Genomic DNA, 72089 nt, shown 5'->3' with positions numbered 1-72089 from the left:
CACTACCAAATGTAAAATAGATAACTAGTGGGAAGCAGCCACATAGCACAGGGAGATCAGCTCGGTGCTTTTTGACCACCTAGAGGGGTGGGATGGGGAGGGTGGGAGGGAGGGAGATGCAAGAGGGAAGAGAAATGGGAACATATTGTATATGTATAACTGATTCACTTTGTTATAAAGCAGAAGCTAACACACCATTGTAAGGCAATTATACTTCAATAAAGATGTTTTAAAAAAAAAAAAAAAAATGATTAAATAGATTATGTAAATCATGGTCGTTGCATCCACTTTAAAGGTTAATCCTGCCATTGTGTAGCCAGATAATTAATTTGAATTTTTTCCTGAGTACTAATTCTCAGGGAAGCCCAGGTGTAATGGTTGCAGTAGTCTATTATGGATGTCACTGCATGCCTACCTGGGATAAAATTTGGAAGAGACAAATCTCAAAGCTTTGAGAACAAAATTCTTTAGGGCCATTGAGAGACTCATTGCATCATGGGATTAGAGCTATACTTTCTCTAGATTTTTAGGAGATAGACTTGACCAATGCATCCTCCTCTTCCTTGAGTTTTCTTAGGTGTCACTTCCCTTGTTGGGAAGCCAGAGCTAGTTTTTCCAATCCATTCTCTCCCTTCTCTGCCCCACTCCATGCCCTGGGACACCGATCCCTGTGGACTGAATCCCTGGCCCTTTGCTGACTGGCTGCAAGTGGATTTGGTCCAGGGGGATAGTGCCAGGGTATCAGAGAGGCAGCAAATGGCTAACCCCCTCCATGACTTCTGTTCCTGCCAGGTGGTCCTGTCTCTACCTTTAGCTCTCACCCAGCCCTGGTACCTCTATTTCCTCCTTGTATCTCTGCCTTAGGGGTGATAATGGCTTCCAACACTGCTAGTCTCTGGATATCTTTGTTCTCTGGTTTGTTTCCTTAATCCTGCTCATCCATCTGTAGATAGTTCTTCATAAAATCTCTTCATTCAAGCCACCTGAGATGAATTCTGTATCCTCCCAGGACCCTGAATGATACACAGGGTTTTAATAAAGACCAAACAGCCCAAACTTTGGCAAATGTACTGTCAGCAATTGTCTTCCCTGTGCCCTGGGAGCAAGGTCACTATCAATCGCTTTGGACTTCCTGTACTCTGGAGCCAGGGAAAGTTTGCAGTCTAGACTCTGAGAAAGAGGGCCAGGGTTCCATTGGTGGGCAGTTATCTGGCCCCTGTGACATGGTGATAGTGGAAGGTCATGGCCGATGAACTCAAACCAAATCAAATTCAGATTGGGTAATAGTGATCCAAAGATTAAGGGAAGTTACATGGCTTCCTATTCTAACTAGTTCATCAGGAGCTTATTATTTTGCCTCCACCCACGCCCTCCCCCTCAAAAAAGCCAAAACCAAAATACAAAAACAATGAAAGATACTCCAAGCTTAAAGTTTAGCCGAAAAAAAATTAGTGTTTAGCTTTGGGGTTTGGGACATCAGGGTAGTCTGTTAAAATCTCAGTTCACAGTAGTCATCCTGTGATTGCAGGAAAACAAGAATTCTTCCCAAGTTATCTCTGCAGTAACCATGTTATTTCTCTTCCCGTCTTGCCTCTTTGCCTTTTGGAACTCTCTTTCCTGCACTCCATATGATCTGTGGGTTCTGCCACCTGAGGGGGTCTCACTGCCTCTGCCATGAGGATGGGCACGCAACCCGGTCTGATGGATTCAATTATTCTGGAACCAGTGAATGGCCTAGGGACAGAGTCAAGGCTAATCAGAATCCTTTACTGATATAGATATTGGAAAAGGAGCTTTAAGGGCAGAAAAAGCTCAAAGCTGCCTGCAGCAATCTGGCTGTCACAAGAAGAAATTCTTTCAGCGCATAAAGCCAAGCAGAGTGGGAGACGAAAAGAGACAGAGTGCCCATCGTATTGTTCAAACCCCTGAATCCAGCAGTGCCTGGAGTCCACCCCTTGGACTCGTATTTACGTGAACCAACGATTTCGTCTTTTAAAAAGGAGCTAGTTGTTGGATTTCTGTTACAGTTCAGTGAAAAGTTCTCAATGAATTCTCCTCCCTTCAAGAATAGCTAAACTCCAGTCAATACAAGGGAGTATGTTGCTTTTTCTTTAAGGCTTTAAAAAAAGAGTCCTTGCTCTTTCATATCTTTCAGTGCAAAAGTCCTCCTCTTACGATCCCTCTAAATCCCTCCTCTGGCAGTTTAACTAGGCTTCCTTTGTTCTTTTCTCAGTGAATGTGCGAAATAGCTGGTTACCCCTTCTACCATGCAAAGATGGTAGAGCCATCTTTGTATACATTTAGACAATTAATAGGTTACCCTGAAGCCAGTTTCCTCCAGGCTAAGAAATCCTACTAACTTAAGTCTATTGCAAAGATTTTTTCCCAGCACCTTTTTCTCTAAATTCCAGAATTTTGGACATTTTCATCTGACCTGGAGAGGTGGAGGAATGCTCCAGAAACTTGTAGAGGTCTTTATTGAAAAAAAATTTACTCCAATCATAAGAAATTCTATTACTGAAGTTTCAAGATTAAATAAATGTATAAGTAAATAAGGTATGAAAATTTTCAGGCAGGAAAATAAAAGTAAATATGTAGTCTATAAACCAGTTTGGGGTTCAGTTTTAAAAGAGTTTAAAAGCAGATGGCAGTTTTCTGGAGATGCAGTTAGTGGTTGGGTTTTGCCATCCGGGTTGATGTCTTGTTCATGTGAAGAAGGAGGTGAGGGAGGCTTTGATGGCTACAGGTGGACGCTTTCTGGGATTCGTCACTGCCTGAGTATTCACACTCAAAAATAGAAGGTTGGTTACTCCGAGTCTCAGGGGATATAAGCTTTTAAAAAATCAAAAGGACTAGAATTTCTGGGAGCATGGCACCTACCAGGAAGCTTTAATTAAAGAGTAGGAGGTATAGATTTCCTTAAAGAAAGACCTCTGTTCAAGATCTATTTTTAACCTTAATGAATATGCTATTAATTAAAAATTCTGTTGGATAAGACCCAAGGAATTACCATGAGATTACTGTCTTCTACGTTTAACCTAGGAACATGACCCAAAATGCTTTAAATGGAAAGCTTGTTAAATTTAAAAAGGACTTTCTCTTGGTAAAGTAATGTTCAGAATAATTAACTTCCAATTTGCTTTAATTACTTTTAAACACATATACATTTTCAAACACCAGGATAACACTGTGTTCCAGGGAATCTTGGGGGCCGGGGGTACCAGTGGGGGTCCCCGAGATGAGCTGATATTTCTGACGTCCAACAACAGTCTTGCATGCCTGCCCACAAATAAACTATTTCCTAAAAACTCAACTCTCCTTTCCCCCATTTCCTTTCTTTATCTAACTTCTAAATATAATTCAATCATCGGTTTGAGTAATTTAATGAATTAACTATCCACCACTTGCCTAAAGAACAGTGTCTATTCCTGGTTAGCTAAATTATTTTGAAGCAAATTAAACATTTAGAAAAGTGGTTTGCATCCCATCAGCAATTAGCATTATCTGGGGAGCTTTAAAAAAGAATACCAATAATCCTGGTGTTTTGGTATCAGAACCCAGAGGTTCTGTTTTAATGGGAGTGGGAGGAAGGGCAGCAGCTATTAGTACTTTTTAAAGATCCCCACGATTTTAACCTGCAGTCAGGCTTAGGATTCACTGATTTAGAGGCTGAAAGAAATCACACCCCCAGTTCAAAAGCAACTCACCGGAAAGCAGTATGGCTACATGGGGAAAGCCCAGGATTCAGAGTTGAGGTTTTAATACTACCTCCGCTCATTGCCCACTGTTTGGACTTGATCATGTACTTGGCCTCTCTGTGCCTCATTTCCTCATGGGTAAAATTGGGATAGTTGTGCCCATTTTACAAAGTTGTTTTGAGGTAAAGATCTACCTGGTACATGGGGGAACCTCTGTAGCAAGAGCTGTTATTAATGTAGCACGCCTAGAAAAAACATTTCTCCTTGTTCCCTTTATTTGCCTCCTCTGTGCCAATAGGAATCCAAATCCACACCGTTCCTGGAGACCCTGAATTCCCTGAACATGTATGGATGGCCCTGGCAGCTACACTGGGCTTGCAGCGTCTTAGGGTTAGAAGATGAGGCACCTGTCCCTTCCAAGCTGAAGCAACGGGGTCAGTGAAATGAGTCTGAAAGTCTGAGTCCAGGTTTGTCACAAACTGTGTTATGATCTCGGTTACAATACAAAGGTACCAACTAGCTCTGGGCCCCTCCATTTCTTAATCGGTAAAATGGGATTAGACTAGATGCTCCGTTCCATTCTCTTCCAATAACATGAGTCTATGAGCTTTAAAGAGTCTATAAGACTCAGATCAGATAAGTCCGAAAGTATTTTTACCTGTCTAGCGAATAATATAGTGCCCAAGCAGCTTCTACAATGAGGAGGTCCCATGAAGAGAGTGGATATTTTTCTTCTGGAAAGCTGGGTTTTTTGCAGTTAATAGTGGAAAGGGTTACCATCCTGACTTTTGGCTTGGGGACAGTGTGCATGAGTTACCCAGTCAGTCTCAGTGGAGAGTAAGGTCTCAGGATTGACCATAGCGTTTTATTTTTTATTGGGTCCACAGGAGAGACGGAATAAAATTGCCCATGCAAGATTTAGACTCAAATTATCAGTGTCATCTGGATCTTTAGAAGCTCTCTAGGTCAATGGATTTTCCAACTGAGCATGCATCAGAATCCTCTGGAGGGCTTGTTCAATCTCAGATCTCGGGACCGCAACCCTAGAGTTTCTGATCCTGTAGGTCTGGGAGGAAGCCTGAGACTTTGCGTTTCTAACAAGTTCCCAGATGATGTAGGTGATGCTGGTTCCAGCACCACACTTTTAGAGCCACTGCTCTAGGTCTAGGATGCTATGATCCACATGGAACACTTTTTAGAACACTAATTGCCAGATCCCTCCAGGAAAAAGTCTGATTTTGTGGATTTACAATGAGACCCAAAGGACAAACACATCTGAAAGATGCCTCCTCTTCCCCAAACTAGCTCCTCCTGCACAGATGTCTGCTGGCAGCCTAGCCATTCTGTCACCCAGGCTTACTGCCTGAGAGCGGTCTTTCCTCCATTGTCTCTGAGATCTGATGGGTTGGTGAATCTTAGAGACTTCATCTCTGCATCAGTTCTTCCCTTTTCATCTTCACTGGACTATTTCTGGCCCTCATTCACTCCGCCTGTCTTTATTTTAATTACCAAAATGTCACATGCTTGTTTCAGAAGAAGCCAAGAGCCAAGAAACGCAAGGAATGCGGCTCTAGAAGCTGGAAAAGGCAAGCAAACAAATTCTCCTCTAGAGCCACCTTGATTTTGGCCTAGAGAAACAGATTTTTGGATGTCTGACCTCCAGAACTCAAAGAGAATAAATGTCTGTTTTTTTAAGCCATGAAATTTGTGGTAATTTGTTACAGCAGCCATAGGAGACTAATACAGGTTGTTTCCAAATTTTTGGACTTGTAAACATTTTAGTACCTCTTACCTCTTGACAGGAACCCTTGACTCCAATCTGACCTGGCTTCACTCTGCCCCCTATGGCCACTCCTTGACTCCGCACTTTTGGAAAATGAAATCCAAATTCTTTAGTGCAAAGGCCCTCCATGCACTAGCCTAACCCACTTTTTTTTAGTCTTAAAGTTGACTATTCTATGATCACTCCCACCCTCAACACACGTTTTCTACATTCATTACTTGACGCACAAGATTTTCTATGTGTGATAGGCCTTCCTTAGCACCTCTATGCAGATGGTACTTTAAGCTCCAGCTCAAATAGGACCTCTCCCCAAAAGGGCCCTCTGTGTCTTCAGCCCACTCTCAACGAGATGTGATCTTTGCCTTTTTGAACATGCATAACATTTAGCATCTCTCTTGGGGCAGATATCAATTCTACTTGTATCTGAGTTATAGATTTATATATGAACTGCCTAGCACTTTAATACTTTGCTGAGTTATTTGCTCATTAAATATCTGTGGAATTGAATTGAAATGTGAACCATGCTATAGAATGAGGTCTACTCTCTATTTGTGTTATAATTTGATACCCATGATGGGATGGAAACCATCGATTTTAACAATGAAAGATGCACATAGGAAAGAAGGGCAGAGTAAACTAACTAGGCTTAAATTATGCTTCCAATTTGTCACATCTCATCCTTGCCTTGTGCCTTTCGAGATTCAAGAATAAATATGATGGTGATTCAGGGGTAGAGGACTTGAGAATATTCACTGACCCTAAGCTCAGTAATGATTCTCCACTATGATTCAATGCCATCTCAGGCTGCATTAACAGGAGCGCAAGTCCAGAACAAAGAGGGGATTGTCTCATGGGTCTTCCAGATGCATCTTCTGTGGGAGGTTTGATCAATGCAACCACTGTTTCCTAGAATTGACACAACACCAGAATAACCTGGCACACTGTTAAAAGATACAGATTTCTGGATGCCACCTCCAAGAGACTCTGAATGAATAGGTTAGGAAAGAGCCTTGGGAATCTATATTTTAACCAGTATGAATTGTTTGAGGCTCACTGGTCCAAAAATATCCTTACAGTTGTTTCCACTTATGGAATTCTATTATTCAGAGTATTGAGTCCAGTGTCTGGTTCCATGGTCTCAAGCTCCCAGCTTACTGCTGGTTCTTACCAACGTCAGCCCCAAGTTCTGGTCTTCTGATGCTCTTCCTCTGGGAAAGGGAGCACCTAGAAATTGGCCAACAGGTAAGTTTTGGGGTTTTAGCTAATGGTTCTTTTAGAGTTTCGCCATTCGTAATGAGGGCTGTAACTCACAAGCCCCAGCCACTCAATTTATCTCCTAGAGATGACAGAAACAGACTTAGAATATTATCACAGCAGAGAAGCCACCAGAGACAAAATATGCACGTGTTATCAGGTGGCCTTGAGTACCTGAAGGGGAGAAGATCCCAGGAGGTGGTGGCACAGATAGAACTGATATCTCATCAAAGCTGATCCTGTATTCTAGAAGGAGACCTGAATGACTCAAAGAAGCTTTGTTGCCCGTAAACTTTCCTCACCCCAGGGGCAGAATTGGTGTTAGCCGTTCCCAGTGATTGGGGTGGAACAGCTTGAGGAGTAGAGGAAAGCAAGGCTGGGCAGCTCTATGCCCTGGCCCTCGTGCTCTGGCCATTCTAATTCCAGAGATTTACTGCTACCTCCTAAATAAACAAAACTATGGGAGCTTTAAGAGCCCAGTCCAGACAGATGACCAAGGGAAAGTAGTCATTTTCAGCCTTAACACTATTTGTTTATCTTGTGTCCTTTGTCATTAACCCCTAAGAGTGAAAGCAGACTGGTCCACTTCATTTTCCGATTATCGAGTTTATGGCATTTTTAAAATTAATTGAGTGCTTATCTCGGCACATAACGAGCAGACCATGTGGGGGACGCAGTTTTCCTGGAAAAATACTGGTGGAGGGTCTGAGTGTGTTCTCTCCATCAGCGTGGTGCAGCCCGGTCTCTGGTCCCATGCAGGTCATGGAATCTCAGCGAGGACAGTTGTGCAGTTATGGTGGTCACGGCCTATTCTCAGCATTGCTGTTTCTCCATAGAAGGCACTGCAAGACTGAAGCAGTGCTTGGAGTCGAAGAGGAGAGAGAAGACAATTTGCATGTTTATTTCTTTTGGATTAAAGAGGAAGTGGAGAGTTTCTATTTGGGATGATGACAACGTTTTGGATATGGGTAGTGGTGATGGGTGCACAGTATTGTTGAATGTACTTAATGCCACTGAATTATACACTTAAAATAGTTAAAAGTTTTGGGGTAAATTTTATGGTATGTATATTTTACCACAGTTTTTTTTTAAGGAAGTGGGTTGGGCTTATCCATAGATTATCATAGGGAGGGGGGTAATTAACAAACAGCTGCCATCTTGTTCCCTCTTGATTTCAGTTGGCTCAATGACCTTCTGTCCCTCCTGTAGTGTTGACTTATCCTGGGAGCAGTGACCAAAGCTGCCTCTTGTTGTAGGAACCATGCAGATGCTTATGCTCAATCTTATTCTGGTGCATTTGAGAGCAAATGGAGCTTCCCTAACTCCTAAGACTTAAACACTTAAGTATTGGAATGGCTTGAATGCCTTTTATCCACCAAAAGATGGACCTAAGAGTTTGTCTCTGGGGTAGACTGTCCTTCATTTCCTATGGAAATGATAATGATTATCATTGAGTATAGGTACTCAGTACATTTTTTGGAATGCTGTTGCCGGCTCCCCCTTTTTCTCTCACTTCCAGGACTGAATACTTTAGTTCAGAGCTGGAATAGGTAAAGGTTTTTGGATTTGTGGCCCAAACTCACTTCACTCTGCCCTATTTGGGCTTATGAATGTCTTCACCACCCAGAGTTCAAAGACTAATAGAATCACAAGGTTGGAAGAGGCTCAAAAGGTCCCCTGTTTACTACCCATGGTTGGAAGAGGCTCAAAAGGTCCCCTGTCAAATGATCACACACAGATGTGGCTTCTATCTTTGAGAAAGGTCGTACCCTGTAACCATTACTCACCCTTTCTTCTCAGAGAGCCCCTTAAAATCGCAGACATAAACACATTTTTAAGGTATTTTCTGGGACCTCCCTGGCAGTCCAGTGGTTAAGACTTCACTTCCAATGCAGGGGGTGCGGGTTCGATCCCTGGTCGGGGAACTAAGATCCCACATGCCTCAGGGCCAAAAAACCAAAACATAAAACAGAAGCAATACTGTAACAAATTCAGTGAAGACTTTAAAAATGGTCCACATCAAATAAAGTATCTTCCACCAATCCAGAGACTTATAGTTTTCTATATTGGGTTCAGATTGGGTTATTTTAATATTCCAGGAAGATGTTTTTCGGTTGAGAAACTTCAGTTCAATTCAGATTTTCTAGTTGTAATTTCTAGCTGGAAATTACCTATGGCAGCTGAGTCACCCACCTCACCTCGCTCCTGGAGCCTGCTGGCTGTTTCCAAGGCCTTCCTCATTATTCACACCATGAATAATGGCCACAGGAATACCAAAAGCAACACTTCATGGCTGTGGAAGGTTTTTATCCTCACAGGTCGTGAATACTTTCTGTTTATCACCTACACTAAGGATTTATGACTATCTAAGTGTTGTATTTCTAGCCGCTGTATTCTGAAGGAAAGCATCCTGCCCTGAGGTAAGGACAAATTCTTTATTCATATTGAAAATGAAAGCAAGTAAAGGGCAAGAATTTTTTTTTTTAAATCCCACTTTCAGTATGTTCAGAATGAAAAGTTTATTGAAATAAGACCTTTAAAGTGTCTCCTTTCACTGTTCATTTGCGAAGAGATTTCACAGATGGTACAGACACCCTGAAATGTTGCCTGGTCTGAAATCTTTTATCTGCAGCTTTAGAAGAGCAAAGGGTATGACATATGGAAAGGAGCAAACAGCCGTGGGAAGGCATGGCTAGCGACAGGGACAGGAATGTAAATTATAGAACTGATTCTTGCCTCAAAATATTTCTGGTTGGTTTCTATCTCTGGGGTACCACACACTGGGTACAGGATGGAGGCTGCATATGGGGCAATTGAGGGCAGATGTGATGCGTGACAGTCATGCAGAACTGCAAGCTTGGCAAGTTCCAGCCCTTGACCCAAACCACAGTGTTTTTACATAATCATGGTTGGTATGGATTGAATTGTGTCCCTCCCAAATTCATATGTTGAAGTCCTAACCCCCAGTACCTCAAAATGTGACTTTATTTGGAAATAATGTCATTGCAAATGTAATTAGTTAAGATGAGGTCATACTGGAATAGAATGGGCCCCTAATCCAATGTGACTAGTGTGCTTATAAAGAGAGGAAATTTGGACACAAAGAGAGATACAGAGAGGGAAAATGATGTGAAGACACAGGGAGAAGTCAGCCAGTTACAAGGAACACCAAAGATTGCCAACAAACCATCAGAAGCTAGGAAAGAAACATGGAACAGCTCTTTCCCTGTGTTGAAAACAAGACAACACGCCCAATATGGAGTCGCTTATGCTAATCCCTACATCACCAAACCAAGACTTAACTTAGTTAACGGTTTTAGCTGTCCCAGAAATGGAATCTTAAACCAGTCAATGAGGAATCACTTGATCAGCACTAGTTAAGTGATCTGCCTGGTAGACCCCTACTGTCCCCTAAAAGAAAGTAACCTTGCAATAACCAGCCTGCTTTTTTGCCAAGTACAACTTCCTTGTTCCTTTTCCCTACCGCTTGTATCATGTTGTACAGCTCCTTGGAGCTCCTTTCTATCTGCTAGATTGGGTGCTGCCCAATTCACGAGTTGTTGAATAAAGCTGATAAGATCTTTAAAATTTACTAGGAGATTTTGTTTTTTAACACCTCACAGCCCTCAGAAGGAACCAACCCTATGGACACCTTAATATCGAACTTCTAGCCACCAGAACTTTGAGAAAATAAATTTCTGTTGTTGAAGCCACCCAGTTTGTGGAGCTTTGTTGTGGCAGCTTGACCTGACTAATAAAATGGTCATATTGAAAGCATCCAGCACCCTGCATTGTTTTGCATAGTCGTAGAAGCTGTAATATCTAAAGGGGCAATTTTATTTTCAAAGCATTTACGATTAGAAATGTTTCTTAATATCATGATTTCTACACTATTGCTCACATATACTCCTCATGTACACGTGTAGGTTTGTATATGATTCATAGCGTCTTTCTCTATTTCCTGATTCCTTATATTTGGGATTCCTATACTCAGCCTTGGGAAACTTCTCCAAGGGCTTAAGAATCTTGGCATCTCAGTTCTATCACCTTAAAATATCACATCCCGGATTCCTTATTACATGCCTCACCTTGGCTTCCATATCCGCTCACCTCTCTGCCTATCTTGAAGAGCTCCTTACACACTTCTGCTGTTTCTAGAAGTCTGTATGTCTTTGGGTTTATAATGGAAAGGTCCATGTGATTTCCACAGGGAGCTGGATGTGGTCTTATCACTTGCATGGTCCCAGTTGTCGGAAGGGGTCTGGGGACTCTAGTGAGGTGACAGGTCAATAGGCACCCCATGCTTTTCTGTTTACGTGTCACGTTTGCTTTTAAGGGAGCCATAGATTTCCTTTTGCTGGCCCATTTCCAAGTCTCAAATGGCAAGTGCATTCTAAGTTTGGATGTTTTTGCATTTTACCCTCACAGTCTGACCCCATGCACCTTTGAAGTATCATTTCTTTCCCAAATTATTTTTATGTTGAGCAAATTAAACATTTTATTTTGATAAATTTGTATTTCTATATTTACACATATTCACTAAGTTGGCAATGTTGGAACTAAAAGATTTATTCTTGTGATCAGTCTGGTGAGCCATACTCTTTGACTATTTGGGATTCTTGGACCAGAGTTTTCTATGGTAAAGACATGGGTGATGCCTCTATCGCCCATAGACAGCTAGGTCTCATCATGACAATCTCGGCTCAGTGTCACAAACAGAATCACAAGTCAGTTATCCTAAAAACATGGAAAAGTCATTCAGACCTTTGTTTAAGGCTCTTGAAAAGGCATCAAAGTGGAAAGTACAATACACTGAATGTCATAGAGCAACACAGTAGAAAGTTCTCCCCACAGCAGTGCTTTCCTTCTCTTCATCTCTCTCACGCAGCCTGACACACAGACAAACTGACAAAGAACAAGTCCAGTCTGCCTCTCTTCCCCATTCCCAGCAACTCACCCCCATGGATCCCTCTCCTAGCCACTGCTCTCAGGCCGACATTATTAGCCACCAAATTAATTCCATCTCTCTTGGATGTTGCCAGATGTCATTTTCACTCCTATTTAAATCAATGGTCTTCAAACTTTTTTGACTGTTTATCTGAACCGAAAAAAAAAAACGAGAGGGAGAGACAGAGAGAGAGAGAGAGATTTAAAATATTCAGGTACTATCAATGTATATATTTTATTCATTATAAAATGTACATAGAAGAAAATTTTAAAGTTTGAGACAGAGTTCATATTTGTATCTCTCTCTCTCTATATATATATATTTTAAAGTAATTTGTTATTTATTAAGTTAAAACTTTGCTCTCACTATGAAACCTATAAATAATTTTTAGTAAGAGCAGTATGATTGAATATATTTTGTTATATGAGAATGCATTGGTTTAATACTTGTGATACAGTGGTTCTAATTCAGGTTATGGGCTTGCTCCCCTTCCTTCCTTTCATCCTTCCTTCCTCCCTTCCTTCCTCTTCTTTGATACTTGGGTTTATTGCTTATTACAGCTGAAAAAGTTCCCTTGCAAAGATGCACAGAACCAGATGGAAGAAGTGTCCCTTTAGATGCACATTTTCATTTCATCCTATTGATTATGCAAAGGTTTTTGTTTAAATTCTGCTAGTACATTTCATCTTCCCTGACATCACTCAGTTACTTTTCCTAACTAATGATTTTCACTTTTGTACAGTTAATAAATAGGGTCAAAACTCACCAAAACTCATTTTGGAAGAATTTTCAACAGATTTTTGATACTTTCTTTAAGTGTACTGATATGAGAGTTTTTATAAGTGACACAGAGATTTTTTTTCATGTAAAAAAAAATCACATAAACATAGAAATGTTTCCAAATATCCACTTTCAAATTGTTCTTTTCATAGCATGCAACTCTTCAAAAGGCACTTTCTCACAGATTGGCCAACTTCTTTCCAAATCCAATAGGTTATCTCCTATTTTTAAAATATCCCATGATGAGGGCAGATGAAGAGTCCACTTGGGGAGTAGGAAAAATATCAGCTTTTTCACTTTCTTGGCATTCTCTTGTGTTTGAATTATTATTATCATCAACTGATTATTTAGGTTATTTGGACATTTTCTGGGTTTTCTGTAGTAAAGGCATGGGCAGTTCCTTGTAGGAATTGTTTTAAGCCACATGTTCATTCCGTGAGGATTAGTTTAGTGAAATCTAAATAACATGATCCATAATAGCCAGGAACATGTCCACTGCAATATCTCCCAATAACTGACAGTTCATTGCTGAATGAGGGGCTGTCACCAACCTCCTTGATCAAAAAGTCTCTACTCTTTTCTTAAGATCCTGGGAATACTACGGGGGTCCCATGATTGCATTTGGGACATATTGCCTGTTAGGATACCAAACTGCAACATATGTATTAGTGTTAGTTATGTTAAACTTCTTTATTTTTAGATAAAACTGATATGAAAAGCTCCAACATTTTCTTCTATACCCAGTGGGTCAATTCTGGACACCCCACTTTGGAGATCACTGAACTACATCAGTACAACAAAATCACAGGACTCAGCGAAACTTAGAAACCTCCTTGTTGGGGAAGGGTGGTTGGAAGGGCTATAAAATCCTTTGATACTTTTTATTAGAGTCTGCCATGTTGCGTACAATAGTTTCGGGAGACACCAGGGTGATGTGGATCACCATTGTCCAGCCAAAGAAACTCATAGCAAGGCATCCGGGTTACGTCCGGGATTGTGTATTACTGAGACTATATCTGTTATATACCCTCGAATCACTGAGTCTTATTCTGTTTTCCTAAAACTGTTTTGTCCTTGGGTTATGGCTCCAGCTGGGGCTTCTAAAGATCAGCCAGAATATCCAATAGCAAACAAGCTCCCAAGTCTATCAGATTCATTTGTTAGGATTTCTTTTTGGTCAATTAAAAAAAAAAAAAAAGCTTTTCAAAGCACTCATAGAGGCTTTCACAGGGCTCATAAAGGTAATATTCACATTCTCTCTCATGATTCCTTGACTATGACTATGCAAAATAAACAAAACAAAACAAAAATCGGTTTCCCAGAGCCCTAGGAATATCACAAATTATGTTGAGGTTCCAACAAGTTGGAAATGATTATTACCCTTTATTTTTCAATACATATACACACACACAACCCTACATTGGTTTGTTTCTGAATGATGTGCAAGGGAATTAAAAAATCATTTGATAAATGTATGAGCTAGTGTGAGTGGGTAGAGGTTATCTGTTTTAAATATTTCATGTAATATGAATTGCAAGTAACAAGACTCTCAACTAACATGATTTTTTTTTAAGTGATATCATAGTAGAAAGTGTGCTCCTAGAATCTCCTGCCTCAGTATCACCTGGTGAGGCCCTTCCCCTAGATGCTAATGTAACTCAGCATTAACAGGGCTTCCTCTGGTGATTCTTATGGCTCCTGAAATTTAAGAACCATTGATCTAGGCTGTGCGTCAGTAGAGATACAAATATCAACCCAAGTGTGCACACACTGCAGGTCAGCTGCACCAGAAACAATTACTTCTTTCTTCCAGATCTATTCTGTTCATGTCATGATACCTTTTGAGAGTATTCAGTTATTGTTACAACAATGAATCTGTTTCCTCCAGACTCTTGGTTATCATTATCCTGACCTGCCACCTGTGTCACATCCCATTAAGTGCTGTGGATGAGGCATGGCACTTGTCACAGACTGACAGAAGTTTGACAGGACAGGCTAAGAAAAGCAAAAATTGAAATAAACCAAGACATAACTTTTCTAGAAAACCTTCTCAAATACAACCAACTCTGTGAGATATGACTTCAGGGCAAGCTTGGCCACAGATGGAGGCAAAGCCGGGCAGGTCAGGTCTGGGACTGGGATGTCAGGGCAATGGGGAAAAAGATAGTTGGTCCAGAATCCAGTTTCTTTGATGTGCATCTCCCAGCGTGTGTGCTATAGAACACTAATCCTACCCAATGCCGCAGGAACACAGGGTCTCATGGTGAAAACCCTTCCTTGGATATTCTAAATACTTTTTTAAAAAAAACTTTTTATTTTGAAACGATTATAGGCTCTCTGTTTTTGCCTCTCTTTGCTCTGAGACATGGGCAATGGTCCATGGGCTGGCCTGAAGGACAGTGCTCTCTACTCAGAGTCACCAGGCTCTCTGACCTTGACTCTTGCTCTAAGAACCTAAGTGTGCCCTGCTTGTCTTCCTAAGGCACGTCAGCCCCTCTTGCAAACAGATCTCTTGTGGGCCCTCTTGTCATTTAGAAATTCCCTTGTTTAATCTGAATCATGCTTCCAGTTCCAGCCATTCACAAAAGAACTGGCTTTTCCCAATGTAAATTCTGAAAGTAAGTTGGTAAGCCAGTCATTTAGAATTTGGGCCTCACCTCCCATAGCCAGAAAATGATACATAATGGCACAGTCCCCAGGCCAGCCCGCAAAAGCCTACTTTATCCAAAACGTAGCTGAACCGAGGCAATAAAGCCATAGGCAGCCTAACCACGCTTGGCATTGTGTTTCCATTGGAATGCATGTCCTGTACCAACTGGGAAGCCAAGAAGGCAGGGGGAAATAAATCTTGAACTTAAAGCTCTTTTGTTGTTGGGATTTTGCAGCCAGGTACCAGTAAACCAGGCCCCCGAGGGTGGAGAAATGTTGGATGTAGATGCTCACTGAGTCAGTTATCAAATCTCGGGAGTTTCCAAAGAAATGTGTAAGATTAAAATTTAGTTCTATGGAAGTAGAGCCTCAATTTAATACCATCTACCAAAGCACTGTGACATCTGTCATTTTGGGATGAAGCTGAAGATCCTAAATCAAGAGAGGATGAAGGCCCTCCTGGTGGGGTGGCACTAGGTTCTGGAGCACACCTAGGCGAGCAAGAGACGGGCAGAAATGCACCTGGGGCTCTGGCAGAGGCAGCGGGCCGTTGGCCACCTGGTTTGGGAAGAAGTTTTAATCCATTTCGATTACAAAAGCATCCTGTTCTCTGTTCCTAACAAATGGCTTTCTCTTTCTGATTTGCCCACTCCCCATCTCTCCACACATGACCATCCTTCTCTCACATGGATCGAGACAACAGGCCATTCAGTACTATGAGGGAAAATGACATTAGAGAGTGATAGTCTTTAAAACTGATGAGATAGCAAAGAGACTTCATGACCAAAGGGGAGAAGTAATGGGCTGAGCACCTACTATGTGCTGGCTGCTGTGCTGTGTCTTTTCACCTGCATATCTTTCTCCATCCTCCTAAACATCCTAGGATGTGAGCATTATTATCCTTATTTAACTGATGGAAATTGAAGCCTGAGAGGTTATGTTAGACCGAGAACCTTGGACCACTAAGAAAGGCTTTGCAGGGATTCAAACACATCTTCTGGCTCCAGAGTGATGCTCTTCCCACCACCCCAGCACCTCCTACCGTCGGAATAGAGCATCTCCACGTCACTGCCCTAGAAGCAAATACATTTTACTCACTGGTTTTCAAACAGTAAGTAAAAAGAAAAGAAAAAAATTCAAAATGCAAGGACGACCCCATTTCTTCTTAAGCATTTTTAATACAGGCAAAGTGATAAATGTACCGAGTAGACTTGGCATTGAGTAGGCTTCGCAGTACACGGCTGGTCAGACTGAATGAGAAGGTCACAGTTTCCAGAGAGGCCTGGCGGACACTGGGCTCTTGTGAGGTTGACACTGAGTTGGCCGACACTAAGAGGAACGGGCCCACCCACTCATTTGACTATGTGTGTACCCAGCTCAGCCAGCGAGAAGGGACAATTATATGTATTATTTGGTAATAGAGAGTGAGGGGGGAAAAAAGCCCTGGGCTGCAGAGAAAGTGTTTAACCTTTTTAAATTACAAAAAAATAGGGGCTGGACATCCACTCTGACAGCAGCCAAATTAAATCTAACCACAAACTCATATCAAAACCAATATACAGAAAAGAGTTGTGTTTCCAGTTAGAAGACACACACCCAATAATCCCATTTCTTTTCTTTTTTTTTTTAAATAAATTTATTTATTATTTTTGGCTGCGCGGGGTCTTTGTTGCTGCTCACAGGCTTTCTCTAGTTGTGGCGAGCGGGGGCTACTCTTCGAGCGGTGCATGGGCTTCTCAACGCGGTGGCTTCTCTTGTTGCAGAGCACAGGCTCTAGGCACACGGGCTTCAGTTGTTGTGGCGCCCAAGCTTAGTTGCTCCGTGGCATGTGGGATCCTCCCGGACCGGGGCTCGAACCCGTATACCCTGAATTGGCAGGCGGACTCTTAACCACTGCGCCACCAGTTCAGTACCTTCCGTGACCGCTCCTCCTGGCGCCCGGACTGCGTTAGAGTCTCCCCCTAGTGGAAAGCTGCGACATTTCAGCGTCGGTGATCATTTGGTTCAGAACAACGGAAATGTCTCAGGGTTTCTATTTTTAAATATTTCTTTACTTGGGGCTGAGCAAAAACGGAGACCAAAACCAGTGGATTTTTAGGGAATGCAGGTAATAGTAGAACTCCTTACCCTCCCCTGAAGTGTATGCTCTGGAAATCTTCATAGAAATTATGGAAAGTACAGGTTTATCTGAACAATCCCATTCATGCCTGTGCATGTATCGAGTCTCTCTCAAGCCCTCACCTCCAAAGAGACCCAAAGTTGCAAAAGAAGTCATCACATAGCGATCTGATGTAGTATTCAGCTCCCATAGAGAGAAAAATTCTTGTGTTGCATGGGTTTGTGCAGTGTCAATACTGAAAGAAAGAAAGAATGGAAGTTAACATCAATGCGTTCTAGGCGCTGAATTTTGAGACTTTGCCGATGTAGAAGTTGAGCATTCTGAAATGAGCACAGTAGCTCCGACACGGAGGTGGGGCAGATGGTGGGAGCGGAGAGGACTTGACGAGGGCCGGCCTGTGAGACCCACCCTTGGCCCTTCTATCAGGGGCTTCCCGGGACTTTGGCGGCAGGGGTTAGCCTTGGACTTCACTGCACCCAAATGGCTCTCTAATGCCAATGAGTGGGGAGGGGAGGCAGGGAAAGCTTGGGCCAGCCTGGCTGGTGAGGGCTCCCCCGGGTCCCTGTGGCAGAGAAGAACTTCTGCCCACACTTAAGAGACTGCAGGATCAGGAAAGCAGAGTTGAGCAAGAAGTTAAAGGTCAGAGAACCAGACAGGAATCTCTGAAGGGATCTAGATGTGGATTTTAAGCCAGGGATTAGAGCCTGGGGATCAGAGGTCTGGAGGATGAGTGGGAGGCCAGGGCTAGATGAATATACAGAGCAGGCATCCGAGCCAGTGCAGGCTGAGGTGTGCCGGCTGCAGCTACCTCCGGGAAGGCGGTGGCGGGGTGAGGCGCTAGCTGCATGTGAAGGGCGGAGGCGCTTTAAGAACTGCACCCCTAAACTGTGGATGTTTAGGCCAAACCTCCCTCCAGGAGTGGCAAGAGTGGTGTGTCTGAACCAGTCCTGCTACTGGCCTTGGTCCTGGCTAAGCATTCACACGAATCCTTAAGCTAAGGAAATCTACAGGGATCATCCAGAGGGTCAGTTTCATTCTGCCCTTACCTTGTGTCATCCCCCTAAATCTGGGCTGAATGGAGACCTTGCAAATACTCTAAGAGGAGCTATGTGAATTTGGGTTGGCCCAATTGGTCCTGTGGGATCTGTTTTGTGAGCCATCAGGGATTAGTTCTGAATGGTCTGGTTGGGTAGCCAAGTTGTCAGTTAACCAGAACCTGAAAGGAAGCAAGAGCTTTGTAAAACCCACCTAGTACTAGTAGCTGGCACCAAACTCTAGCGAAGTTCCCATCTCTTTCCAGTGGGGTCTGAACAGGTAAATCTCTCCATGCTCCCCTGCTGCACTGCACTGAACACAGGATAAGGGTGCATGTTTATAAGCTCCCAGGGACCATGTGATATAACCCTTTACGTTCATCGTCTAATACGGTAGCCACCAGCCCCCATGTGACTACTGAGCACTTCCAAGTGGCTACTCTGAATTGAGATGAGCTGAATTCCAAGGCTTAACATGAAAATAGAAGGTAAATGAGCTCATTATTATGTTTTTAATCATCTGTTGAAGTGATAATAATTTGGTTACATAAAATATATTAAAATTAATTTCTTCTATTTCCTCTTATTAAAAAAAAAATAGACTTTATTTTTTAGAGCAGATTTAGCGTCACAGCAAAGCTGAGCAGAAAGTAGAGAGAGTTCCCATCTACCCTCTCCATCCCACACCCAAAGCTTCCCCACTGTCAACACCCCGCAGCTGGACAAAACATTTATTACAATTGATGAACCTACAATGACATGTTGTTATCACCCAAAGTTCACATCCTCTAACTCCTTAATGTGGTTACTCATAAATTTAAAACTCCATTTGAGGCATTATATTTATTTGGGGGAGCACTGCTTTATACCTTTCCTGGTGGCAATCCAAAACAAAGACGCTTAAATACTTTAGATGATAAACACATACTTATACAAAATAGACTGATCCAGACTTTGAGATCTTAACCCGATTAAAAACTAACCTTTGTCCCTTCTTTTTCTAGCCAGTTAGGAAAGAAATTACTTAGAGGAAGATCTTCATATGTAGTACTCTATCAACTGAAAGTCTTGTCTCAGAGCAAGACTCACTTTCTACCCATTCTTGGAATTTAACAATCAGCAGCAGCTTGCTGTGGCTCGGGGTGCTGAGATGGGCATCCCTCTGGGAAAATGTTTCACGTGTTTCTGGGGGTTTCTAGCTTCTGGTGCTGTTCTCTCAAAAGGCCAGTTTCTTTCTTTCTTTTTTTTTTTTTTTAAATGTTGTGTAACACACAATATTTTGTGTTAGTTTCAGGTGTACAGCAAAGTGAAACTGTTATACATATAGATATATCCACTCTTGTTTTAGATTCTTTTCCCATATAGGCCAATACAGAGTATTGAGTAGAGTTCCCTGTGCTATACAGTAGATCCTTATTAGTTATCTATTTTATATACAGTAGTGTGTATATGTCAATCCCAATCTTCCAATTTATTCCCCCTCTCTTACCCGCCCCCCCCCCACCCCCGGTAACCATAAGTTTATTTTCTATATCTGAAACTCTACTTCTGTTTTGTAGATAAATTCATTTGTTGCCTTTTTTTAGATTCCACATGTGATATCATATGATATTTGTCTTTCTCTGTCTGACTTACTTCACTCAGTATGACAATCTCTAGGTCCATCCATGGTGCTGCAAAGGGCATTATTTTGTCCTTTTTTATGGCTGAGTAATATTCCATTGTTTATATGTATCACATCTTCTTTATCCATTCCTCTGTTGATGGACATTTAGGTTTCTTCCATGTCCTGGCTCTTGTAAATAGTGCTGCAATGAACATTGGGGTGCATGTATCTTTTCGAATTGTGGTTTTCTCCCGACTTATGCCCAGGAATGGGATTGCTGGATCATATGGTAGCTCTAGTTTTAGTTTTCAAAAGGCCAGTTTCAATCTCCGATCCCACAGGTCCTGTGCTACAACCACTTCTCCCCATGTCCCCTCAGGGGCCTGGCCAGCCTGGGAGAGTCAGAGCCAAGGTTGGGTTGCAGCCTTGTTCTTTCCTGGCTCCACACTGAACACTTACCTTGGAGATTGTTATTACCACTCAGTGCTTGGCTGCATTATCCTGAAGCCTTGTGCCATTAGCAGAGTGGCTTTCCACACTTCAGAAACCAACTCATGTACTTCCCCCCAGGGCTCGCAGAAGAATGGTCTCATTTCCAAAGCTGGCCGGCACTTCAGGCCAGAATTGGCATGAGCTGCCGTCCAAGGCCTGGTGAGAAGGGCTTGTTTGCCTGAGAGGATTAAACAGAGCGCAGTCGGCTAAGCTTCCACGGAGCCGGCTAAAGGACTTCAGCCCTAACCTCTTACTAGTGAGGGTCTTGCCAGCAACGACCAGCCACCGCGGCCTTTCTTTATGGCTGGTGTTGCTCGTCGACGCCACTCCAAGGATGTCACAGCCCGTCTCTTTGCTGTCGCCTTTACCTCCCCTCTACAAACTCCATTTTTATTCTTCCGAAGAATGGCCCCATCTCCCTCCCTCTCCTCACCCCGTTTCTCTCACCCACCAGGCTGCCCGTCTCACTGAACAGGAAAAGGAACGGTAGTCACAGGCTCACATCCTCCTTTCCGAAGAACTTACCTAAACAGAACATTCACTTTTTTAAAAAAATTAATTTATTTTATTTATTTATTTTTGGCTGGGTTGGGTCTTTGTTGCTGCGCGCGGGCTTTCTCTAGTTGCGGTGAGCGGGGGCTACTCTCCGTTGCGGTGCACTGGCTTCTCACTACGGTGGCTTCTCTTGTTGCAGAGCACGGGCTCTAGGCATGCAGGCTCAGTAGTTGTGGCTCGCAGGCTCTAGAGCGCAGGCTCAGTAGTTGTGGCACCCGGGCTTACTTGCTCCGTGGCACGTGGGATCTTCCTGGACCAGGGCTCGAACCCATGTGCCCTGCATTGGCAGGCGGATTATTAACCACTGCACCACCAGGGAAGCCCAGAACATCCACTTTCTTCAAAAGAAACTTCCTCTTTTTTTTTTTTATTGTGAATAATATTTTATTTAGTCATTTTTGTTTACAACTGAAACTCTAGGAATTCAAAATTAACGTCCTTGCCGGTGAGCTTCTTACAGACACCAGAAAATGTTTCAACCTCGTGTTCCACATCGTTCTGCTGTGCTTTATCCAAATGAACCGTTATGAGTCGGCTGCCATCCGCTCTCTTGCCCACAATCTCACTAGGGAAAACCAAGTCCTCCAGGATGGCGTCGTGCACGGCAGTCAGAATGCGGCTCCTGGGACGCTTTTGCTTATTGTTTGTATGGCTTTTTCGAGTTGGCTTAGGCAGAATTCTCCTCTGAGAGATAAAGACAACGTGCTTCCTGCTGAACTTCTTCTCCAACTCACGCACTAGCTGGACCTGGAGTTTCTGGAAAGATCTCAGTTGCGGAACGGGAACAAAGATTATGATAGCTCTCCGACCGCCACCAAATGCAATTTCCTTGGCGGCCGTGAAGTTCAGCTCCCGCAGCTGGGCCTTGAGGTCTGGGTTCATCTCCAGCTGCAGGAGGGCCTGGGAGATGCCCAACTCATACTCGTCCAGCTTCTCGCCGTTGGGCTTCATGATCTTCGCGCTGGAACTGAACGTGGCCTTGCTGACATCCACAACCCTAAGCGCCCATGCCACCGCCATTAAGCGTAGCAAAATCAAAAGAAACTTCTGACTGGAGAAAGCAGGGTGAAAGTCTGTGTTCGTGAGCAACCTCGACCTGCAGGCCACCTCTCGATTCTGATTTAATGTTCTTTCCTCTGTTGTTTCTAACACCGACCCTGGAGTCAAAGGTCATGATCAAAAGTCAGTTTTCCCACAGTGCCCTTCTGTAGCATTGAAATATTTAAATTCTTTTCTTTTCTAATAGAGCTATATTTTCCTCTCTGGTCAAGGAGCTATTAGAAAGTGTGTCAGTTGCAAAAAAGAAAATCCTAACTAATGTATCAATATTTTATTTAAGATTTTTGCATTAGATTTATTAGCAAAACTGGTCTTCTGTTTGTGAGTTCTGTGTGTGCATGATAAACCATCGGTGTCAAATTTTGGCATCAGCGTTATGCTGGCTGTATAAGACGACGTTGGAAGCATTTATTTTCCTTACTCTAGAAAGGTTCTTAAAGTGTTAGAGTGACCTATTTCTTAAAGATTTAAAATAATTCATTTGTGAAATTATCTGGGTCTGCCATCTAGACAACTTCCCAACATCATACATGGTAATTCCTTAGGTTTTCCCATATGTTTGCTTAGAATTAAGCATAAAGTTTTTTCAAAATTTCATCCATCTTTGTGTTATTTCCCCATTCTCCTTTCTAATTTTATGGACTTGTATTTTGTCCCTCAATTTTGGGGTGGGTGGGATATTAATGGCTTATCTCTTTCATTTAAAAGCATTAGACTTTGGACTCATTTTTTTTTCTGCCAAATATCTATTTTTTTTAATTTATTCATTTCAACTCTCAACGTTATGTCTTCCTTTTGCTTTCTGTAATTAGCTTGGGTTCTTTTTCAGACTTCTTGAGTTGAATAATCAATGCATTATTTTGATTATTTTTTATTTATTAATGTTAAGTGCTTAAACCTAACAATTTTCCTCTGAGCATTGCTTTAATCATATTCTTAGGTTATGAAGCACAGCTTTTAAATTTATTCATAATTATTATTATCTAGGTTTTCTGCTTAAATGGGCTGGGCTCTCTGCTCTGAATATCTACCTACTTTAAGTTTGGGGCTTTCCTCTCTTTTGCAGTGAGAAAGGCTGGGGGAGCGGGGGTCTTAGAACACACAGAGGGCTGATTCTAGGACTCCATCCTGTGCCATACACACATCCCCCGCCATTCTGAAACGACAAACTTTAGAATCCCACTACAGAAACGGCCCTTCTTTCTCCTGTGTCCTCTCCAGGAATTTAAACTTAATTGTACCAAGTATAGCACCCCAGGTTGGGTTTTATAGAATTCTTTCACTTACTTTCAGAGATGTTAGCATCCTGCTTTAGATCTAAAGAGGGGATGCTTCATTATACACTCAATCAACGTTTGTCGCATGTCAGGCACCGGTCTGGTTGCTGGCACCCCTTGCCCCTGCTACTCTAGTTCAATTAGTGCCAAATATTCTTCAGAATGGTTTGGGGATTATAGATATTATTTTCTGTATGTTCCAGAAAGAGAAAGAGACAGATAGCATTTTATTCCACCATCTTTTGTCAAATATGTCAGTAATTTTGTTGACCAATACTTGAAACGTTTTTTAGACCTATGGGACTCATAGTCAACTTAAGCTTAATTTCCAAGTGACCACCTTCAGGAATAGAAAAAGAATTCTCTTGACTTAAGCATTTCCCAAGCATTAACTGATCTTTCGTCTCCTAAATAATATTCACCTTTATGCCTTTTACCTTCCATCAAGCAGCAGAGTTTATTGGCCTGATTTATCCTGCTGAAAACACGAGGCCCAGCTGGTAACGACGTGAGAGGGCTGAGTCCTGCCCTTGTCCAAGGAGAAAGCCCAAACTCCCAGCTCTTTGCAGACCTGACTATGAATTTGAAAACATGCTTAGCTCCTCTTGTTACTGCCCGAGGCTGTCTACTGGGGTAGGGGGCAGCCTGGCAACAACAGCTAATGAGGAAGGTCAGAAGGTGTGTCAATAAGCCCATTGTCAGAACTTTTTTTTTCTTCAACCTGCACAAATTGGTCCACAGTGAGACCCAGTAAGAGGGACCCTCAGTCCTCAGGTCACACAGTTCCTATGGCTCCCCTGGACAAGACCAACCCCAAAGAAAGAGATTCAAAACCTAATCATTAAAAAAATGGTATTTTAGTATTTAGGGAACAAATTAATAAGTCATACACACTTAAAAATTCATAAATTATTTCCTCTAGTGTAATAGCAATGCCCTTTCTTGATCCCTGAGTGAAAGGTGGTTATGGAGGTCTGACCAGCAGTAAGGATGAAAAACAAATGCATTAAGATGTGGAGGAAGTTTATAGACATTACCCCACTACCTATTTAATAAAATGCTTTCTTTTTAAGGAATAAAATATGTTTTTCATAAAAAAGAAGCTAATCATAAATCACACTGGAGGTTTTACATACAGCCGGAAAATTGTCAGACGGAGTAGAGCGTCTCTCAGGCAGACTTTTGCTCTGTGTTGCTGGCCTCCCTCATCCCGTGCTGGATGCCCTGAGCTTCCGGAGAGAGCTTGGAGACCAAGTCCAACTCCCCTCTTGGGGAAACCAAAGGCAGTGCCAGGTGAGTGCGTAGACACTTTTCAGCCACCTGCCTTGTGTTACGATGCTTCAAAATGGCTTCAAGCCAGATACCCACTCCATACACTGGCTCAGGCTTTTAAAATTAAAAAAAAAAAAAAAAAATCCTCCTGCAATAAGAGTTGGCAGGCTCTCCTTGAGGGCTCGTGGCAGATGCCCTGCCTCCATACAGTTTTGGGGGATGTAGTGTCTTTGAACTTAGCCTCTCTTGCTAGCCCTTTCTGAAAGAGGACAGTGGCACCAAGATATCTTCCAAGACAGATGACTCTTCTACTTATTTTTTCAAAGGAGTGGGTGGGAAATGGAGAAGAAGTGACCAGAGAGATGGTGGTGGGAATCCATGGGTCTCTGAGGTACTCTGTGATTGTGGCGGGGGGAGGGCTGAAGCACAGGACAGTCGTGCATGGATAAGGACTTGACACAAAAGCCTGGGCGATCTAGAGCTGGCTTCCAGAAGATGCTTTCCTTCTGGACCCAGCTCTCATAAGAGGCAAGATTCACTGAGCTGGTCAGGAAAGTAGCAGAACGGAGGTGATGGCAGCATTGAATGTTTCGCATCACAGGCCAGCCTAACCCTTCTGGAGAACCGACAGAGGCTCTGGGCTAAAAATGACCTCTCCTTCTAGAACTATCTTTGGAACCCTAAAGCTGACTTTCATCCTGAGGGCGTCTGTCAAACTCCAGTGGTCAGGCCACATGAGGAAAAAGCCTCCAGGAATCCCCTGGTGGTCCAGTGGTTAGAACTCAGAGCCTCCACTTCAGGGGGCACGGATTTGATCCCTGGTCTGGAAACTAAGCTCCTACAAGCCGCTCGGCGGCGCAGCCGAAAAAAAAAAAAGAAAAAGGCTTGGGACCTCACAAAGCACAGGATCTGGTAGAAGATCTTCGCACAGTGAAGAGACCCCAATAGGTTATATTTTCAGTGTGGATATGAATTGGATATATGCTGTCCCTCCCCACGACCACCCAGACATCAAGGCAAACTGCCTTTCTCCAACCTTAGTACTTGGGTAAAGGAACAAAATCTCTGCCTTGATTATTCATAAACACAAGGCTATTGTATAATTTTCCAACTTCAATCCACACTATCTGGGTAGTCCCAAAAAACTGAAGTACAGAATTAGTATAGAGTGCTGCTGGGCTGGAAGTAGTCCTAGGCTCCTGGAAAAGCAAATCCTCTCAGATTTGCCTCAAAGAATTGCCATAGATAAAGCTCTCTGAAAATATGAGCTCATCAGCACAGATCACAAAATTCACAAAGATCCATAAGCATAATACAGCTGAAAAAACAGACAAGGGACACAGCTTTCAAAAAGTTTCAGATATTGAATTATCAGCCAAGGAATATAAAACAAGTATTTTAAAATTGATTCAAAGGAAAAAAAAATAATAGAGAGGTTTGTGTTAGTTTGCTAGTCCCGCCATAACTATGTACCACAGACTGTGTGGCTTAAACATTAGCGATTTATTTTCTCACAGTTATAGAGGCTGCTAAGTCCAATATCAAGATCAAGGTATTGGCTGAGTTGATTTCTTCTGAGGTGTCTCTCCTTGGCTTGTAGATGACTATCTTCTCTCTTTGTCCTCACATGGTCTTTCCTTTGTGTGTGTCTGTGTCTCAATCTCTTCCTGTAAGGACGCCAGTCATATTGGATTAGGACCCATCCCAATGACCTCATTTAACCTTAATTACTTCTTTAAAAGCCCTATCTCCAAATACAGTCACATTCTGAGGTATTGGCATTTAGGATTGCAATATATGAATTTTGAGGGAACACAATTCAGCCCATTACATGTTCTATAAATAGTGAGGAACAGAAAAATATAAAAGTTATCAAGCAGATTTGGGAAAAGATCCAACTAGAACTAGAAATGAAAAATATCATAACGAAACTTTTTTGTAAGCCTCAGTGGCTGGTTTAAGAGAGGATTAGCATAGCTGAAGAAAGAATTAGAAAACTGGAAGACAGACCAGCAGTTTATTTTTCACACAGTCCAGAGAGATAAAGAGAAATAATCGGAACTGATGAAAGACTCCAATCCTCAGATTCAGGCATCCCAAGGAACCCAAGCAGGATTTTTAAAAGAAAAAAGAGAGAGAAAGAAATGCACGCCCAGACACAGAATAATCAAACCTCAGAACACTAAAGCCGGAGAGGATCAAAAAAATCAGGCAAATAAGGTAGATAGGTTACTTGCAAAGGAATGACACATTTACAACTGACTTCATAAGGGCCATCATAGAAGCTAGATGATAGTGGAAGAATATTTTTAATATGCTGAGAGAAAATAACCACCAACCCAAAAGTATATGTTCAGTGAAGACATCTTTCAAAAAATGAGTGGAGTAAAGACATTTCAAGGTAAGGAAAAATAAACTGAGATAAAAGGAAATTCTAAGGGCTTGTGTTAGGCAGAGGGAAGTAATCTCAGGTAGAAAGACTGAGATGAAAGATGGCACAATAGGCCAAGAACGTGGCAAATGTAGGTGTAAATCCAAAAAAACATTGCATGAAACAGTGATAATAAACTTCTGTGGGTAAAAGAAAGATGGAAATAAAATACACAGCAACAATAGCATATAAACTGGAAGGGGCAATAGGATTAACGCATTGTAAGATTTTTTTGATAATGTACAGAAGGAGGGAAACTTATTAATTACATTAGAATATGATATGCTTGCTTATTAACATTCTAGGATAAGCTGTAGGAGAAGAGAATTAGCTTTATAACTTTCAAATTATTAAAGAGAAATGAAAAGAAATCAGTCCAAAAGAGGCAAAAAAAAGAATAAAGAAGAGATACAGAGCAAGTAGGATAGTTACAAAACACAAAATAGATCTAGATAAAACATTTCAGCGATTACATTTAAATAAAATAGACTAAATGCCTCAGTTAAAAGTCAAAGGTGTCAGACTGGATTTAAAGTATCTAGCAGCTACCAGCTGCTGCAGTGAAGGGAATAAGATATAATCCTTGCCCTTGAGAACCTCATGAGCAAACAAAAAGAGGCATGTACAGAGCTCATTATAGTGCAAGTTAGACTAAGCGCTAATGTTTGTCATTTCTATGTGAAATGCCAGGGAGGAGATAAGAGCGTAAGTCATTTCCCCTGCCTCAGAGTGACTGATCCTCTCACTGGGGATAAAACATGTAAGCCTAAGAAACAGTTACCTAACAAATCCCAGTGATATTCCCATGAATGACCTTGGACTCAGAGTTCAAGGAGAACAAGCTAAGGAAAGTGCTCTCCCTGTCCCAGAGATGTGCTGTCCCCATGTCCTCGGAAGCAACAAAAGTGTATTTCTGTGAAAATGTGCATCTCCTCTGTGAGTGGGCAAGTCTGCTGGCACATGTTTTTGCAAGTTGTTTTCATCAGCTTCTCACCTGCTCAACTGAAACTCCCAGGCCTCACGAGACCCATTGCTTAACCAGGGTAGAGCTTAGTTCCATGTAGGACTGACAGGGCTGGCATTTAAAGCAATCACAACAGCAGGTGGATGCCCTAAATGTCCCAGGAGCCCACTTCCCAGACCAGCACTGTCCAGTGGAACTTTCTACACTGACAGGAATGCACTGTCAGATACCGTAGCCTCTCGCCCATGTGGTGAGTGAGTTCTTAAAATGTGGCCAGTGAGACTGAAGAGTGGAATTTTTCATTTTATCCTATTTTAATTTTAATAAATTTGATTCAAATACCTTAATTTTAATTCATTCAAATTTAAATCATGGCTACTGTATTGAATAGCAGAGTTCTAGATCATGATGCTGAAGGACATAGTGAGGTAAAGAGTTTTCCTTGAGCGAATAGGTGCCCTGGGAATTCACAGAATCACTCAGCTCCCAAACCAGACCTTTTGGCTCTCAACAGTCAGACGGCCCCACGACACGGAGTCCAACTTCTCATCTCTCTCCACCCCCAGACCCAACGGCAATCTAAAGGACTCCCGGGACCGCTTAACCCAAATTCCATTAGCCTGAATCTTAACCCCCTGCTTCTTGTCTTTGCCAATTCAAGACGTTTCATCGGAGTGAATGGAAAGGTCAGGACACTTTCAACAGCACGTCAGTAGATCCTGGGACGGGGCCCAAGAGTATGAATTATGAAAAGTATGTCTAGGTAATTCTTGTGTGCTGCCAGATTTAGAAGCCATGTTGCTTCATACCAGAAACAGAAGCACAGTAGAGAATTTATCATAATGGGAGCATTTCCTCACACAAGTATTTATTGAGCATAGGATATGAGCTAGGCTTTAGTGTAAGTTAGGGAAATAGCGGTGAACGAGACAGACAAGAGGGCTGTTACATACTCTAGCGTGGGGAGACAAAAATAACCGTAAACAAATAAAAAGACAATTTCAAGACGAGAGTGTTCATCAACATGCAGGAAAAGAGTGTAATGAGATAGGGGATGATGAGGTTTGGGAGCTGCTTTAAACTGAGGTGGGGGAAATCCTCTCTTAGGAGGTGACAATAAAGCTGAGACTTGAACCATGCAGAGTTAATTATGCCACGGTCTGGGGGGGAAAGCATTCCAGGCAGAAGGAACAGCAAGTGCAAAGACCCTGAGACAGGCACAAGCCAGGGCTGCCTGAGGTCTAGAATGAAGGCCAGTGTAATGAGCCTAGAGAAAAAGCCAAGAATGGAGGCAAGGAGGATGGGGTCAGATCATGTAGACAGGGGTCAGATTACATATATGGCAAGTGGCTTAAATTTTATTCTGTAATATGATTAGACACCATTAGCAAGATTTAAGCAAGAGAGCGATATGCAGATTTACACTCTTAAGAAGTTATTTTGCCTGTTAGGTAGAGAATGCAGTACAGTAGGGGAAGTGTGGACACCCAGAGAGAGGAGTTCTTGCTGCGGTCTAGGAGGAGATAATGACTTGGATGAGGGCTGTAGCAGTGGATGTGGTGAGATGTAATTAGATTCTGGGATATATTCTGAAGTTAGAGCAAATAGGACTATGGCAATCAACGTGGGATATAACTGAAAAAAAGGAGTCAAAGATAAACGATTCTTAGCTTTTGGATCTGAGAACTGGGTAGATGAAGGAGTCCTTTGCCTCACAACAGAATCTTGGGGGAGAAACAGACTCTGGAGGGATGCGAAGACATTTGATTTGAGGTGTCTATTAGACATCCAAGCAGAGATGTCATAGAGGCAGCTTCCTTAGGGGAAAGATGAGGATTGGAAAGATAGAGTTGAAAGTCATGAATATATAGATGGCATGAGACTGAAAGAGATTACCTGGAGAAAGAGTGGAGAGGAGAGCGGGGGAATGGGAGAGGAGAGGAACAAAGGGAAGAGAAGAGAAAACTCTGAAGATTCAATGCTGGGGGAATCTAACATTAAGATGTCAGGCAGAAGAGAATGGAAAAAAGCAACAATATGGTAGGTAGGATGGAAACCAAGAAAACATGGTATCCTGGGACCCTGGAGAAGAAAAAGTTTTAAGAAGGAGGGAGGGGGTCAACCGTGACAATAGCTGGTGGGAAGTTTTGTAAGAAGGAGCAGAGAACTGGCCTCTGGATTAAGTAGGTGGAGGTCAGCGGTTCCCCTCTGAGAGAGGTGGGAATGAAGAGCTGGTTGGGAGAGAAAGGAGGGTGAGAAAATTAGAGACAGTGATAACCCGTAACGTTTGAGGAGTTTTGCTCTAAGGAGAAGCAGAGAGATGGGCCGTGGTTGGGCTGGAATGTAGGTCAAGGGAACGTTTGTTTTTGCTTTTAAGGTGACCTATGTCAAGTCAGATGTACATGTCCATGAGGATAATCGTAGAGTACGAAAGCTTTTGAAGATGCAGAATGATGAGCCAGTCTCACTGCCCTCCGAGAAATCAGTCTGTGGTCACCTGGAGAACCCTTAGAGACCACTGCTTGTCTGAGTCATATGATGAGAGCTGCGCCTGTGGACACTCTTGAGTTTCCATGTATGAGAATAAAGGCTAATTTTAATTGGATTGGACAGTGGGAATGTGGCCACTAACGGCTTGACATCTTGGTCTTTTAACAACTCTGGGTGGTGATTCCATCAGTTGGCATGAATCTTACCACCCAGTGAGGCATGCCACTTATGATCCGGCCCCTGGAGGAGCTGGGGGCACTGGATGACTCACCAAGCCAAGTGCTCCCTTGAGTGAGCACCACACATAGGGCAGTCCCCTTGGGCTTCCATCCGCTACTGCAACCGAGGGCCAATCCCCACCCCCACCCCCCAGATAGCGTGGACAGGGCTGGCCTTTAGAATCATTGCCCTACTCACCTGGGGTCCGCTGCCTTCACCCATGGTTGTCCTTTTCGCCCTTAACAAGTCTTCGCTTTCAGGCAGTAGACACTCAAGATGTCACAGGAACTTGGTATGGGAGAGTTGGTTCCTCAGTCTCTTCCTTTCTCGTGAATTGCTCCGCTGTAAGAAGTCAAGAGGAGATGTATGGGTGGAGATGGAACCAGGCACACTCTAGCATCGATATGGATACATTGCTACAGAGCCAGGTGTCTGAGGTTTTTTTTTTTTTTAAAGGGATAGACTATTCCTGCTCTCCTCTCAAACCCCAAAGCACAGGCTTTTTTAATAAGGACCACCAAATACCTGGTAATGCCCATGATGGAGCAAACTGCTACCCTCCAGACTGAGGACAGAGTGGCAGTAGGCAATAGACCCAGATCCAGCTATGGAATCCAGTTTTCCAGGAAGCAGTACATGTTACTGCCTTGAGAGCTGAGGTCTGCTTTATAATGGCATCATGGCTGCATTCCCAGCCCAGCCTGGGAACAACTGCCTAGGCCTTGCCAACAAAACACCAGTAATCCATGCGGGTGAGTGCACATTCCCATACTGGGATGCCCAGGCTGAGAAGGGATGCTTCAATGCCACTCTAGAATAGCTTACAGGGCCACAATGCTCAATGCCATCTGTGATTAAAATGGAGTTTGCTTACTCAAAACAGAGAGCTTTGGTGATTGCTGTTACCCTAGGAAGCCATTTGGGCAAATACTAAAAATCACAGCTGTGTGGTGCCCTGCAGTGTAACTGCCTTCTCTTTGGTTTCACATGAGCTTGTGTTTGAATGAGAGCGCTCCGGTGGCCATTGGGGGACAATAGAAAGAAAGATCAGATATCACCATGTAAGCATTAAATAACTTGCGACGCCAGGAAACGACACTGAAGCAAGATGTCAAAGGAATAGCCCTGTGCTGGCAGGTTCTGGGCTGAAATCTTGCTGGGCTTTTGTTTTTTCTATTTTTGAGGGACCTGAGGATAAACATTACTATAGAATTGCAGAGCAGTTGCTGTAATAATTTATAATCAATACCGACTGAAATAGTGATTTGCCCACGGTGTGTGACTAATAATAGGATAATAACGTGATGCCCGTCACACTGATAGTTACGAGAGGGAAAGAGCCTGACAAGGACAGGACATTGAAATCAGAATGAACCACACAGAAGCAGGAGGCTCTGGAAGGGTGCATCTGGCCTCCTTATATTCTCGCCAACATGGACTCTCATGTACCCCCCAGTGAGAATTTAGCCCCCGGAGTGCAAAACCGCATCCTCTTGGTTGACCAGGACACCTAGGAAAGGCTCAGCAAAGCGAAGTAGGTGGAGTCATATCCTGGTTCCAGGGCAGAAATCTCAGAGGGTGTGTAAAGTGTTCTCAGGGCAGGAAGAAAGGTTATATGTGCCTGGGGGCTTGCTCAGCTAATGCAGTCAGCTACTCGGGAACTTCTAAATGACCCTGCTTAAACAGCACTTGTGTGTCCCTGCGGGCACCAGATGTGGAAGAAATCTTGAAGCTGGTTTCAGCAGCTGCTCTCCCCTTTGTCTTCCCTTCCTCTCCTGCGACTCAGGCCCGCGTGAGTGCCCCTACCTTCCTGAGGCAGAAAGGTCCTTTGAACAGCAGTCGTAGCTTGGACCAGCAGCGTGGGCTTTGGAGGCAGAATGACCGACCGGGCTTGAGAGCAGGCACGACTGACTCCTTGTGTGACCTTGCTTGAGTTATTTTACCTCTAGGCTCAAGTTTCCTCCTCTGTAAAAGGGAGCTTTAAATACCTACTTTGTAGTGTTGCCATGAGAATCTAATGATCAAATATGTGTAAGGTGCTTAGTACAATTCTTGGCATGAGGGGCATTCAGTATATGTTAGCTATTATAAGTTCTATTTGATAAATCAAGAGCCGTTGGAAAACTAGTGTGTTTCTGAGCAGATCTGCCAACGGTGCTGATGCACTAGAAACAGCTGGGAGGGGGAGTCGATGCTGTGCCCGCTGGGGAAATCTCTTAAGTGCATACACTCAAATGATGACAAAGTCCGTTCTACCTGGACATAAGGTCATCCTTGGCTCCAAATTCCTGAGTGTACCTCATGTGGCTACTGGGGAAAGCCCGCCTTGTTCACAGGCCCTTCGAGGAGCCAGCGAGGCATCCAGAAACTGGAGTCTCTCTGCCTCACTCTGAGCCACAGAGAGTGGATCCAGATTCTCCTGGAGGCCCCTCTCACTACGAGGAAGGGGTTCCCTCTAGCAGTCAGGGCCTCATTCACATAGATATCTGCACTAAGCAGGGCTTCTGCTCTCACCCAGATCCAAGCAATCTTGCACGCCAGAGGCACAGCACCTCCCAGGACACATATCAAGGGAAACATAACTAGTTAATGTCTTTGGACATTGCTTGGTCCTTGATTTTCTTTTCTTTCCTTTTCTTTCTTTTTTTTTAACAAGAGCTTCTTTAGTCACAATGGCTTAAAAAAATAAAAGCTGAGATGAATGACTTGCAAATGTAGTATTTTCACAAATGCTTATGAGCAAGTTTGAGAAGATACAAAGGAAAATCATACATTATACTCAGGTATATTAATTCCCTAGGGCTGCCATAACAAATTACCACAAACTTGGTGGCTTAAACAATAGAAATTTATTCTCTCACAGTGCTGGAGGCCAGCAATCTGGAATTAAGGGGTCAGCAGGGCCATTTTTTCTCCAAAAGCCCAAGGGGAGGAGCCTTCCTTGCCTCTGAGCACTTCAGCTTCTGGTGGCTCCTGGCTTTCCTTGGCTTGGGGCTGATCTCTGCCTCCGTCTTCCCATGGCCATACTCGCTCTGCATCTGTGTCCAAATCTCCCTCTCCTTTCTCTTATAAAGACACCAGTCATTGGATTTAGGGCCTTCCCTTAAATCGAGGATGATCTCATCTCATCTCAAGATCCTTAACTAATTATATCTGCAAAGACCTTATTTGCACATCAGGTCACATTCTGAGGTTCCAGATGGACATGAATTTGGGAGGGGACACTATTCAACTCACCACATCAGGGAACATATAATTTAGTAACAGGGGTGAGACAAATAGCTGTCAACTAGAATACAAGGTAGAGTATGAGCTCTGGAGGACACTGGTGATGAGTGATGGCTATGCAAAGGAGGGAATATTCCCATTCAGCGGATCTGGAGGAAACAGTGGATAAAGTCATTGGAGAGATAAGCCTTGAAGGATGATTTTGTAAGCTGGGGCATTTCTGGAAGAGGAAAAGCCCGCGTACAAAAACAGACAAGAGAAGCAGAGGCTGTGCAGTGAACATGGGATTCTGCTTACTGTACTATTTTGAAGAATAATCATTGGCCACTTTATACGTGACCCTGCACCTTGATTACAAGCACCCAGTACAGCGCTTTGCACATTTCAGAGAGCTGGTTGATATTTGGTGACTGATAACATGGGAAAGTTTAACTCTGCTTCTCCCATTCAAATTCTCAAATTGCTAAGCTAACCTCTGTGGTCATACACATTATCCTTCACCAACAGGCACTAAATAATACAATCAATGTAACGATTAATTACTTAATTCAAATAAACAGCTAATTAAAGTCAAGTGTAGAAGGGTAACATGGCCCTAATTACTAAGCTGGCTAATTGTTTCCCATATTCCTGGAACAAATTCCTACTTCATTGTCCTTCTTTCATGCAACAAATTGATGGTTTATAATGTGCAGGGCACTGACTAGGGAAATCAGTAATGAGCAGCATGGAACGGCCCCTGCTCTGTGCTGTTCCAGGACATGTCACCCAAATGCTTACACGCCACCTGCCGGTGACCACGACGTGAAGTCACATTTCCTTTCATACCCAAGGTACGATGACTCTGGGTTCCTACCTGCCAACTTACCAAGGGTCTCCTTCAACAAGTATTCCTGAGCTGTCATGAGGTTGCCTACCTTGGTGTGTGAATTGGTCCTTCCTGCCCTTTGCTAACCGTTCACTCGGGGGGACAGAACCTCAGGCCAGCGGTCTCAGCCTGACTCCTAACTGCTGCTTCCAGATCACCCTGCCTGAGTGAGGAGGGGCCCGGGGCCACTGCCAGCCCCGCCGGGGTCGTCCTAGCTTTCTGTGGGGATTACCCTCTGCTCCCAGGGCCCCGCTCTCCCAGGCAGGGTCCTGTCTCTGTTTAGCGTCTGAGGTGCCACAGGGTTAAGGTTCTGCCTGGTTATCTGGCTGTTTGAGCTCCATCTCCTTCGCCTGTCCTCAGCCTCCTGTGGATGCGGACGTTGCTTCTCAGCCCTCGCTCCCAGGTGCTACCCACAAGATGGTCCTAGGTTGACCAATAGAGCAGAATCTCAGAGAATCACAGAATACTTCGCCTTCACAGAATGCAAGGCATTTCATTAACCCCTTGCTCCAACTTCCTCATTTTACAGAGATTAAACAATTTTTTTCCAAAGCCATACACGTAACTATTTAATTTTATGGATGCCATTATCAATCTGTTGTATTAGTATACTAGGGCTGCTGTGACAGAGTGCCACAAACCGAGCGGCTTAAACAACAGAAACGTATTGTCTCACAGCTCTAGAGACTAGAAGCCTGAGGTCAAGGTGAGGGCAGCTTTGTGTCCTGCCGAGGGCTGCGAGGGAGCATCTGCTCATGCCTCTACCCCAGCTTCTGGTGTTTGCCTGGCATCCTTGGCGCTCCTTGGCTTGTAGAAGCATCATTCCAGTCTCCGCCTTCATCTTCACATGGCATTCACCCCGTGTGCATGTCTGTCTCCAAATTTCCCCCTTTTAAAGGATACCAGTCACATTAGATTAGGGGTCCACCCTCCTCCACTAGGACCTCATCTTATTACTTCTGCAATGACCCTGTTTCTAAACAAGGTCATATTCTGAGATACTGGGGGTTAGGACTTCAATGCATGAATTTGGAAGGGTAGGGACACGATTCAACCCATAACATCTGTCCTCACTCACATCAAAGTGTGCGGCTTGGTGGGGATTCATCTCTACATGCGATTGGAGTCTGTCATGACAAAGGATCATGAGTTCCCGGAAGCAGGCACAACTGTTTTTGGCTGACGTGATCTGTGTTTACCTGAAAACATATGTTGACTTTCCAAACAAACTCCATCTTCTTACTGTCTCCAAAACTACTTTGCCTCAGAAATGTTCAACAGGGGCTCATCAGGGGGATGCCTCTCAGGAAACCCAGGGTGTTTAGGTGTGCTGGGGGCATCGGAACCTCCCAGCCCTCACAGGGGAGCCGCCAACGCCCACACGCTCTGTGGCCGCCCACAGTTATTCCAGCCTCGCAGTCAGAGCCTCCTCCAGCAGCCGCTGACATTTATTTAGAAACTAATTGTGCTGCGGTTTGGGACATGAAATGGAAAAAGATCGGTTCACATTGCAATCCATCTTGGAATGAAACGGCTGTTGTGGCTCCAGCAGAAAATTGTTCCATTAAGTCAAAGGCAAACCTCAATTCGAAGGACAGAAAGGCCAGAGCCTTGAGATGAGGGTCTCTGTGTTTCAGAAGCACCACTGCATTTTAATAGCACCGCAGACCTCATAATGCTCGGGTCCTGCCGCCTGTAGAAATACTTTACTCCCCCTCCCTTTCCCTAAACAGTTAATTCTCAGTTATCCACAAGCATTTAAACCACAGCAGTATTCTAGTCTCAGACTGTTGGACCCTCCTCTTCTAAGAAAGCTATGCCTTCCTTTCTAACATTTGGACTGTCCCCATCCTTTGAACTCTACTGCATGTAAAATCTGGACCCCTCATTCAACAACCAGCAGAAAACCTTATAGAACACCTGTTTTACTGCACACACATATACCTGATTTCCCCTGGGAGGCTTTTAGAAATGCAGACTCTTGCGCTCCACTCCAGACCTACTGAATCAAAATCTGCATTTTAAGATGTCCCCATGAGCAGAATACATCTGCTCTCCCGGGGTGAGGGTTGGGTGCAGACCCTCAATAGATAATTGTCAAACCAGTGAATGGCTGCATATCTCTGGGGCACATACTCTGTCCTCCCTCAGCTGACCACCATTAGTGGTCATAGAATGCACACTACTATTAACATTAATTATTCATTTCCCCAGACCCACTTAGTTCTCTGCAAAACAATCAATATTTTGATATAACACATGGTCCATCTGAATTTCTGAATGAAACATAAGTATTTTCTTGATCTTCTGCTGTTTAGGATTCTCTGTGTCATTGTTTTAACAACCCTACAAGGATTGTCAAAGTTAATTCAAACTTTTTATAGCTTTTAAGTTGAGGATTAGAGAATGCTGACCCTGAAAAGGAATGTCAGGATCATTGAGGTCAACCTCTTCACTTGACAGATGAGGACACCAAGTCACGGTCAACTCATGGCCTTAGGCAAGTTCACCTACACCTCTGGTCCTGTGCGTTCTAGACACTGGACACTGAATCGTGCTACCCTGGGCTGGTTGGGATGCTGTACAAGGTGTTTGGCCTGGTAACTTCTCACCATCTAACCAGATCGAGAGGACTGCAAACTGAACGGAATTTCTTCTGCTCTTATCCTACTCTCGAAGCTCTTCCCAGAGCTCACTGGTGCAGACTGGGAGAGGAGAGAGAAGGAAATGGGAGTCCTTATCATTGTCCTCACTCATAATAAAAATGCTACTAAGGTGTCTGCAAACTATCCCAAGTACAAGGGACCCGTGCAAGGGGGAAAATTCTGGAGACATCCAGAAACGCTGAGAGGCTCACCACCTCGTTTCACTCAGTTCTTTGAGAAATAACGAGACATCAGAGGTGGCTTTCCTCTCCATCTTCTGTGTGCTTTCACGATGCCAAAGAATCATCAGCAGTAGAGATGCTTGGAAATCAAGCTCCCGGGCTCTGATTAGTTAACTCATTCAACTAACTGCGGCCCAGAAGAGCAGAGATGCTAACCAGGTTGCTCCTGCCGACGGGAACGCGGAGTCTTCCCGAACGTCCTTGACCTTGGGCACAGGGACCGCTCTGAGTCCACAGCTCCACAGGGACAGTCACAGCCTCACCACCCACCAGCCACACCTCCACTCGCGCCATTTATTAAACACCCATAGGTGCCCAGCTTGGGCGAGTTGTTCTAGATCTCTTACTGATGCCCACCACTAGCTTTCTTTACTGATATGTGTTCTGAGGCCCAGAAGCTGAGAAATATTTATCAATTTAAAATGTACACCATGGGACTTCCCTGGCGGTCCAGTGGTTAAGACTTCGCCTTCCAATGCAGGGGGTGCGGGTTCGATCCCTGGTCGGGGAGCTAAGATCCCATGTGCCTCGATCCCTGGTCAGGGAGCTAAGATCTCACGTGCCTCGTGGCCAAAAAACCAAACATAAAACAGAAGCAATATTGTAACAAATGCAATAAAGACTTCAAAAATGGTCCACATTAAAAAAAAATCTTAAAAAAACAATATACATTGGAGCCAGAGAAGAAACCTGAGAAGACAGGTAAAGGCATAAAAGAGCATCTCAAGGTTGACCTAGCAATGGTCCAGAAATCAATATATAATATTTACCATATACTCAAAGAAATAAATCTTTATTTAAATCTTTATTTAAACACTTTAAGTAAATGAAAATAGATGTGTTGAATGTAGATTAGCTGAAGCTCATACACACATAAACACAACACAAAACGTCTCATATAAATGTATATACCTGTATCTCATATCTCATACATATTTCGTAGATATAAATAACATCTATGTAGATATACACACACACAATCTCTGGGACCGTGGGTCTAATCCGCTCACACTCCCTATGGATATTCTTCTTGGGCTGTTCCTTGGGCTCTTTCTTGGGTTGTCTTCTGTGGTCACTGATGGCCACCGGAAATGTCCAGCCAACACAGAAATTCTGGCGGTGAAGCTCGTGGAGCCCTCAGCTTCTCTCGCATCCCCACAGGCCTAGAAGGTTGCAGTGGATGTCAGGTGAAGAGTTTATTTTCCCAGAGAACAGTACTGATGGGGGAAAAAAAAAAAAAAAAAAAAAATCCACGTCACCTGTAGTGAGTAGGTCTGTCCATGAGGTGGTGTCATTAGTACAATTGAAGCAGGAGGGAATAAGGTCAGGGCGTAGAGGGAAGCCAATCAGATTGATCGTGGAATAATAAATCCATGCCATCTCCACAAACTCCCATCCCCACGTTCGACAAACACCTGCCCGGGCCTCCAGGGTGCAGGTGATTTCGCAAACAGAGCTTCTCAGCTCCTAGACCAGCCCCGCTGGAGGCTTGGGAGCAGCCCAGGCAAGGGGACACGTGAGAAGCCATGGGCGCGCTGGCTGTGTCCCGTGGGCTTGAGTGCGGTGCTCCCACGGTACCTGGACACCCCTCCGCATTCCCTGGCCGGTGGGGTTGTCTTCTGTGGTCACTGATCGCCGCGGGAAGCATTCCAGCTGACACACAAAGCCTGGCGCTGAGGCTCCTGGGGCCCTGGGCTTCGCTGGCAAGCTCCTTCTGCCCTTTCAGGACACACCTGGAGGCCCCTGCCAAGCAGAGTCCACTGAGACAGGACCGTCAACAAAAGCGCCCCGTGTATGGAAAACATCCCCAAACCCCACTTTTTGTGAGCAACTCCTGCTGAAGTCTGAACCACACTGCAATAGATAGTCCCACTCTGCATGGTCTTCAAGGAGAGAAAAGATGCTGTGAAAATAATTCACTACTGAAGCCTTTCCTGTGGCCAGTTTTGTTTTCCAGTTTTAGGAAGTTCCATTGCTATGTGGAGAAAAGTACCTTCTCTCTTCACCAGAGAGAGGGGACCGCAGCCTTGGGTGACTCTGTCTGCTATAGGCCAGGCATTTTACGTTGTCACTGTCTGTTTCTCAAAGACCCTGTTCTCCTGGGACCTCACGGAGGGGCAAGTCAGGTCTGAAAAGGGGACAGTGGTACTTGCTTGAGGTCACACATGTGTCAGCCACACAGGCAGTGCACACCCAGAGCTCTTGGGCTTTCTTTGCTGTGTTGCCTGCTGCATAGATACTGAACAAGTGGCTTTAGAATGAAAAGTTGTTAACAGTTATATAATAACGCCCCTTAACATTTGGGTGGTCCTTTATGTATACAAAATGCTTTTCCATTGCCCAAGACCTGGTGAGACAAATCCTAGCACTGAGGTCCACCCCCTTCTGCTCTGGCTCTCTCCCTGGCCACCCCCACCATGGCCTCAAGCCACGGATCTCCCCGCTGGGCTGGCCCTTGCTCCCCGATTCACTGCGAGCCTGCTGATTACTTGATGCTGGGAGGCTGCCACCAACGCCAGTGTCCTGGGGGCTCTGAGGTCATAGATCCTGGGTGGGCCTGGGAAGGTGGGCGCCAGAGCAGAGCAGCTCTGTGTAAGCAAATCTGGCCTCTGTTTTACCCAGGGCCAGCCTTGGCTGACGCTCAGCAAAACATCAGTGATGAAGGGACGACTCAGCTCAGCCCAGACAACCCAAGAAAGAGCCCAAGGAAGAACAGCCCAAGAAAAATATCCATAGGGAGTGTGAGCAGGTTAGACCCACGGTCCCAGAGATTATGTGTGTGTATATATACATAGATGTTATTCATATCTACGAAATATGTATGAGATATGAGATACAGGTATATACATATATATGAGATTTTGTGTGTTGTGTTTGTGTATGAGCTTCAGCTAATCTACATTCAACACCTGCCAATAAATGTGGTCTTTTGGCTAAAGCCCTTTAATTTGGAAATTAAGTCTTATGTGTAACTTGTAAGTTAAATTGGACCCAAGAGTGAATTGGATCTGCATTGAAGAGAAACCAGAAATCTAATAGGTTCTGGGGTACCCTGAGTTTGCTACATCACAGTAACAATAGTGGCAGACATTTGTTGGGTTCTTACTGCAGACCAAGCTCTGTTCTAAGTGCTTCACTCTACCAACCTCTTCCTTCAGAATCCTGGCAAGCACATACTATTTGTGCCCAGAAAAATGAGGCACAAAAAGATGATGTGACTTGCCTGAGATCACACAGCTAGTAATGAAGGAGTCTTGAGTTTGAATTCGTAACCACCATTCGGTACCAAAATGGCCGCTGACCTTGCATGGCCATGTTGGAGGTTGCCTGTGGGTTCTGGAGCTCCACCAAGTCCCTGTTATCCAGGGAAGTCTTGAACGAGATCTGACCCTTGGGAGAAGCCCCAAGACAAACCAGTCTCTGTGGAGCAAATGGAGTGAGAAGTACCATTGGTGGCACCCCACCATGAGTCTTGGATACCTTGTTCTCTTCTCTCTTTCCCATCCTTCCTACCGAATCCTTCCTGCCTTGTCTGTCATTCAGCTAATCGACTCCAGCTCAGCCAATTCAGAGAAGGAGACCCGACTACCCTAGGTCACAGCTCAACTTTGTCTTTAGGTCAGCAGTGGCAAGAATGGGGCAGCAGCCATCCTGAAGGACCCTATCAAAGTGCACTCTTTGTCTTAGTCTGTTCGGGTGGCTATGACAAAATACCACAGACTGGGTGGCTTATAAATGGCAGAAATTTCTTGCTCACAGTTCTGGAGGCTGGAAGCCCAGGTCATGGTGCCAGCATGTTGGGTGAGGGCCCTCTTCCAGGTCACAGACTTCCTGTTGTGTCTTCACATGGCAGAAGGAGCAAGGGAGCTCCCTGGGGTCTCTTATAAGGGCACTAATCCCATTCATGAGGGCTCCACCCTCAGGACCTAATCACCTCCTACTAAACCCCACCTACTAATACTATCAGCTTTAGGGGTTAGAATTTCAACATATGAATGTGGGGTGGACTCAAACGTTCAGACCATAGCACTCCATCTTCACTCTGCCCCCTGACTCGGACCCCAGCCTGCAGCCTACGTAGGTGGATTGTATCGTGTCTGCCCTTATCTTGGCAATATGGCCATGTGGTTGCTTTTGTACATTGGCCTTTTTGGCCCCAGCACACAGGAAATGAGTATAATTGAAGCTATAATGTGAATTTGTCAGGAACACAGAACACACTCTACTGCACGTGCTCACTCTGACAGACGCTGTCTATCTAATTAGAGGGCTTTAATTATTAAAGCTCCCAACCACTTAGAGCGGCACGTCACCAAGTCACCACGCACATGTGCCTGAACAGCACAGGATTAGGATGAAGCGGGCTCACATCTGACTGTTACTGTGGATCTCAAATTTGTTTGACCATGTCTCATCTCAGTCACAAAGTCCCAACGGTCCTTTCCAGGCCTGGTCCTGCAGACAGAGCTCTGAATTGGCTCAGGTCCTGGATTCTGGTCCTGCCTCTGCAGTTGACTCTTGGGGTCTTTGGTCAGTCCTTTTTTCTTCTCGGTGCCTCCGTAGACCCACCTGTACTGTGTGGCTACAAATATTTGCTTAGGATCATTTTAGCAGCTGTGAAGTGTCCTGGGATCTTTGAATGAAAGACGCTCTATTAAAGCTTATGAGCCAAGTGACGACTCTGGCCCCATCCGCACAGCAGAGCTCTGCAGGAGACAGACTGGGCCCATTCATCCTTCATACAGGCCTAACTTTATCCCAAAGCCTCACTGTTGGCCAGGGCTGCAGGGCTCGTCAGAGAACGGAGTGGTCCTTGCACTTTCAAAGTGCCCTCTATTTAGTAGGGTTGCTTTTTTCTTTTTCTTTTTCTGTTTTTTTTTAACCATTGCATATTAGTAAAGGTAAAACAACTATCCAAGAAAAAGGACAATCGTGAAAGAAGGAGGCCCTCCTCAAGGGAGATCTGTTGATTAGGGCATTAAAAAGGTCAAGGAGGTCATTTTGCCTGGAATTGGAATTTATACTGTTAGCACATTGGACACTCCTGCATAAATATCAGAGTGCCATTTTTGCATGTATTTTTGCAGACTTGTGTGTGTTGGTTCAGGGTGTCCACTGTGCAGGAGAGCAGAGCTGAGAATGAATAGTAGGGTATGTGCAGGGCCGGCCAGGCTTAAGTGTGAGTAGTTTTGCTTCTCCAACATGGCTCCCCTGTTGCAACCCATAACCCTGCATCTGTCTTGGGGCGTTAGCCTTAGAGCTCGCATCTGCAGCCTGCCTGAATCTCAGGACCCTCTCTCTACCTCCCCACCCCCCTTTCCTCCAGGAACTTTACTGAAAGAACAGTAGGTCTCTGCTTGCTCCCTCCTCAGTCCATTTGGTCTTCTTCATCTTTGAACTCATCACCAGCCCCAGGAGCCAGGTGTCCCATCAAGATATCATCCCCGGCTGTGGACGTCTAAGAAATGTGGCACTCCCTTGGGAGTCTCCACTCCCTGTGTCATCAGCAGGAAACTTCGGAGACGCTCAGGCACCGTGGTCTCTAGTATCACCCCTTTTCTGGGTGTGCAGAGCGTAACTCCCCTTTGCTCTCATAGAATAATGCAAACATCTAGGCAGGCGTACCACGGCCTCACACTCCACGGTCTGTGTCTTCCCGTTTGACTCCAACTCCCCTCCCTCACCTCTTTGTTCCTCAAGCCCGGCCACACTGTTCTCCTTTCTGTTCTTCAGACTCTTCCAGGTTCATTCCCACTTTGCACTTCTGCTGGTCCCCGTCTCTAGGACACTCTGCCCACCCAAACTGGCGTGTCGGCTCCTTCTTAGCATTCAGATCTTTGCTTAAATGTCAATTCTCAGAGGTTAATTCCTTGGGGATCTTGTCTAGAATAGTCCTTCCCACTCAGTCACTTACATATTGTACAGCTTGTCTTCAGACTTTGGGAACCATTGACAATTACTGATGCCGTGTATGAGCTGACACGTCTATTTCTCTGTCCCTCGGACCTAGTCTGGCACCCTCAGTGCTGTATCCTCAACACTATGTAATGTATCTGGCACTTGGTAGACTCTCTATACAAACATCTGTTAAATTAATCAATGAATGAACAAACTAGAAATCTTTGTTATGGATTCCAAAAGGTTGCCAGTGAACTTCATCTCTCAAACCTAACGGTGTCAGGCACTGTCACTGGGAGTCACATCTGGACCCCCTGGAAGGCCACGGTGCTGGACCGCAGCTGGCTTGCAGCATCCCAGCCACTGGGAAGCGGAGGGCTTGCCTGTGGCTAGGAGACCATGATATCTGGGGTGCGGCAAAAATCAGCCTCCAAAACTCATCAGGGAGTCCTACTGGGCCACGACTAGTTGGAGGATAGGCGAGCAGGAAGATCTTGGTATGAAGCATAGAATATAAAGTGGGGAAACCAGCCCAGAGAGAGAGCCTGGAGGGACTCCCAGATCCACAAGAACACGTGTCCTTGGTTGAAGTCCCCTGTAGTTTGGGGTGAGCTGGCGAAGGACCAGTTAGAGTAACTTGGTTCAGTCCCACAGTGACCGACAACCGTTCTCCCGAAGGCGCGAGCTGCCCCCGCTGCTCCTCAATCTGCCCTGAGGACCTGATGCCGCGTCCTGGCCGAGGGCTCTAGGCGGGGCGGGGAGTATTCATTGCTGACTAAGCCTTTCGTGCTGCAGAGTAGAGGATGGATTCAGAGGAGGGGCAGTTCTCATAAACGACCACCAAGGAGGTTCCTGAGCCGTTCGGAAAAGAGCTGGCAACGACAGAAAGGAGGAAGAGAAGGAGATGCACGCAACAGGAATTACTGATTCGGAACTGAAAAAAATACGAATTAGATCAGATTAGATGGACAGAATGGGGAAGACGGAAGATGCCATGAGGCCTGGGAAATCTAAGCTTGTTCGTCTGCACAGAGGCTGTCAGATGCATAAGAACAGCGAGGCCGGGGTAGGGTGAGGAGGGTAGTGCACTTGATCTCGGGACAGGCTGAATTTGACAAGCTCATAGGCCCTCCAGAGAGAGGTTTTTTTCCATAAACAGATGGAAATATAGGCCTAGAGCATAAGAGAATGGAAGAAATTGTATTATTTTGAGTAAAATGAGGCTCTAAAAGGAATCAAGAATTTTCGTGGAAGGAGAGGGCACCGGGAGGACATTTTTTTGGTTTTATTTATTTTTATCTTTTAATTTTTAAAATTTTATTATTATTATTTTGTATTTTGGCCGCGCCACGAGGCATGTGGGATGGTTCCCCGACCAGGGATCGAACCCTGGCCTCCACAGTGAAAGCGTGGAATCCTAACCACTAGGCAACCAGGAAACACCCCGGGAGGACATTTTCAACTTGAATAAAACTAATACCGATTAAGGTAAAGCTTGAAGCTGGTGGACAGTTTCTTATTCAAATGGAGGGGCTGGTTTAATTTTTGAAATGGATCATGAGGTTTCAGAAATCAGCTTTGCTTCGAAAAGAGAACCCAGGAGTATCTTTAGAGGGGCAGAGACCCACGGATGACGACCCCGAAGGGCCAAATCAGGAGAGTACAGTTCCTCCTAATAAAAAGTTCCTCCTAATAAAAAGGGGACGACGGGTCCTGCTCAATGCAGCTGTCCCCACCACGACCCCTGGAGAAGGTCACTTTGCGCACGCAATTCTGACAACATCATGCTCAAAAAAATCACGTTATTAACACTAAACATGAAAGCAAAACCAAATTGTGTTCTCTTCTTGCCCCCAAGTAAAGAAAACCAAAGCGTCAGAGATGAAAACAAGACAATACACAAAGATCAGAAAACAGATCAAACCCTAGAGAACACATGCAAAACCAAAATATTAATTACTAACTGTGCGAGGTAGAATATAGAACAAAAGGAGTCCTAAAAGACCCCCCTGCTCCCCCAAAAAAGAACCAAATATAACTTAAAATTGTGAGGAAAGATAGTCACATTTCATAAGCCAATGTTACAGCAATGAGAGAATATTCATGATGTAGCCTTGGGCCCTGCTTGCTGAGTTCTTGTAACAAGCTCTGGGCCAGGGCTAAAAATAGCAAGGAACACGAATAGTCAGGAGTTAGGGATGAGGCTACCAGCCAGCGCTGGTAACAAGGAGAAGGTCACGTGCGGTGAGGCCGATGGAGAGCAGGGCAGTTCTTGGCCAAGAACAGGAGGGGAAGCCTCTCAGGTCAGCCCCCAAGGCTACAGCAGAGAGCAGCATTCACGGCCTTAGGTGGCTGGGCTTCTGCTGCGGCTTCTGCCACGAATCCCGCCCCACAGGTCACCTCCAGCTTCCCCTGGAAATGGGCATCTTCCTCTTAAAATACAGTGTGGCCAGAGAGTGGACTCTAATATTTCTTGAGGGTCTTGGAGGGCCTCCAGGCAGTGTGGACCAGGAAATAGGAGGGGGTTTGGTGGTCAAATGAACCTGAGACACCCTGTGTCTAAAACCTCCTTTGCATTCACATGCTCATGAGCATATTCAAGGCTCTGAGAAGTTCTGCTGTTAAAAAACCCAGTTTAATTAACCCCCAAAACACGCCGAAAAGCTAGAGATCTACAAGACATGCTTTATCTTCGCTGCCTTATGCTTATTATTCTGCACAACAAGAACAATAATATTCATGGCCACCAAATTTGATTTGGCCCATCTGATTGGCTGTGTCCGTCCCCTCTCACTGTCATGTGTTTCCACTTTAAAGCTGCCTGTTAAATTTGAAGGGCACAACTGTCTCCAAGGAGCTTATCTGAGTAGGGATGTATCCCGGCTGGAAATTCTGAGCATCCCCCCGGGAAACCGCGGTACTAATTACCAATGTATTTGTAGAACGTCCTGTGTTACAAAGCACTTTGACAGAAATCTGATTCCTTATGATCTCTCACTGTAATACAGTGACGGCATGTGGGAAGCTGAGCTGATTCCCTTCTAGGAGTGCAGCAAAACAAGTCTGGTTTGCGGAGGAGTTAAATCAGAAAGCTGAAGATTTAGGGTAACTATATCCCCACTTTCTACCGCAGCTTCCACCGGTCAAGACTACACTCACGGCTGCCTCAGAGGTTCCTCCCCCACTGATCCCTTGTCAAGTTTAACCTCTAATTACTTGACAAGGATGCTGGCTGAACAGGTAACTTTATATTGGAAAACCTAAGACTCATATTATTTTTCAGTTCCTTGCTGAGTTATCTGATAATGATACTGTTGCCAACAGGATCAAGTCCAAGTACCTTAGCTTCTCCTCACATTTGAAAGCGACCCGGCTTTCCAACTTCATCTCCAATCACTTTCCCACCCCATGCACTGCGTTCCCGCTGCCCCCAACCACCAGCCACTTCCTGAATAGGCCTTGCTTCCTCCAAACCCTGGATCTCAACACACTCACTCTGTGTTCTGTTCCTGGCTGTCCTTTCCCTTCTCCGCCCGCAAAACCTTGCCAGCCCCAAGGCAGAGCTAGTCACTCCTTCCTCTGGGTCCCCCAGTCCTCTTAGTTCTAGATAGCACCGATCCTTTTGGAATTGTTTGTGTGTCTTCTGGAGCTTCTGGAAAGCAGGGCCTATGTTTCATCCATCATGGCATGCCCTGGGCCTCATGCAGTGCCTAATGGCACATAGACGATGCTTAAGAGACTTTCGCTGAATGGATGACTGTTAGGCACTGTCTTTGACAGAAGAATCTCTGGGTTTGTGTTGAGACAAAAAAGAGTACCAGGGCTTCCCTGGTGGCGCAGTGGTTGAGAATCTGCCTGCTAATGCGGGGGACACGGGTTCGAGCCCTGGTCTGGGAAGATACCGCATGCCGCGGGGCAACTGGGCCCGTGAGCCACAACTGCTGAGCCTGCGCATCTGGAGCCTGCGCTCCGCAACAAGAGAGGCCGCGACAGTGAGAGGCCCGCGCACCGCGATGAAGAGTGGCCCCCGCTCGCCGCAACTAGAGAAAGCCCTTGCACAGAAACGAAGGCCCAACACAGCCAAAAATAAAAAAAATTTTTTAAAAAGCGTACCCATCACCAATCACCAGCAGTTAATGGAGAGTGGCAAGGGGGAGGCGCCAGAGCTGGCACTGGCCTCACTAAGTGAGGGAAGGGACAGGCCTGGGCCCAGTGGGTGCTTATCACCATCTCTGGGGAAAGAGGCATATACGAGATTTTTAAAAGATGCTTTTCAAAAAGAGAATGGATTAAACGAGGATGAGAAACAGTGGCCCAGGACTGCATTCAAAGTGAGCCACGCTGGATAAGAAAGGGAGGAAGAGACAGGGCAAAGGACCGTCCCCTGGCCCCCTGCGAGGGTAAAGGGGGATCCTCCTGCACTGCGAGGGACTCCTTGACTCCGGGACCTCCCGGCTGGGGGTCAGGCTGGGCAAATTCCCCATCTTCGGCCTCCCTGGCATAGATAAGGCTTGTGCTCAGCTTCTCCTGGAGGGGAAGGAAAACTCATAAATTATTTGTTACCAGTTTTTCCCTTACTTTTATGATGTTTCCTCTTCATAGTTAACCTTCGATTATTTGATTAAGATCACTTAAGAAGAACTTAGTTCATTCTAAGCTCAGTCCACCCTTGTTATCTTTCCTCAGAATCCCTGAACTCAAAGGGACTTAAACCAAACATCCGGACATTTAGCTCAGCAGTGCCAACAGCCTCTAGTGACTCCAGGCAAGTAGGAAAGATGCCCAGCAAACAGGGCAAGTAGTAGAGGTTGCACCTATTTTCTTTCTGAGATTATCCATATGAGGGAGTCAGAACTAGTCGTTAAATTATGTTTGTTTATAGAAATCACTTTACCTTTCTGAGCCTAAAAGTCACAGACTATTGCAACTAAAAGGGACTTTGGAGTTTACTTAGTTCTTCCCATTTCATTTCACAAGATGGAAAGGGACAGTGGGAGAAGCGGAATTCAAACTTTCTAACAGACTTAGTAGAATTCTATAGCTCTTTTCCTCTAGAGAACTTAGATGCAGTTTAAAGTGCTTTTAAATGACCACCATGTCCTGATTTATTCCTCCAGAAGCAGGACAGCAAATATGAGGGTGGGGACTGAAGTGAGAAAAACACGCTGAATCAATGGACACGAAAAGAAGAGTGATTAAGAAGAGGCTGCCTGAACTTATTCGGATTAATTCCACTCTAAAGAAATCCTCGAATAGAGGAAACACCATAAGATACTGATGAAATAAAGGAAAATACTGAGTTACCCACTCCTTCTTAAAATGTATTAATGAACCGATCCAGTGAGAAGTTTACATGTCTTAACTGTGAATTCAATAAACATCACTGAGCATCTGCTCTGTACTAAGTCCATGGGGATTAGGGTAAAAGTAAGGATGTACATATGAATAATGAGAAGAGCAAACATTTATGGAGGGCTACCATGTTGCAGGCACCGGGCTAAGAACTAGCTCATTTAACCTTAATCCTAAGTATGACTGTTTGCCCATTTTACAGGTAAGGAAACTGAAACTTAGGACAGGGAAATAACTTGCCTGAGGTCCCAGAGCTGGCAGGTGGCAGCGCTGAGTTTCTGACTCAGGTCAGCCAGAGCTCCTAACCATTACACTCTAGTGACTCCCAGGAGAAAGATCCCCGGAGCTTGTAGTCGGACGAGTGGGGCGACTCGGGAACAAAGAGTCCATAATGATAGGGCCTCCCACTGGGAAAGGGGATAGTTAAGGAAGAGTCACAAGGAAGGTAATACTAGAGCAGGAGCTTAAAGAATGAAGGAAGAGACGTCCATTTGGAGAGAAGTGGGGAAAGTTTGCTTTAGGGACTGTGCCACGATAAACAGAAGCATCACACCTGGAGCCAAGGAAGAACCAAATGGTGCTAGGGTCACACCAACCATACCCCAGGGGCTCCGCTTTGGGCCTAAAACTAGATTCAGAAAGAAAACACTCTGGTTGCAATCAGCACGAGGAGTAAGACCTGCAGCCCACTGGTGGAAACTGCTCGTGGCCGTCAGCGCTCAGGCTCCTTGCAGCTTGGTCCGCTGTGGCCTCCTCAGGCAGCGAGCCGGACACCGCTCTGGGGTAGACTAGCCTGGGGGCTGTGGAGGGTGAGGGCGCAGCGACACAGAGCTGCCAAGAACCGGGCAAGTCACTGAACACAGCGTCAAGTCAGTGCACCTCCTCCAGGATGGTCACCCTTCCCATAGCCCACGGCTTTATTCAGCCTCAGTGCCTGCAGATGAGCAAAGCGTGGCCGTGGACAGATCTGGAAGAAAGACGAGAGATGTGACAAAGGAAAAGCAGGGTCCCACAGGTGCTATTGATGTCCAAGGCATTGCTTTGTGCTTTCTTAAAATCATGGCTAACACATGGACACTAATCAACTGAGCAGTCCCAGGGCCCCTGGTAATATTCGCTCACTTCTCTTTAGAGAGACATTCCTTTTCTCTCTCGAAAACTAGATTTTTTCTTTTTCCATTTTCTGCCCTTAACCGTCTCTAATGCTCCCTTTCCTTTCTCTCAGTTTCTTCCATCAGCCTCTGGTGGACTCGCCCCAAGGCCCGCAGCTCCAGGCCCAGACTTTTGCTTGGAAGGGCAGCACGCCGCTGTGGTCACGGGCCTCCTCAATCTGAATTCGCTTGGAGAGCTGGACCAATGCAGAGCCCTGGGCCCCACTCCAGACCCACTGACACAGTCCTGCTGAGCTGGGAGCTGCATTTTCAACAGCGCTTCCAGCTCACTTTTTGCTTGCTAAAGTTTGAAAATCACTGCCCTGGGGACCCAGACCCTGGAAACTTTCAGATCTCCGATCTTTTCCTCCATCTCCCCCATGGAACCTTCTTTGGTAAATGGAGATGCTGAGAAGGTACAGAGCAGTCCAGGGCTTAGCCTTTCCCCGTTGTCTTGTGTTAACTCGTCTGCCTCCTCTGCTAGACTGTGAGTCTCTAGGATGGACACCAGGTTCTACTCAGCTCTCCAACCCTGGGTGGTGCATGGGTCACCGTGGACGCTCCACTACTGTTTGTGGAATGAATAAATTGTTGATGTAGCAAACCCTCCTCTCTTTTCTCTTATCCTTTCCTCCTCTCCTTTCTCTTGGGGGCCCCCCTGGCCTTGGGCACAAAACGCAAATGTTTTAAGAGATGGTTAATATTTAAAGGGACAGAGTCAGGCATAGGCCAGGCAACGGCTGCTTGCTCAACTGACAAACAAATCCACCTTCCTCTGTTCTTTCCTAAGCCAACAGGAAGCAGCCAGGAGACGGTCACTCACCCAGCCAGGGCCCAGACCCCGCCATCCTCCCCTCCCACACAGCAATTTCACAATGTTGCTGAAACCTGGGGCTATAAATAGGCTTTATTAAGAAGCCACGTTGGGGACTGAGCAGGCCGGATGGGTGACCCCTATTTGCCGCCCCTTCCAACAAGTGGAGAAAAAAATTTTAAAGTGTCACTTAGAAGAACCCAAGCCTGGGCAAAGTATTCTACCTTCACCTTGGAGCTCTGTCTGCTCCCCCAGGTTCTGACTGCATTTTAGGGTCTCTGACACATTCTGCTTATCGTTGACCAATATGAAACTTTGTCCTGCTGATAATAATGAAGATAATGATAACGAAAGAATTTTTTAGTAGATCTTCCTCCCCCCGCTCCATTCCTATGGCCCCTATACTTGTCTTGTCTCTGATCTCTTGTGCATGGACCACTGTCGTGTTTCCCATACCGATTCATGTCCTCCCTCGCTCCAGTCTACAAGATCAATTCTCCTACACACTCACTTTTTTCATGGTTTTTCCCTGTTCAGAATTTTTCAGACTCTTCCCATTATATGTAACAGTGGCCTACAGTGTTTTAAATGCATACCCTTATTCTTAACGTATATATCAATGTGCTACTATGGATTCATATAAAGTATTAGGAAAGCTTACTTTCATTGTGAATCTTTGACAAACATGAATATAAATCGCAGCTCTAATATTTTCTCCCTGTACTCCAATGGATCGTTTTGGACACCACTGACAATGGCTGAGATTGAATCATTATGTTGGGTCATCAAAGCCTTCTAAGACCTAGTTCCAGGTCATTCATTCATTCACTCAACATTTCTTAGTGACTAATATGGCCAGGCATGGGGCTAGGCTCAGGGGATAATAAGTAGTTACAGCCCCAATAGATCAGGAGCTTACAGGTGAGTGGAGGAGATAAACCCATAAATAAACAACTCTTGGAGAAACTTATGTATCGTCAGAGATGTTTGCACAAAACCTTAAGGGAGAATAGAGAAAAGAAATAACTTTGCCTGCGAGAGTCAGGAAAGGCTTCGCGAGGACTATGTGAGCTGGGTCTTGAAGGATGAGTAGGAGTTCACCAAATCACAAAAAAGAAAAAGGGCCTTCTAGGCACAGAGCATAGCATAGGCAAAAGGCACAAAGGTAATAAAAGAATATGGTACATTTGAGAAGGGACAAGTAGTTCACAGAGGCCGGTGGAGTACATGGGGAGTGACAGAGGATGAGGATTAGAAAGGAAGGCTGAGGTCAAATCATGGAGGACCTTGTCTGCCATACCAATAAGTTTGGATTTTATCCTGAAGTTAGTGGGAGTCATGGGATGTTTTGACAAACTACATTCTCCTCTAAATGTGTTTTTACCTGTCTTCCCCAGAGGAATGGCAGAATATGGCAAATATGAAGCAGAAAGAATAAAATCAGCAGTTCCTCAGGGCAGCTCTGGCACACCTTCCCTCCCCTGAATGTGCCACCATAGATGTCTGTCCCTTCTCAGGGTGTCTATGAAGCTGGTGGCCCGGGCTACTTGGGAGGTCCTACAGCAAGGGCCACAGCCGCCGGACAGCAGGATGCGCCCCTCCCCAAAGTCTAAAGGCAAGTTCAAGAATGTCCAGTGTTAGGATGGAAGCTAACGAGGACTCACACTCCTCGTCCGGGATTAATGGTTATTGGGAAGGCTTCGTGATGAGATTCGGACATGTCTCTCCTACACTCTCAGGAGTTGATCAACCCAAACTTTAGTAAAAACCAAAGTCTTGGAATATAACACAATGACAGATGCATGTATCGTAAATGAAACTGAAATTGGAGAGTAAGAATTTTTTATTTCTTTGTCTCCCCAGTTTTCTGGGTGGCAGACACTACCATCTACCTTCTCTCTTTATTACACTCTTACTAAGAAACTGATGTTTATACAGTGTTCCCAGATAAGCCTTTCCTCTGTTAGGGTCATTAGTATGTCCAATTCCTCTCCTAAGAAGCTTTACCATAAAAATCTCCTTAGAAGAGTTTTCATTCATTTAATCAACCTGCATTGTGGGCCGAATGGTTGCCATGCACTGTCCTTGGCTAGGTTTTTATGTCTAAAGTATTTTCCTTCATTTGTGAAAATGACACAGATGGCCACCTTCTCTACAATGGGTCCTTTGGGTTGTTTTTCCCAGGAGGATGTTAGACTTACCCTGAGCCATCCACAATTTCCCTCCTGTGACCGGGGCCAGGCCATTGATATATACGTTAAGATCCTTGGTCCATGTTTGAGGTGGTCTGGGTTCAAAGACTAGAACTTTCCTCTGCAGAATAGAGCTTTACTCTATGCAGTGCTGGAACAGTAGTGTTGAGTTTTAGCCCTATGCACTAACAGAATGAAATAATCATTCAGAGGGAAAACATTGCATCCAATTAGAAATGATAGAGCTCTTTATCTAAACTGAGAAAAGACTTCTCAAGATCACAACAATGCAATGACAAACATGAAGCGTAGCCCTGCAGGGATGTGGCCACTGGGGCAGCTGACACCCTGGGAAACAGCAGGATGTAGCAGACAATGGGCTGGCCCAGAGTCAAGAGACTACTGTGCTGGTCTCAGCTCCGAACACCGGCCATCTTCCTGGAAAGCTCCCACCCTTTCTGGCTGACACAGTCCTGTCAAAAGAAGGTACGAGGCGGTTGCTATCTAAGAACCTGGTCCTAAAGTGTTGTGTTTATTTCATCGTATTTCCACACAGTACCAACAAAAGCAAGATTTATTAGGTCAGCACTGCCTCCTGCATGCTTATATCTGAATCTGGCTGCTTTCATTATTCTAGTCTAGATCATGGCACTGATCTGCCACTTCTCTTGGGAAATCCTTTGGAAGGGAAGAGAATGAAACAAACACCCTTTTCTCTCTGCTATTTTCATCCGGGCTTCATTCTGAGGCTCTTCTAATATCTTCAAACAACGAGTGAGGACAAGGAAAGAAAAAAGGGACATACCAGGGGAAGCAGGGACATGACTCTTCATCAGAGACAGAAAGAACCAGAAACCACTACCCCACACAATCATGAAGGTTGACGCTAGTGTCTTGAGTACTGCATTTCAATATTCCCCTCTTCGTAGTGATAGTGACAAAGCCAGCTTACCGCATTAGGGCATTATGGGAGAAATAATGACACAACTTAAAAAACCACTGCAACAAAGTACTGTTTGTGTGCTAACTGTCACAGGTAACATGAGCTGCTTCTTACATGGGCAGTAGTGGTCCCCAAATAAAGGTCTTAACCCACTCTTCCTACAGGAGTTATGCCCGGGCAGCACTGGCTAAGAAGGCAGGGTGGTCTGCCCCAGGTCTCATCAATATGGGGACCCAGTGAAGCTCTGAAGCCAAGTTGAGGCTGAAGGCTGGCCTCCGATTTAAGATGACTAAGAAAGTCAGCGTGGGGCTTCCCTGGTGGCGCAGTGGTTAAGAATCCGCCTGCCAATGCAGGGGACGCAGGTTCAAGCCATGGTCCGGGAAGATCCCACATGCTGCGGAGCAACTAAGCCCGTGCACCACAGCTACTGAGCCTGCGCTCTAGAGCCGCGAGCCACAACTACTGAGCCCACGTGCCACAACTACTGAAGCCCGTGCACCTAGAGCCCGTGCTCTGCAACAAGAGAAGCCACCACAATGAGAAGCCCACGCACCACAACGAAGAGTAGCCCCCGCTCGCCGCAACTAGAGAAAGCCTGCACGCAGCAACAAAGACCCAACACAGCCAAAAATAAATAAATAAAATAAATAAATTTAAAAAAGAAAAGAGGGGCTTCCCTGGTGGCGCAGTGGTTGAGAATCTGCCTGCTAATGCAGGGGACACGGGTTTGAGCCCTGGCCTGGGAAGATCCCACATGCCACGGAGCAACTAGGCCCGTGAGCCACAACTACTGAGCCTGCGCGTCTGGAGCCTGTGCCCCGCAACAAGAGAGGCCGCGATAATGAGAGGCCCGCGCACAGCGATGAAGAGTGGCCCCTGCTTGCCGCAACTAGAGAAAGCCCTAGCACAGAAACGAAGACCCAACATAGCAATCAATCAATCAATCAATAAATAAATCTTTAAAAAAAAAAAGAAAAAGAAAAGAAAAGAAAAGAAGTCAGCATGGATGCTGTAGTCTAGACAGTAAGCTCAGCAAATGGCAAGACAGTCTAGGAACTCTTGAACGAGATGGCCCATGGGCTGGGGTTCAAGCTGTTTCACTAATAGGGACCCAAGTTAGAAAATACCATGGGTATGTATATTTATTTATATTCACAGACTATCCATATACTATTTATTTATTAACACTTATTTATATTTAGATTTATCACAACCACTGGAGGGCTGACCCTACTTCCAGCCCTCTCCTGTGGTTTTTCTCGAGCAGAGGTTGGCAAACTAGGGCTTTTTTGTGCAGGCCAGGAGCTGAGAATAATTTTTACATTTTTAAAGGTTGTTAAAAACACACACACACACACACACACACACACACACACACACAAAGAAGAATATGCAACCTTATGTGATACACAAAGCCAGAAATAATTTACTACCTGGTCCTTTGCAGAAAAGCTTGCCCACCCCTGGTCTCGAGGCCTTATTGGTCTGTCGTGCATAACATGATTTATGGCTGTTCTTTCATTTCATCCTTACGGCGACCCTGTGAAGTAGGTAGGGCAGCTGTTATCATGTCCATTTTACTGGCAGCCTGGAACAGAAGCCTGGAACAGTTACATAACTACTCCAAGGTCACGGTCACGGTGGTGAGGCCAGTTCTCCTCATTGTCCATCCAGGACTCTTATCAGGAGATCACAGAGAGAATCACTGACCTAGCTCATCTTCACGGTAGGGGGTGTGGGGAAGGGTTGAATTGCATCCAAATTGGTTTGGGAGTACCGGCTCTGTCCACCCGTTCTTAGCAGGCAGCTCATTGGGGGAAAATATCATGAAGACTCTTTGGAAATGCTAGGAATGTTTAACTAGCCTCGTTATAGATTTTGGCAGGTCAGGCAGCAGAAGCGCACTGTCCCCTGCAGCCGACGGCTCAGCTCAGAGCTGACAGAGGTCCTGCAGTCGGACGCCTGCCTTCCCCTTCTGCTTTCCCTTCTCGTTCACTCGCTCCCCTCTGCGTCCCGAGCGCACGCTGAGCGGAGCAGCTGGAGGGATGAATGCCCACATTGTCCCCCCAGCCTGTCAGCGGCCACAGACCCGTGCAGCTGCTGTGAGGCCCGCGTCCCCGGTGTAAACAGCCGGCCCGCCTGAGTAGTGGCTTGTTCTCTTTGCTGTTCCTGGGCCAGATCTCCCCGACGCTGGGACCCTCCTCCCCTCCCTCCCCTGCTCTGCTGCCCCGGGGCTGAAGAGGGGCTTTGTGCCCTTAACTCAGACCTTAATCCCCTTGAACGCTACCAAGGTAGAGACCCGAAATAAAGACACACATGGGATGGGTCTCTGAGTCACCCACAAGCAGGAGGGGCTGGGGGCTGCCTGTCCGTCGGGGACGATTTCAGAAGTTAGGATACAAATGGTCGGAGGCTGGACCTGGTGACTTTTCAGGGCTCTTCTGCCCTTACGAGTCCTCAAACATCTTTCTGCCGGCCTGCTGTGGAGTGACAGGGCGCACTCTTAGAGACAGGCTGCTAAGAGGCAAATCTGTGCAGTCATTACCAACTCAGTCATTTGGGTCATTTAGTAATTGAGTCCATACTAGGCGGAGACCTGGCTTCTCAGGAGGGGAGACAAAGAGGGGACAAGGATGAAGACCGGCAGGAGTGGGACCCCGCTGACAAAGTAGAGCCTGAGAACCCTCGGGATGCACACGAAGCCTAAAGGCAGGGGGTCAAGGTCAGGGAGGGGGGCCACAGCACTGAGGGGCCGGCAGGGGGAAGGTCTGGCTCTCCTTACATCTGCCTCTGATTTGTCCTTTGTCCCAGTTCCTGTTTTCAGTGACTCAAACCTACGGTAAGTCTCCCCCTGCGCCCTCATACAAGTCACCGTCTTCCCAGCTCACCCCAGCGCTGCCCGCCCTCCCTCCATCACTGTCACAGGGGTCCTCGGACACCTCCTCGTTGCAAATCTGCATGTCTCATCAGAAAGAGCACGTTGATCTTTAGCTCTTTTTGCAGGACTTGTCCCTGCCTTGTATTTCTCACAGCCCTTCTTTCTTTGGACCTTGAATTATAGTTTTCAGAGCCCTGTCCTACTTCTGTCGTTAGACTGAGAGCCACTTGAGGGAGGGACTCTGTCTGACTCAGCAGCACCAACACGGTCCCTTGCCCCTAGGAGACATGCAATAAATGTGGAGCCACTGCAGAATTTCCTCATGATTCTTCCGGCCGGATGCTAAGAAAAACTTTTAAAGCCTTAGGTAAGGGCCAGCTAGGGGATTGAAGGTCGCTCTAAATCTACAAGAGATACGTTCTAGTTCAGAACTTTTTTTTTTTTTTTTAATTAATGTTCTTCAGGACACTAGGTTGCATCAGACACTAACAGACATTTCCAAACTCCTGAGCAATCCACCCGTCCCAGACTCCTGCCAGCGTAAACACTGCAGCCATGGGGGAGAAGAGCGAGCCTTCTTTTTCTTTCAAAGTCATTCACTTGTAAAGATCAGTTACGATTGACAGAAGACAATCCTTATAAAGGCGCCCCCAATGCTTTAGCTCCGAAATCACTTTCTCAGTCTTGTATTTTCGAGGTCCCTGAGTCTACCTGCCAAGAGGAAACCTGTTATGTCTGCTTATTTGCTGAATCACTGCTGATTTAACTCAGCAAATAGCAACAAAGAGCTGTTTTAATGAGATTTGAAAGTTCAGCGGTGAAAATTGGAAATCATAGCACATCAAACTACCCAACCACCTGAAAATATTGTACTGAAATGTTCTTGTCACTCGCAAGAATTCTGTTTCTGGTATATATACACCAAATCTTCTTTATCCATTCATCCACTGATGGATACTTAGCTTGTTTCCTTATCTTGTCTATTGTAAATAATGCTGCAATGAACATGGGAGAGCAGATATCTCTCTGAGATCCTGTTTACATTTTCTTTGGATATATACCCAGAAGTGGGATTGCTGGATTGTATGGTAGTTCAATTTTTAATTTTTTGAGGAAGCGCCATACTATTTTCCATAATGGCTACACTGGTTTACATAGAAAGTACCTCTTGATTCCCAACTAAATTAGATTAAGATATGAGCGCTCCACCCTTCTTCTCATACCCTTCTCATTTTCTGACAGCTGGAATTTGTTTTTACACTGTCAAGGTTGATCATATGACATTTTTTTCCTATAACCATATTTAAGTCTTCTGTGTTCTATTGGTCTGATTGTCAAGGTGGGAAACCAATAAACTTTATTTTAATATAACCTGAAATCGTTAATACATCAAATCAGTTCTTTCCATAAACACTGAGGCAGGCGCTGAGCTAGGATTATACTATGGGCCCAATGTCAGGAAGCATGTGCTGTGCCCTCAGGTTAAATGGATTCCATTCATTACCCTTCCGTGGTAATGTCCACCATGCCACCGTTTTATGGGGCTTACTGACAGGCAGGCTTCACTTTGGTTGAGCAGAAAGAAGAGTCGGGCTGGGAGGCTCTCAAGTGTCAAAAGCTGGGGGGTCTGGAAGCCCTAATTCTCAGGAAGATGTCAACAACTGTAGAAAAGGGAGCTCTGATTTTTGCCTGGAATTTGGCTGCAAAGGCTCCAAACTCAGGGGTGGGTGAGGAGAGCGTGGGGTGCCACCGACGGCCAGTGCATCTGCAGACAACTGGAATTATCTCCTCTGTATCCTCACCCCTCTATCCCCACCACCATTCTGGAAAATGGCTTCCGGGATCTGATTATCCATCAGCGGGCTTTTATTCTCTTTACTTCTTCTGAAAATGTGTTGGGGTCTCTTCTCCACTGTCTCCTTCAATTATCTTGAGTTTTATTCCCATGTTTTTATTTTACTGAGGTCTCTGGAAAGAGGAGAAAACCACAGTCATATGTATATTTTATTTCACTCTTGATTATAACATAGCTCAGCTTTATTATAAAGAAAAATTTCCAACAATCCAGAAAAAAAATATATAAAAAGCAAAGGAAAACTCCATAAAATCCTACAACTTGGAAGTAACCCCAGTTAGCATCTTGATGAAAATCCTTCCGGAATCTACCAGCTTTTCCTGCTCTGTGTGGAATTTCCAGAGGGAATTCGCCTGTACTTTTATCTCTGAGCCTTTACCCCTCCGGGACCGGTTAAGCCAAAGGTGGGAACAAATAGAGGGGAATGCTCACTACTTTTTCAGGTTGCAACCACAATCCAGGGCTTTACTGAAAGAGGAAGCAGTCCAGGTAGGCAAATTTTTACCAAGGGTTGTTTCCTCTTTCTCTACTTTTCCTGCTTCTGACTTTCAGAGCATCTTATGGTGGAAACCTTGCATTCTTTAAGCATTCTTTGCATTTCTTTGCAGAGACAGGCTTTCTAGAGCAGATTCTTCTGGATTCTTCTTTCTCTGGCTTGGAGTGTGGGCATATGAAAAATCAGATTTATTGGTTTATGAAATTCACATTTCACAGTTGGATCAGCCGTCCTGAGTTTTCTTGTGATCTGAAACAAACAACAACGACAAAAAAAACAAAAAACCACTGCCCATCTCATCTCCTCTTGCTAGAACAGGCCTCCTCTCTGAAGGTACAGGTCCTGGGGTGGAAGGGAGAGGGCTTGGGAATAGCGATCCTCCGCATCTTTCTTTCTTCCCCTTTTCCTATTTTGCCAGAGCTGTGTTAGCTTGCTTGCTCGTGCTGAACAGGAATTAGAAAGAGGCCAGCTGGGCTCTTCTCCAGTGGATTGCTGCACCAGTCAGAGTTAGCAGGAACTAACTTTGCCTTCTGCTGTGTGGGGTGGCCCCCAGGGTCAGAGACGAGAGAGCTCTCCAAGGGCGTGGGCCTGGCAGACTCAGCTCCGCCGTTGCTCTCCTGAGGGGTCCACGCAGGCGCCCGCAGGAAGCATCAGATGGCCCCGTGCTTCTCTGGGCCATCATTGGTCAACATGCTGAGTCTGGCCTTTACTCTTGACTTGGCCCCAAGTCCTGGCAGAGAAGAGGCTGCAGGGTGGGACGGATCTTCATCTCTCAGCCACACACAGGCTTAAAGGGACAGAAAAACCATCACATTCCTTGTCTGAGGAGGACTTTGGAATCTGCTTTAAGTGTTCATTCTTTTTTCCTTCACCCCTTTGTGAGACATTTTAGACAATCTCTGCCGCCAGGATGCTGAGGTGCCCGGGCAGTGAGATGCAGAGGGCAGGACGCTGCCTCAGGGTGACAGCTTGGGAAGTGGCCTCTGTGAGGCCAGGCTTTGTTTTCTTGCAAACATCTGATGACTGTCATAGGGATCCAGAGGCAGAAATGGCTCACCTTCTTTGACACACAGATAGTATTCTTTGAGACTTTAATCAAATCACAATTTGTTTTGCGCCCTAGTCCTTGTGGAGATGGACCATTTTATGGTTATTTTGGAAGTGAATTCCTGTATAAGAAACCTATGCCTATTCAGAATTTTTTCTAAATTAGGTAGCCTGACAATGAACCCTTGCCAACATTTTTTTTTTTTTTTGGCGATTCATCAAGTGATTGAACTGAGAGATCAAATACAGAAAGAAGAGCACAAAAATAAAAATCACTTTACCTACCTCCCCACACCCAGGAAAGAACTGGTAATAAAACAAGCGACCCTGGAGAACAATCTTCTAGACTAAACTCCCATCCTTTATTCAGTGAAGACTTTTTGGACCCTGAGAGGCAGAGTTGAAATCACTGGTCTTTGTGTTAAATAATATGTTTCTTACTGCATCATTTTGAAATTATCTGTTTATAATTAAACGAATTAGAATTGGAGCCCCTTCAGGGTAGGGACTCTTTGTGTTGTATCTCTATCACTGAGTACAGCCCCTTAAACATATAAGCAAAAAAAAAAAGTATATAAAATGAACAAATGAATGAATGAATGGATCACAGACTTTCCTTCCCAAGTCACAAATCCAAAAAAGGGTGCTGCCCCCTTGAAGCATGTTTTTCAGGCCATCAGTAACAACAAAAATAACAACTACAATTTACTGAGCACTTACTATGTGCTAGAGACCATGCTAAGAACTTTATGCGTAACATAACATTTAATCTGGATCCTGCCCTAAGTCCACATACAGTATATGGAGTACATCGTGCTTCCCCATTGTGCTACCCGCTGCACTTACAAATAATGGTTCACTCTTTGTCTCTCCTTGGATTGAAAGCCCCACAAGGGCAGAAACGTTCTCTCTTCTTATACCTGAATCCTCCAGCATGTAGCCCTTATAATGTGTGCCATGTAATACATACTGAATTAATTTTTTTTACTTTAACGAAGTCTTACAGATCCCTGTTAGGTGATATTGTAAGTATTTTCTAGTAAAGCTATGGCAATGCTGAGTGGCTCTGCTCCTTTCCCTTCCTCAGACAGAATGTAGGGAAACTGGCAAATTTTCCTTGTGGTCGCTGGAAACATTGATGACCTCTATTGTCACCAGTAGGTCACTCTGTACCTCAAACCCTGGAAGAGGCTCCTCCCCACTCCCTGATAATTTATCCTTTTGCTTGTCATTGACACACCTGTGTTGCTATCTCCACCAATGTGACATTGCTCCCAGGCATTGCTACTGGTGCTTTGGGATCCCAGGTACCAAGAGAACTAGAATGAAGTGATGTGACACATCCGGGAACCAGACAGGGCTGAGCAAGGTTCAGTGCAGGAAGTGCAAGAGTCTGACGTTGAGACCACCAGTCCCAGGTACGTCCCCAGCTTAGAAAGCTTAGGGTACCTTCACTTCCCTGAAAGGAGTAAGGAGTGGCCCCCATTTCTCCCAGTCAGAGGGGGGTTTCCCTTTGCCCCCAGCTATATTCCACCCCAGCCCATTTCCTCCATGACTGCCACATCCAACATCTCCATCCTAATAGGATTTTCTGCGTTGTGTCTAGAGGTTTGTTCTGCTTATTGGGGCCCCTTGCTACCATCATGGACCCCAACCTCTCCTCACTGCTCTACTTCTAAGGGCAGCCATCTCCTCGGGTTGATGTCCAAGGCCAAGAAAGAGGTGAGCAATTTCCACAAAGTGGGCTAAGAATATTCCCACTATACCAGGGCGCTGTATCGGTTTGAAAATGGCACATGTGTTGGACACTCTTCTCCCTTTCACCTTCGTGAATTCCAGAAATGCAGATTCCCACCCCAGATCCTGGACAGACTCTCTGCCAGGAGTCCAGCTTCTGGAGTTGTTGCCATTCTGGTCGGGGACATCCGGGATCTAACCAGTTCAGAGCTACACTGGCCAGGAGTCAGGAGTGTGATTTCATCTGGCACTGGGCTTGTTGCTAGGATCACGTAGAGGGACAGTGGAAACTCAAGAGTTTCCACTATAATAATAAATTGCAGATGCCTATTTAAAGCATTCAGACATTTATTTCAAAGCTTGGGAGGCAGCCCTGGACGACAGAAACGAAATGGACTAAGGGCTGGGAGTCTGGGTCACTCACTCTGTGTTCTTAACAGAGTCACCCGGTCTTCTTGGACTCAGTTGCCTCCTCTATAAAGTGAGAGGATTGATGGGATGGAGATGAAAAAGGGGTCCCAGACCCAATTTCAACTTGTGTGGAGGCTTCCCCACACCAACAAGCAATTCTCAGATGCCAGCAGGGTGTCTGAGAATGCAACCCAATTCTGACATTATCTGCCGAGAGACAGAATCAGATTCCACAGGTAAGACGCTCAGCCCCGCAACACCGTCCTCCACCTCAGATGCTAGTGCAACACCCAGGTTTTAACCTGTGCTTCTTTCTCATCCACTGGATATAAGCTGGAGGTTCTCACAACCCGCTCCTTGTGTTCCATTAATTTTCTAGAATGGCTCACAGGATTCAGGAAAACCCTTGAGCTCACTATATTACTGATTTATTTAAAAAGGATACCAAGGGGTACGAATCAACAGTCAGATGAAGAGATACATAGGGCAAGGCCCTTCTGTTCTCATGAAGCATGGGGCCCAGCAGAGAGGCACACATCTGATTCCCCAAAGTGGAAGCTCTGGGAAAAAGAGCCAGAAAGCTGTCCTTTGGGGTTTTTACAGAGGCTTCCTTGCATAGTCATAATTGACTAAAGCATTGGCCAATGACAACCGGTTCAACCTTCAACCTCCAGCCCCAGAAATTAGGGGGTGCAACTGTAAGCTCCAACCCTCTAATCACGGAGCTGGTTCTCCTGGCAGGCAGCCTCCGCTCTGGGGTGGGATCCAAAAGTCACCTTCATTAACATAAGCCCAATTGTCACGGCAGAAAATTCCAAGGGTTTTGGGAGCTGTGAGCCAGGAACTGTGGATAAAGACCAAATACATATGAGAATGTGAATGACCAAATATATGAAATATTTCTCTTATAAATCACAATATCACAAGGTGTTAGCTAACGCTATGCTGTTAATCATTTTGCAGTATACAAATGTGCCAAATCCACACTTTGTACACCTTACACTTACATAATGTTGTATGTCAATTACATTTCAATAAAGCTGGGAAAAAATGAGGGGTTGATTAGTTCATCTCTGAGGTTCCTCTCAGATCAAATGCTGTGGTTCTTTGAGGTCTTTTATTTCTCCAGTGAGAATCACTTCATTCTAAAGGCAAGTCTGTTGCCTGGCCCTCTCTCCCATCCCATCCATCGGCATTGTAAAGCTACTTCTGCTGTCTCATAAACCCAGACCCCAAATCTTTCACCTGAGAAGACTGAGTGGGTTCCTTTTCTTAGCCACAACTCTGGAAAGGACCTTCACAGCCAGTTCAGTGTTACTGAAGCTATCTTGTCCATTCTGAGTCATAATATACAACTTTATGTCAAGGTGGGATGACAGCTCCAAGTGGGAAATAAAACAGGTATATCATTAGAGATCATCTTTGCTATTTATACAAGATTTTCTATGCTTTTTTAAAGTTTTTTCTTAATTATACAAGGAACTCATTTTCTTGCATAAAATTTGGAAAACTAAGATAAGTTTAGAGAAAAGGTAAAATTATTCTTTTTTTTAAAAAAACTTTCTCTTTTTTTAAAAATTTATTTATTTATTTTTGGCTGCGCTGGGTCTTCGTTGCTGCGCACAGGCTTTCTCTAGTTGCGGCGAGCAGGGGCTACTCTTTGTTGCAGTGTGCGGGCTTCTCATTGTGGTGGCTTCTCTTGTTGTGGAGCACAGGCTCTAGGTGCGCAGGCTTCAGTAGTTGTGGCACACAGGCTCAGTAGTTACAGCGCATGGGCTTAGTTGCTCCGCAGCATGTGGGATCTTCCCGGACCAGGGCTGAAACCCATGTCCCCTGCATTGGCAGGCAGATTCTTAACCACTGCACCACCAGGGAAGCCAGTAAAATTATTCTTCATCCTATAATCCTACCCCTCCCATAGAGAAATTGGTAGCATTTTGCTATATTCTCCATTGTTGAGATCATGCTATTTCATCCTTTTTTCCACTTAACGAATGTATAATAAACATTTCCTCATGTTATTGAAGTCCTTTATAAATAATATTTTAATGATTTCATAATATTCTATGTTGTGGGCATTGCCCTGAGGTTGACCAGTTAGGTTGTTTCTAGTTACATTCTTGAAAAAAAAATTTTTTATTAGTAAAATTGAGATGAACATCTATGTCACTTATCTCTGTGAATTTCAGATTATTTCTTTAAAATGCATTCCTAGAAATGAGTTAACTAAATGGAAGAGTATGAATAGTTTTAAGACTCTTGGTACTGTTTTGGTCTTAATTTTTCAAGCACATTTTATGACAACATCACCATTTTTTTCTCTTAAAGAATATCCTATTCATTTTAAATTTATTTATTTATTTATTTATTTTTGCTGTGTTGGGTCTTCGTTTCTGTGTGAGGGTTTTCTCCAGTGGCGGCAAGCGGGGGCCACTCTTCATCGCGGTGCGCGGGCCTCTCACTATCGCGGCCTCTCTTGCTGCGGAGCACAGGCTCCAGACGCGCAGGCTCAGCGATTGTGGCTCACAGGCCTAGTTGCTCCGCAGCATGTGGGATCATCCCAGACCAGGGCTTGAACCCGTGTCCCCTGCATTGCCAGGCAGCTTCCCAACCACTGCGCCACCAGGGAAGCCCCCTATTCATTTTAATCATGAGAAAACTTGAAGTTTTTCTAACTTTCCTGAAGCAACACCTACCAACCCAAACCTCCTCCCAGGAAACATCAGGATCCAGATCTTTGTCAGGAACTGTCAATTAGCTTGGAGAATACCTGTCTGACCCCAGGCACCTGTGTTCTTAGGTCAATTACTTAAATGCTTTGGGCCTTAGTTTCTTTATCTGTACAAGCACTGAGAACAGAGCCCATCTTGTGGGGCGGTTGGGCATTAGGTGGATAAAGCTTGCGACTGGCACACAGGAAGCACTCAGGAACTATCACCTGGAGAACTGCTAAGGTTCTTGTCCCAAAACGAGCATCCCTCCTAGTGCAGCAGGGAAAACTGCGGCTCAGGGAAGTTGCTCCTTGACAAAAATTGCACAGCAAGTGACCTGTGGTTCACTTGTCCCAGTTTACGCTTTGATCTCCACGTAGTTCAGGAAATAGTTGAGTGAAAATAAATAATTCTAATGGTAGTTTAGGCAAATATATCATTGTTTTCCTGACCATGGTCCAAAGCCAGTTGCAGTATTATGTGTATACAATCACATCTTATCCAAGCAAGATGGAAAAGTCATGGCTAACACCGCTATCCAACAAGGATAAGATCTACACTCTCCTGCTGGGTGTTGAAGATCTCTCTCAGCTGACCCTCAGCCTGCCTTCCCGTGCTCACCTCCTGTCACAGCCCCGCATGGGCTCCGGTGTCAACTAAAATCCACGGCACATCATTCTCTTAATGTAGGGATTTCACCACGGCCCTGCTGGAGCTGCTGGCAGCTTCCCCCTCATCCTCCGAGGCCAAACATCCTTCCTGGGTGAAGCCTTCCCTCTTTACCAGGCACATTCATCGCTCCTGGCCCCGGCTGAGTTATCGAGACGCCTATGTTTGTCATCACATTACAATATGTGACCCACGTGACTTGTGGGCACGGGAAGTCTTCCTCTTCGGTCGACTCCAGCCTAACCTAGAGAGGGTCAGATCCTCCCAAAGTCACCTGACGTCTGCTTCTGCAAGACTACGAAACTCAGAGCATCTGAAACCTAATACAAACTCGTGGCTGTTCTTCTAAGAAGATCGTGACAAGGAAAACGTAATCTAATACTGGAGTCCCATCAGCAGCAAAAGCAAATAAGAACTGACTATCTTCAGCTGGACACCTGAAACTAACACAACATTGTAAATCAACTCTACTCCAAGAAAAAATTTTTAAAAAACCACATATTTTCCTAATCTAAAAAAATAAAAATAAAAAAATGTTTAAAAAAAGAAAAAAGAACTGAGTATCTTCAACAGACTGTCATGCCACCATCATTATTTATGTTTTTCTCCCACTATTACAGTGGGAATCCATTTTTTTCCCATCTTTGGATCCCAATGCCTATGGCAGGGCATATTAGTACACGCAGGGTAGGTGCTCTGTGGTCTGCTGAGGGCTCTGACCACACGTCAGTCACTGAATGACCATTACTGTGTCCAGTAATGTGCCGGGGGCTCGGGAGGCACACCTGCCTTTCCAGCTGAACTCAGATCCAGCCCCCAACGCTTAGCCTTTTCAAGCCTGGAGATGGTCGCCATGGCTGCAGTGGAGTGAGTACTAAGGCTCCGCGGCGCAGAGATCTCTGCAGTTCTTTGCACCTGCCTTCCACACTCTCCCCTCTGTGTTCATTTCAGTTTCAGGTCACTCCCCCTCCTCTGCCGGTCTCAGCCCCACCGTGCTTAGACAGACCCCTCTCTTCCTGAAGACTTCCGGCCCAGTCCAGCCGGCTCTCTAATACACGGCCTCCTCTGTTTCACTCCTGTGGTTTTGTGTTTGCATCTCTTATCTCCTCTTTAAGACTCTAAACTCCTGCCCAAGGGGGTTCTTATCTTCTTTTCGACTCTTCAGAGCACTTAGCAGATTGCTAGGTACATAACAGGCACTTAATAAATAATTCGTTCATTGGTACAGACATTCTTCACGTTCCAAGAGGTGAACTGGGGTCCTCTAATCTTGGTACTCAAAGCTCGGTCTGGACCAGCAGCCTCGGCATCTTCTGGGAACTTGGTAGAAATGCAGAATTGCAGGCCTGCCCCAGACCGACTGACTCAGAATCTGCATTTTAAGAAGGTCCCCAGGGGATCTGTATGTGTGAGAAGCACTGAACTAAATGATACTAAGTGCCAAGTTCTTGAGCTTGCCTTCCTCACTTGGGCCACTGTTTCTGCTTCCCCCATACCTGCCTCTTCCCCACAGCGTCCTGAGCCCCTCCCCTTCCCTCCCCAGTGCATCACTTGAACCGTTTGCTTTCCAATATCCTCAATTCACGCACTCCTCAAGTTTCTCTTTCCCATCCACAAAACGCCAACCATTCACCTCCTCCGTTCCTTTCTTGCTCTTTGATCACCCGGCACCTACCATACTACCGTCTCCTGTTTTGTTGATTCAATACACATCTTGCTCATCAAACAGCCAAGTGAGAGGGATTCAGCAAGAAATCTGAGCCCAATCTTCTCTTGAATGGGTTATAGGTCTTTTTGCTGTTTCTGTTTATCAACTTACTCCTAACCGAACAGAAATTGAGAATTCATTGGCCCACAAATAATGTGAGATGGCAGGGAAATCTGTGCTCGTCCATTTATAGGCTCAGCTGCTAAAAGGAATTTGAGAAATAAGCAGTCTTCATTAGTTAAGCCTAAACGTTCAACTCAAAGAAAGGTATGCCTCACTTAAAGGTGATCAAACACAGAAAACCATACTTAGAAGAATGAATGCCAGGGTTTGCTTTAAACCATGATTATTCCACTTAAAATAAAAGACTTCAAAAGGTCTTTAATTGAGTGACTTTAAAAATTACATTTGTTCACACTTTGATAAGAGCACAGGTGTCTCGAAATTCAGGGGAGACACCTTCAGTTTCAGTTGTTGTATTTTATGTAGAATCCAGGAAAAAGCAAGTTTGGGGCCTGAAATACAAAGAAAATTACTACCCCCATATTTTGTAGCAGGAACTAAGCAGTTAAGTACTGTCCTGCTATTGAAGATCATACTACTTTTTGACTCAGATTTCCTACCTGAGGCTGGATTTGCAGTGATAATTTTCTTTAGACATTTTGAAAAGTGATTGTTCATAAACAAAAGAGATATATTGGACAGAGTCTTCCTTAAGGCCAAGGGCCACAATAATTGGGTTGTTTGATTTCTATTCGTTTTTCTTAAGTCTCTGATTGCTTGCACAATAACTTTCTTCCCCAATCAACTAGTCTAATAATTCATATCAATATTTTATTTTTAATGGTTGACTACTCATTTCATTAAAAATGTAAGTGCATTAGCTCTGTGTAAAATGATTCCATTGGGATAGGCTGATTTAAATATTCATAATATAAAAATTAATAAATCCGAGCTCAGTGTTTGCATTTTAAAAAGTCAGGCTACTGTCAGCTGTATTTGGTCCTAGATGAGTTTTACTGAATTAAAAGCTTTGAGCGTCATCTTTTTATTGATTCTTCTTTACAATAAAACAATACAACAGAAATGCTATGAGAACAGTATAACTCAGTAACTCACTTCCTCTTTCAGCTTCATCCACTTATAACTAGCTTCCCTCCCTTTCTGTCTTTGGTGCTATCCTCCTCTCCTATCACCTAGATTCTGGTCCCTAAATCATCCTGTCTGAAATCAAAGAAGTTACATGTTGGGTAGGCATAATATTTATTTCCAGTTAGTTCAATCTCTCTTTCCACTTCTCCCCACCCCATCAAAAAATAATAAATAAAGCCAATGAATCATAAGAGTGTACAGCAAGATCTCTAGAGAAAACTGTGTCCATTGGAATGCTTGCCAATTGGAGGAAGAGTCATACACTGCACAGGGGGTAAAAACTGTCCTGTGTCAGTTCATGAACATATATAGCTTTAGAATCAGCAAACTTGACAAGTCTATATATTGGGTTAGGACATGGAAGACTCCAACTAGAGCAGGAATCTCTGATTAGCTACCAAAGGCTTAAGAATGTCATTTACATTATTCACAAAGATGAACTTGAGGTGCACTCAAGACTTAAATATAAGATCTGAAAAAAAGACCTTATAAAATGCCTAGAGGAAAACATAAGGAAAGAGCTCCCTGACAGTGGTCTTGGCAATGATTTTTTGAATATGATACCAAAAGTATAGGCAACAAAGCGAAAAATAAACAAATGGGACTACATCAAACTAAAAAGCTTCTGCACAGCTAAGAAAACAATCAATAAAATGAAAAGGCTACCAAAGGAAACATCTGCAAGCCATATATCTGATAAGTGGTCAGCATCTAAAATATAGAGGGAACACATACAACTCAATAGCAAAATAAATAAATAAATAATCTGATTTTAAAATGGTCAAAGGTCCTGAGTAGACATTTTTCCAAAGAAGATTTACAAATGGCCAACAGGCACATGAAAAGGTGCTCAACCACACTAATCATCAGGGAAATGCAAATCAAAACCACAATGAGATATCACCTCACACCTGTCTGTATGGCCATTATCAAAAAGACAAGAGATAATGAACCTGTGGTGAGGATGTAGAGAAAAGGGAACCCTAGTACACAGCTGGTGGGAACATAAATCGGTACAGCCATTATTGAATACAGTTTGGAGGTTCCTCAAAAAATTAAAAATAAAACTGTCGTATGATTCAGCAACCCCACTGCTGGGTATATATCCAAAGAAAACAAAATCACTATCGTGAGATATCTGCACTCTCATGTTCACTGCAGCCTTACTTACAATGGTCAAGGTATAAAAACAACTTAAGTATGTATCTCTGGATGAATGGATATAGAAAATGTGGTGTGATATATACACAACAGAATATTATTCAGCCTTAAAAAGAAGGAAATCCTGCCATTTGTGACACATGAATGAAGCTAGAAGGTAGTACGCTAAGTGAAATAAGCAAAACAGAGAAAGACAAATACTGTATGGTATCACTTGTATGTGGAATTCAAAAAAAAAAAAAAGAGAGAGAGAGAGAAAAGGTCAATGCATAGAACCAAAGAGTAGAGTGGTGGTTACCAGGGGGGCTGAGGGGTGTGGGAAATGGGGAGACGTTAGTCAAAGGTACAAACTTCCAGGTGTAAGATGAACAGCTCCTGAAGATCTAATGTCCAGCATAGTGATTACAGTTAATAATACTGTATAGTATACTTGAAATTTGCTAAAAGAGTAAGACTTAAGTGATCTTACCACATACAAGAAAGGTAACTATGAAGTGATGGATATGGTAACGACTGTGACGATATTCCACAATGTATAAATATATCACATCACATTGTATAGTTCAAATATATGCAATTCTATATGTCAAATATATTTCAATAAAGCTGGGGGAAAAAATAAAAGGAAGTGGGGGAATTCAACAAGTGCAGGGCATCACTGATAAGCTATGGAAGGCTTGAAAATGCCACTTGGAAATAAGGACATTGGCGTAGTGAAGACCTCCCCAAGAACCCCCAGCAACCTGGTTTGGGATTACTATTGTCTCATCTTCAACCCCGAATCACTACTGTTAGCAAAGCTTGTCTGGATTACACAGCGGAGGCCTCTGCTACAAATAGGAACAGGCGGCCTGGAAGAATGGGAGGGCGATGACATTTTGCAGCCTCCCACAGCCCCACGCCCACTAGTGTGGATAATGTTTGTGAACTGGGTTATTGGGAAGAACATGAAATGTGGAGTCAGGAGATGGAAGATCTACCCCTTAAGCTATCAAATCTCTAAGTTCTCTTACGGTTCTAAAATTATCTATACAAAGAGCAGGTCTCTGAAAGATAAAACCCAGGGCTGGACTGGCACATAGGTGATACAAAAGTGACCCCATCCTACCTAGTAGGGGCGCATGTCACACACATTCATTTGGAGCCCATATAGAGCCCCAGCACCCTTCTCTACTCACTCCTTTGCTCCGCCTTTACAAAATGTTCATAATCAGCCCATGAGTTGAAGCCTATTTGCCATCCCTGAAGGTGACTGATTAACAAAGGAGAAACAAATTCATTTCCACTTGGGCAGGACAGGGCAGAGCACAGCATTAATAACTTCCCAGCGCTGGAGCCTCCATAAGCCATCCGACTTTGGAGGTCAAACGTCAGGTTTGAGGCTGAAAGGAAAGAGAAGCCATCAGAACAGCAGAGACGAGACGCCCAAGTTTGTTTGGAAGGGTCCCTGAAGTCAGGCACACAGACACTTCTGTATTTACTTCTCAGAGATGTGGAGCTTTGTTTGTGATTCTGGTCATCCTTTATAAATTAAATTCTCCTCCTGGGCCAAGTAAGGAAAGAAAATACTCAAATCCACACACCGTATTTATTTGATTTTACCAAAAACTTATAAAGTTCAGTTGTTCTATTATAAATGAGGCACATGTGGAATCCATATACACAGTAGAGACAGATGGTGTATAGTCTCTCCCTGCATATGTACACAGAGGCTATGAATGTGTAAGATATACAAAGCATCGAATGTTTAGAGATTCTGTGTATATTACATACAGCTGAAAAATCCTGGAGTCATCTCCTCCAGAGTTTCTCAAAGTGTGGTCTATTAACCAGCTGCATCAGAACGTGCTGGGGTGTCTGTTAAACGGGGTCCCCATGCCAGACCTCTTGAATCAGTCCCCTCCACACCTCTATCTACCAAGACTGATTCTGGGTCAGTGATGTATTATTGGATGGCAGGAAGCCTCTTGGAGGCACAGATGTTATTCTGTGACTCTGGGGACCTAGGCATGTGTTTCTGGGCATGACTGTATTTCACAGGCAAATGTAAATGCATTTTAGACTTATCAGTGCTTTTAATATTCTTTTCATCTCTCCCTTCCTCTATCAGTTAATCGTGGCTTTAAGTATGCCTGTCTTGCTTTTTTTTCATTAGCCCTTCCTTCTGGGTTTGTAGCACATTATGCTTAGCTATGGTGAAGCTTCTAGAATCATCCTTTGTTGTATCTGGACTTGCTTCTTCCACCTGAGTCATTACAGCCTCTTTGCAGTTTTCCTGCTGTGCCCTTGACACAATTAAAT

At 44.6% G+C, this 72089-nt stretch overlaps 1 protein-coding gene and 1 long non-coding RNA gene across 2 annotated transcripts; both read right to left on the bottom strand.

Annotated features, from left to right (window-relative positions):
* Positions 1 to 21320: 21320 nt before the first annotated feature.
* Positions 21321 to 21938, bottom strand: LOC137755868 (small ribosomal subunit protein eS7-like). The gene has a single exon (XM_068531990.1). It carries the CDS (start codon positions 21936 to 21938, stop codon positions 21321 to 21323), a length of 618 nt encoding a protein of 205 aa, XP_068388091.1.
* A 4034-nt stretch (positions 21939 to 25972) lies between these two features.
* LOC137756113 (uncharacterized) lies at positions 25973 to 55486 on the bottom strand. Its single transcript, XR_011072174.1, has 3 exons — positions 55397 to 55486; positions 30829 to 30972; positions 25973 to 26193 (listed from the first exon to the last, which is right to left on the bottom strand). It is a non-coding gene; the product is annotated as an uncharacterized lncRNA (long non-coding RNA).
* Positions 55487 to 72089: the final 16603 nt, after the last annotated feature.

This window comes from Eschrichtius robustus, chromosome 21 (assembly GCF_028021215.1).
Source record: "Eschrichtius robustus isolate mEscRob2 chromosome 21, mEscRob2.pri, whole genome shotgun sequence".
Lineage (NCBI taxonomy): Eukaryota > Metazoa > Chordata > Mammalia > Artiodactyla > Eschrichtiidae > Eschrichtius > Eschrichtius robustus.
The sequence above is the reverse complement of the archived record's forward strand: the minus strand, read 5'-3'. Positions and strand labels throughout refer to the sequence as shown.

Coding starts and splice junctions, on each gene's coding strand:
- LOC137755868 (XM_068531990.1), bottom strand. CDS start 21,938: ATGGCGGTGGCATGGGCGCTTAGGGTTGTGGATGTCAGCAAGGCCACG.